At 41.3% G+C, this 72,089-nt stretch overlaps 2 protein-coding genes across 2 annotated transcripts in view; both read right to left on the bottom strand.

Moving 5' to 3' along the window:
• dnajc8 (DnaJ (Hsp40) homolog, subfamily C, member 8) overlaps positions 1-1,210 on the bottom strand; it is a 61,943-nt gene extending 60,733 nt beyond the window's left edge. Inside the window, exon 1 of the mRNA XM_060915306.1 lies at positions 1,123-1,210. Within this exon, the coding sequence (XP_060771289.1) occupies positions 1,123-1,197 (75 nt within the window). The 5' untranslated portion in view covers positions 1,198-1,210. The remainder of the gene's footprint in view (positions 1-1,122) is intronic.
• A 45,121-nt stretch (positions 1,211-46,331) lies between these two features.
• LOC132882076 (heterogeneous nuclear ribonucleoprotein R-like) lies at positions 46,332-69,104 on the bottom strand. The gene is made up of 12 exons (XM_060915305.1): positions 68,967-69,104; positions 63,921-64,078; positions 63,618-63,736; positions 63,435-63,542; positions 63,204-63,317; positions 53,417-53,593; positions 53,123-53,258; positions 52,682-52,887; positions 52,441-52,590; positions 52,165-52,286; positions 47,341-47,987; positions 46,332-47,181 (listed from the first exon to the last, which is right to left on the bottom strand). The coding sequence occupies exons 2-11, from the start codon at positions 64,072-64,074 to the stop codon at positions 47,375-47,377; spliced, it is 1,899 nt and encodes a 632-aa protein (XP_060771288.1). The 5' UTR covers positions 64,075-64,078; positions 68,967-69,104; the 3' UTR covers positions 46,332-47,181; positions 47,341-47,374.
• Positions 69,105-72,089: the final 2,985 nt, after the last annotated feature.

Genomic DNA, 72,089 nt, shown 5'->3' with positions numbered 1-72,089 from the left:
TAATGTTATCAGTGATATCACCTTTTACAAATGGAATGACAGCGTTTCCAGGTGGAATGACATACTTTAAGCTAATGTTATCAGTGATATCACCTTTTACAAATGGAATGACAGCGTTTCCAGGTGGAATGACATACTTTAAGCTAATGTTATCAGTGATATCACCTATAACCTAACCCTAGAAACAATATCATTCCATTTGTTAATTTGATATCACTGATAACATTGCCTCAGAGTATGTCATTCCACCTAGAAACCTTATCATTCCATTTGTAAAAGGTGATATCACTGACATTAGCTCAAATTAAGTCAATACATATAGAAACCCTGTCATTCCATTTGTAAAAGCTGATATCCCACCAAGCACCCACTTATCCTAGGGAGGTCTAAAACTAAAGATTTCAATCGTTATTCCATTTGTAAGAATCTGAATGACAAGGGACCATTTATTGTTCAAATTTACTACCGGTCATTCATCATTCCATTTCATGCGTCATTCACTTTAGGGAGTCCTTATCCAAGTTCACTTATAGTAACATTATATACATCAATCTAAAGATACTTTCGAGCTTATTTATCTCAGGTGAAAATATAATACTTGATAAAAACTTCCAACAAGCCTACTAAGAAGCCTTTAAAAACTACTATAAATTATAAAACACAAAAGAAATGGCGAAAATGAAAGTATCAAAATCATGTTTAGGCATCTTAATGGCTGTGTACTGAACGCCTTTACACTCCCTATCACTGTGCACTTCGTTAAGTTCAAAACAGCGGATTCTACGCCCTATCTAGTGCACTACGCAGCCGATAAAACACGGTTTGGAAATCAACCTTCGCTGAATTTAACCTCTCAAAGGAGCAGATTAAAAAAGTCGAGTTACAACTTTAATGTTTTATATATTATATTAGTTAACAGGCAGCTACTTTACTCGGACGTTAATACGTTTGAGATGAAATATAAACCTAGAAACTGGCTGGAGTTTACACACACAGCCTGTGTGCACCAAAACACACTTCACTCTCCAGGGCCACGGGAAGCGACACACACGAAAAAAATCAATAAAGGTGTCTAATCTAATCTGTTATGGACAAGTCTTAAAATAAATAAAATAAGCTCACCTCTGAATAAAACGTCTGAAATGCATCATCTCCGGCGCTACTCTGAGCCGCGGAGGCGCCTGCTGAAGCCGCCATTTTGGATTTAGACCTTCCTGCGGATGTGACGTCGTTAAAGCGGAAGTACAATTAACTGATGCTAAATTTCTGCAAAATTAAACCGTTAGCAAGTCGGCTAAGTGAATTTCTTACACATAAGTTGTTTATTTTTTTAAATTGTAGCTCGTAAATTAAAAAAAAAAAAAAAACAAGCAACACACCAACACTACACTGAGCAAAAAACAAACAAAAACCCAAAACAATAAAAAAATTAAAAAAATCAAACTTAAGGGTTTCAGTTAAATGTCTCATCTCATCTCATTATCTCTAGCCGCTTTATCCTGTTCTACAGGGTCGCAGGCAAGCTGGAGCCTATCCCAGCTGACTACGGGTGAAAGGCGGGGTACACCCTGGACAAGTCGCCAGGTCATCACAGGGCTGACACATAGACACAGACAACCATTCACACTCACATTCACACCCACGCTCAATTTTTGGCCCTTTTCCACTACCCTTTTTCAGCTCACTTCAGCCCGACACGGCTCGCGTTTCGACTACCTCAGAGCAGCACGACTCAGCTCACTTCAGCCTTATTCAGCACCCAAAACTCGCATGGTTTTGGAGTGGGGCTGAAGCGAGCCAAACCAAGCTGAGTGGGGCTAGGGGCGTGAGCAGACAGACTGATTGGTGAGGAGGAGTGTCCTCACACGCCCACACACGCCCCGCGAGCACGCTGGGATCTGTAAACACCGTAAACCTGGAAGAAGAATTACGAATTACGAGAATTTCTGAAGCCTTATGCGCCTCGCCTCATCTATATGCTCTTGCCAGTATCTGTCCGCGTTGTCGTTGACAACAAGCCACAGCACCAAGACCAGCAACACTAACGACTCCATGTCCTCCATGTTTATTGTTGACTATCCGGGTCATGAGACTACCGCTTAAAAGATCACTGATGTCACTGTTTGCGCTGCCTAACGACATCACGTGACGTCCACCCACTTTCGCTAACTCCACCCAATGTGTCCACCCACTTCCAGCCAGCACGGTTCAGCGCGGTTGTTGTCGAAATGCAACTCCAACAGCCCCGCTCAGCTCGACTCAGCCCAACTCAGCCGCGTTGGTAGTGGAAAAGCGGCATTAGAGTCACCAGTTAACCTAACCTGCATGTCTTTGGACTGTGGGGGAAACCGGAGCACCCGGAGGAAACCCACGCAGACACGGGGAGAACATGCAAACTCCGCACAGAAAGGCCCTCGCCGGCCACGGGGCTCGAACCCGGACCTTCTTGCTGTGAGGCGACAGCGCTAACCACTACACCACCGTGCCGCCCTTGAGCAGTGTCATTACAGCAAAATAAACTACTAATAATGAATTAAAGAACGTCACTACTGTAAAAGAAAGTCCTGGAAGGTTTTATTCCTCTTAGACCACAACGATCTGTCTGTTTTTAATGTTTATATTATATGGACACTGTTTTAGTGGGAAATACACCACTCATTCATCCAAGCTCCATCTGGGACATGGAGAACCAAAACCGTGACAAATCTCTACGCGTGACTCGAGGAAATCAATGAATTGTTTTGATAAATTTGCGTACTTTTTGTGAATGTGTCGATATAATAAAAAGAAAAATCGCACATTGGTTTGAAGATATGAAGTTTATCTCCTTGTGTTAAAAAGACTTGTATTTTTCACACAAAATGCATCGCGGATCTGGGCGACATATTTCAGTAATATTGGCTGGTGTTGAGTGGGATATCAAATATACAGTATTCCATTCAGCTACTCATCTTCGACTCGTTCAATATCATGCTCGCTGAATGGAACATATCTGATATACCACGAAAAAAAGCCAGCCGTTATTATTATTAATATACAGTGGTGCTTGAAAGTTTGTGAACCCTTTAGAATTTCCTATATTTCTGCATAAATATGACCTAAACCATCATCAGATTTTCACACAAGTCCTAAAAGTAGATAAAGAGAACCCAGTTAAACAAATGAGACAAAAATATTATACTTGGTCATTTATTTATTGAGGAAAATGATCCAATATTACATATCTGAGAGTGGCAAAAGTATGTGAACCTCTAGGATTAGCAGTTAATTTGAAGGTGAGATTACAGTCAGGTGTTTGTCATCCCATGGATTGAAATCAGGTGTGAGTGGGCACCCTGTTTTATTTAAAGAACAGGGATCTATCAAAGTCTGATCTTCACAACACATTTGTGGAAGTGTATCATGGCACGAACAAAGGAGATTTCTGAGGACCTCAGAAAAAGCGTTGTTGATGCTCATCAGGCTGGAAAAGGTTACAAAACCATCTCTAAAGAGTTTGGACTCCACCAATCCACAGTCAGACAGATTGTGTACAAATGGAGGAAATTCAAGACCATTGTTACCCTCCCCAGGAGTGGTCGACCAACAAAGATCACTCCAAGAGCAGGGCATGTAATAGTCGGCGAGGTCACAAAGGACCCCAGGGTAACTTCTAAGCAACTGAAGGCCTCTCTCACATTGGCTAATGTTAATGTTCATGAGTCCACCATCAGGAGAACACTGAACAACAATGGTGTGTATGGCAGGGTTGCAAGGAGAAAGCCACTGATCTCCAAAAAGAACACTGCTGCTCATCTGCAGTTTGCTAAAGATCATGTGGACAAGCCAGAAGGTTATTGGAAAAATGTTTTGTAGATAGAACTTTTTGGTTTCAATGGGAAGCATTATGTTTGGAGAAAGGAAAACACTGCATTCCAGCATAAGAACCTTATCCCATTGGTGAAACATGGTGGTGGTAGTATCATGGTTTGGGCCTGTTTTGCTGCATCTGGGCCAGGACAGCTTGCCATCATTGATGGAACAATAAATTCTGAATTATACCAGCAAATTCGAAAGGAAAATGTCAGAACATCTGTCCATGAACTGAATCTCAAGAGAAGGTGGGTCATGCAGCAAGACAACGACCCTAAGCACACAAGTCGTTCTACCAAAGAATGGTTAAAGAAGAATAAAGTTAATGTTTTGGAATGGCCAAGTCAAAGTTCTGACCTTAATCCAATGGAAATGTTGTGGAAGGACCTGAAGCGAGCAGTTCATGTGAGGAAACCCACCAACATCCCAGAGTTGAAGCTGTTCTGTACGGAGGAACGGGCTAAAATTCCTCCAAGCCGGTGTGCAGGACTGATCAACAGTTACCGGAAATGTTTAGTTGCAGTTATTGCTGCACAAGGGGGTCACACCAGATACTGAAAGGAAAGGTTCACATACTTTTGCCACTCACAGATATGTAATATTGGATCATTTTCCTCAATAAATAAATGAGCAAGTATAATATTTTTGTCTCATTTGTTTAACTGGGTTCTCTTTATCTACTTTTAGGACTTGTGTGAAAATCTGATGATGTTTTAGGTCATATTTACACAGAAATATGGAAAATTCTAAAGGATTCACAAACTTTCAAGCACCACTGGACATACACATTCCTTTCGGGTGTTCAACATGTCTCTTTCAAAATTCTCTCAAAAGCTTCCATTTTTAACGAAGCAAACCTGGCAGCCATGTTTGTTTACAAATTGTCAGTTGCTCACGAGCATGGAAGTTTTATATCTCCGACGTGCGACATCATGCAATATCATAAACCATATTTTCAACACTCATTCTCCATTGGGTAGAGTGACAATACGCATAGGATATGCGATACGCGAACAATATTACATGCTATCAGACCAAATGAATGAAATCCACCAGAAGGGAATAGAACATGTTTTTATTCCATTTAAGAAAGAAAGAAAAAAAAAGTGTCCTGTATGTATAATATTTCCCGATATTTCACTCCGATGAGGTCACGCCCAGTGTTTTCCTACTGACTCGATGCACATTGTCAAAATGGCAAAGCAGTTCAAAATTAAAATTCTTTTGATTAACTTTTTTGTGTGTGTGGATGTGTCTATATAATATAAAGAACATTACACAGTGCCACGATGATATGAAGTTCATCATCTTGTGTTGATTGTGTTCACTCATATGTTTACCACTCCAAGATAAACTTCACATCATCGCACAACCATGCAATATCTTATATCCATCCATCCGTCCATTATCTGTAACTGCTTATCCTGTGCAGGGTCGCAGGCAAGCTGAAGCCAATCCCAGCTGACTATGAGCGAGAGGCGGGGTACACCCTGGACAAGTCACCAGATCATGACAGGGCTGACACACAGAGACACCACCATTCACACTCACATTCACACCTACGGTCAATTTAGAGCCACCAATTAGCCTAACCGCATGTCTTTGGACTGTGGGGGAAACCCACGCAGACACGGGGAGAACATGCAAACTCCGCACAGAAAGGCCCTCGCCGGGCACTGGACTCGAACCCAGAACCTTCTTGTTGTGAGGCAACAGTGCTAACCACTACCCTTTTTTTTTAAATATATATTTATTCTCTCTTATGCGATGATGTAAAAAATATTTATCAGCTCAAATGTTATGGACGGTCTTTGAAACACGAATTCAGCCTGATTTTCACAATTTTGTCATGGCCGACAATTTTGATTCAGGACGCGCATTAGGGTTCACAATGTCATCATTACAACCCTGAAATTAGACTCTTATGAAATTACACTTAAAAAAAAAAAAAAAAGACTGAATTTACGGGATTTAAATGTGTACATTGTTTGTAAATGAATGAATTGAGATGTGTTTACAAAAGTTTGTTTTCTGGAATAAAAGTGAAATTTTTACTAAGCGTTCACCCGAGCTGCGGATTGAACCAGAGACCTTCGAGCTCTGAGGTGGTGATACTACCCTAGATAGCCATTTACATAAAAAAAAAAAAAACCTCATTTATTTCAAGTCATTTGAAATGAAAAAAATGAGAGGGGAAATTGGAGCACCATTGGGGGAAAAAAAAAAAGCTATAAAAAATTATGGCCAACTTTAAATTATAGGTCGAGCAAATCCTCTCTTTCCCTCCCCAGTTCAAACCACCACCAATGTTCACACTGCACAAAGCAGGACTCATTTGCAGCCTGGCCAGGAAGGCCCGCCCACAGGAAGTTGATTGACTGCTTTTTCATTTGCTTGAGTGACCAAGCTAATCAGGAAAAGCAAAAAAATAAAATAAAATAAAATAAATAAAAATTAAAAACCCTTATTCTCTTGCAGATTTACTTTTTTTTTTTGATTGGCATACCTGCGATTCCATATACACCTCAGCCAGATGTGTTGAGTTTTTCCTTGCCACCGTCACCTCTGTCTTTCTTATTAGTGATAAATTTTAATTTTACTTTAAACGCAATATCCAGATTTTGTTGAAAGCTGCTTTGGGGCAATCTCCACTGTTAAAAGCACTATACAAATAAAACTGAATTAAACTTGAATTCTGCTCAGATTCTGGCGAACCTCAAAGGATTGTAATCTGAGGCTGATAAATAATAAGTTAGTTTATTATTTATTAACTTCACATATTTTACTGATTCACACCAATAACCTAGACTCTGAAATTTGAAGTTTCTTGGAAAAAGAAGAGCTCACAAACTATTTAAAGATGTTTTAGATGATACAGAATACATTTTTAAAGGTCCCATGGCATGAAATTTTCACTTTCTGAGGTTTTTTAACGTTAAAATGAGTTCCTCTGACCTTCTTAAGTCACCCCAGTGGCTAGAAATTTCATAATGTGTAAAACAAACTATGCCCAACATTTGAGAATGGCGCGTCAAAACGGCGCGTTGATAAGCTCTTCCCTTTACTACGTCAGCAAGGGAGATGATCCCCACGCCCCCCCTCTGGATTCCCACCCACTGTATGGATTGCCCGCCCAGTTGTAGTGAGGAGACCATAGAGGACACAACAACATGGCGTCACCTAAGCGAGCGAAACATGGAAATTGTGCTGTACATGGATGTGACAGCACAGAAAGGAGTCTGTTTTTACTGCCGACGGGAGAGCCCCTGAAGACGCAGTGGCTTAATTTTATTTACTCCAATAATATGCCGTCGAGTCTACCTAAGACGGTGTATGTTTGTCGGAAGCATTTTCCTGAGGAATGTTTCCACAACTTGGGACAGTACAGGGCAGGTTTTGCACATCAACTGTCACTGAAGCCTGGGTCCGTACCAAGCATCCCTGCCACATCAGCCACAAACACCGAACAAGTAAGTGTATAACTGTTAAGTCGTTTTGCCGTGTTTTAAAATCGGTGCGTTAGCCTAGCAATGGCTACATTAGCTGTGCAGCTAACCGCTTCCTGCAGTTAGCCAGGTACTCTGCGCTACAAAACTAAAGAGCATGCAGCATGCTCTGTTAAACTGAGTTTAGTCTGGAAATTGACTGTAACTTATGAGCTTATGTTTGACTATTGCTCCGCAATGCATGTCTTCTGTTGGATAAGCGATATGTTGCTGTAGTTGCTGCTTCTATCCTCTTTGGTTATGGAGTGTGTGTTCAAGCCTAGGGTATTATACGTTCGTAAACTACCACTCCGAACACTCTCACTCTCTGTTCTCTGTGTCACGTTGAGTTTACGAAAGGAGTCCGAGGGAGAACGGGGTTGTCTTAGCAGCGTGGCAACAGGCGCTGATAGCAGCGAGTACGTGTGTGTGCAGCTTGGTCAAGCCCCTCCCCCCATGGCCCACCCCACCCTCTACCCTTCCCCGCCTCCTGCTTCTCATTAGCAAAACAACGCACTGGGAAAAGGGCTGAAATGGGGCTTTCTCCCAGGAGGCTATATCTACGTGCCGAGGGTTCATTTCGAGAAAGGCTGCGGATATCACATCCGGAAACCTCCACGAGCCCGTTTAAAGCATCAACAAACCACCATGCCATGGGTCCTTTAAAGAATCCCTTTTGTTTGCCGTCAGTAAATCAGGGAAAACTCCTTCAGACAATGTGAGGAAGAAGCCTCGGGAGGAACCAGACTCAAGAGAGAACTCGCTCTCATCTGGCGGACACCGGCTAGAATGATTATCAATCATTCCCCTTCTATAACTATATATTACATCGCCAAAAAAGGCCAATTGTGTTAACAGGAACTTGGGTATGAGCAGCATTGAATAATTTAAAGTTAAAAACTTAACTGTTCGATGACGGAGACTTTGAAAACACTGATCACTGCAATATTGAGGCAAGAGGAACAGAAAAGACAAGCATTCAGAAGAAATAAGCTGTTATTTCCTCTGATTACCACCATTCAATTGTAATCATTTCTGTGAAACTGCTCTAAAAGGCAGGGTGTCTACAGGTTTGTCCAAGTTAAATTTAAGACTTTTTCATACCATGTTCCAAAAAAAAAAATTAAGACCAAATCTAAAGTCACGGGTGGCACGGTGGTGCAGTGGTTAGCGCTGTCGCCTCACAGCAAGAAGGTCCGGGTTTGAGCCCCGTGGCCGGCGAGGGCCTTTCTGTGCGGAGTTTGCATGTTCTCCCCGTGTCCGCGTGGGTTTCCTCCGGGTGCTCCGGTTTCCCCCACAGTCCAAAGACATGCAGGTTAGGTTAACTGGTGACTCTAAATTGAGCGTAGGTGTGAATGTGAGTGTGAATGGTTGTCTGTGTTTATGTGTCAGCCCTGTGATGACCTGGCGACTTGTCCAGGGTGTACCCCGCCTTTCGCCCGTAGTCAGCTGGGATAGGCTCCAGCTTGCCTGCGACCCTGTAGAACAGGATAAAGCGGCTACAGATAATGAGATGAGATCTAAAGTCACGCAAAAACGTACTCTTTTGGAAAAAAAAAACTATATAATTTAATGTAACTTATTGTTCTTGTAAACATTCACCAGAAAACACCATTCTAGTAGAAGTACTTCATTTCTTTTCCTTGACAGGCATTCACACACTCAGAACAGAATATAAGGATCGGATAAACTTCTAACTATGTGACAATCAGAATGCAGTCACAACGTTTGAATCCAATGTAACAATGAAAATGTGAATGAAGTCACACACACAGAACCCAATGCAACAGGTTTTTTTAATTATTATTTTCTCTGCTTGGAAGCAGAATTGTTCAATTCCATCTTTGGTCAAACAACAATGCAGAAAATAAACATTTAAACAACGCGAATCCACATACACCTGAAACTTTGGCTCACTCACTTGAAAGGTATGCTCACTTGCACTTCTTAAAACACTTGGAACGATACCCACACACAAACAATACTATTCTCTCAGGTGGGGTTTACATTAGACCGTATCAGCGGATCATCAGATTAACGTTTTTAAAACGATTAGCGTGCACACAGCAACGCCAATACACGATTCGCGTGCACACAGCAACGCCAATACACGATTCGTGTGCACACAGCAACACCAATACACGGATACGCTCGGCTCCGCAGGCATCCTGCGCTCCAAATCACTCCGCCCTGAACAGCGAGTGCCCTCTGGAGGGTGCGCACGCCAGCCCTGCGCAGCTCACAGAGCACGCGAGTGAAGTGCACAAGCTGTGATTCGGGACTGAGCCGCTGTGTGTGTGATCCCAGCGCATATCACTTACCACTTGCAAGTGGAAGGATGGCAAGCCTAAAGACAATCATAACTACACAATGGGCAGTATTTGCATCAGTATTTGCAGTATTTTCATACTTTTATACTCTTTAATGAAAGGTGATACAAGGTGGAAGTCCGCGCCGTTTTTCAGCAGTCGCGTCACATGACCAACGCCAGCGAATCAGGAAGGTGGATGTCACAGTGACGTTGTCCAATGACGACGCCAGCTAGAGCTCAGCACAGCGTATCCGCGTATCTCAATGTTTACACAGCACCGGAGCTGACACGATCTGGATTGAATACGTGGACCCTGGCGGATTCCTGTTTCCCGGCGTTTTAATGTAAACGGACAGTGCATCCGCGAAGAAAACGAGACAGATACGGTCTAATGTAAACTTGGCCTCACATGCACGCAATAGATAGTTTTCACTGACGTCACGGCATTCCGGGGAACGCCCTCCAGCCGCCATATTGTGGGGCAAACAAAGGACCATCGCCATTACCGGCTACGTTATCTCGGACGAATTTATAAAAGTTATATAGTCAGTTTTCTAAAATAAAGATCAATGTCGGCAAAATCAAGCAAACGGAAGTATATGGATACATTGGACGGCATCTCACGACAACGGTATGAAAACTTTGCAATATTACTTTGCATTGGAAAGCTGCGCACATTTGTGCGAAGCTGTGCAAATGTGTGCAGCTTTCTGATTCACTGTTTTCTCATCCTTTTACATCCTGTTTTAATACAGAAGGCAGATTCTACCGTAACTGGATCCATTAACCACTTGCCCACAAAATAAGACATTTTTCTTGTCCTTTTTTCAGTGAGGTAATATTTTCAAGATTGAAAATAGGGTATTTGGTCTTCTAAAACAGCACGTCATTTAAAAATGCACTGAGTATATCAATAAAAGATTTTTAAAGAATAAAGTTCTATTTCTTTGACATATCTGACAGACATGCAGTGGTGCTTGAAAGTTTGTGAACCCTTTATAATTTTCTATATTTTTGCATAAATATGACCTAAAACGTCATCAGATTTTCACCCAAGTCCTGAAAGTAGATGAAGAGAACCCAGTTAAACAAATGAGACAAAAATATTCTACTTGGTCATTTATTTATTGAGGAAAATGATCCAATATTAGGGCGGCACGGTGGTGTAGTGGTTAGCGCTGTCGCCCCACAGCAAGAAGGTCCGGGTTCGAGCCCCGGGGCCGGCGAGGGCCTTTCTGTGTGGAGTTTGCATGTTCTCCCCGTGTCCGCGTGGGTTTCCTCCGGGTGCTCCGGTTTCCCCCACAGTCCAAAGACATGCAGGTTAGGTTAACTGTTGACTCTAAATTGAGCGTAGGTGTGAATGTGAGTGTGAATGGTTGTCTGTGTCTATGTGTCAGCCCTGTGATGACCTGGCGACTTGTCCAGGGTGTACCCCGCCTTTCACCCGTAGTCAGCTGGGATAGGCTCCAGCTTGCCTGCGACCCTGTAGAAGGATAAAGCGGCTAGAGATAATGAGAATGAGGGGATGATCCAATATTACATATCTGTGAGTGGCAAAAGTATGTGAACCTCGAGGATTAGCAGTTAATTTGAAGGTGAAATTAGAGTCAGGTGTTTTCAATCAATGGGATGACAATCAGGTGTGAGTGGGCACCCTGTTTTATTTAAAGAACAGGGATCTATCAAAGTCTGATCTTCACAACACACGTTTGTGGAAGTGTATAATGGCACGAACAAAGGAGATTTCTGAGGACCTCAGAAAAAGCGTTGTTGATGCTCATCAGGCTGGAAAAGGTTACAAAACCATCTCTAAAGAGTTTGGACTCCACCAATCCACAGTCAGACAGATTGTGTACAAATGGAGGAAATTCAAGACCATTGTTACCTTCCCCAGGAGTGGTCGACCAACAAAGATCACTCCAAGAGCAAGGTATGTAATAGTCGGCGAGGTCACAAAGGACCCCAGGCTAACTTCTAAGCAACTGAAGGCCTCTCTCACATTGGCTAATGTTAATGTTCATGAGTCCACCATCAGGAGAACACTGAACAACAATGGTGTGCATGGCAGGGTTGCAAGGAGAAAGCCACTGCTCTCCAAAAAGAACACTGCTGCTCATCTGCAGTTTGCTAAAGATCACGTGGACAAGCCAGAAGGCTATTGGAAAAATGTTTTGTGGACGGATGAGACCAGAATAGAACTTTTTGGTTTAAATGAGAAGCGTTATGTTTGGAGAAAGGAAAACACTGCATTCCAGCATAAGAACCTTATCCCATCTGTGAAACATGGTGGTGGTAGCATCATGGTTTGGGCCCGTTTTGCTGCATCTGGGCCAGGACGGCTTGCCATCATTGATGGAACAATGAATTCTGAATTATGAAAGCGAATTCTAAAGGAAAATGTCAGGACATCTGTCCATGAACTGAATCTCAAGAGAAGGTGGGTCATGCAGCAAGACAACGACCCTAAGCACACAAGTCGTTCTACCAAAGAATGGTTAAAGAAGAATAAAGTTAATGTTTTGGAATGGCCAAGTCAAAGTCCTGACCTTAAGCCAATCGAAATATTGTGGAAGGACCTGAAGTGAGCAGTTCATGTGAGGAAACCCACCAGCATCCCAGAGTTGAAGCTGTTCTGTACGGAGGAATGGGCTAAAATTCCTCCAAGCCGGTGTGCAGGACTGATCAACAGTTACCGGAAACGTTTAGTTGCAGTTATTGCTGCACAAGGGGGTCACACCAGATACTGAAAGCAAAGGTTCACATACTTTTGCCACTCACAGATATGTAATATTGGATCATTTTCCTCAATAAATAAATGGCCAAGTATAATATTTTTGTCTCATTTGTTTAACTGGGTTCTCTTTATCTACTTTTAGGACTTGTGTGAAAATCTGATGTTTTAGGTCATATTTATGCAGAAATATAGAAAATTCTAAAGGGTTCATAAACTTTCAAGCACCACTGTAACTCCCATTTTAAAAATCTCTTTCATTATCCCTGTTGCTATCGTCAGTGAATTTCTGTCAGATGACCTGACGATAGACTTGGCCATTATGGATCTTTGGTAGTTGTCGTGTGGAAGCAGGCTTTGTCATTTTTGGGTGTCAACAGATAGAGTTGAAATAGATTAACAGCGAAAAAACTATTTCGTTCATGAGAGAAGCCCACAGTTATTTTTAAAAAAATGCTATCGTCAGTCTGTCAGTCTAATGCACCTGACGATAGCAAAATTCAAGCCCTCACCACGCACATGTTGACTGACGCAAAGAGGAAATTCTACTGCGCATGATTTTTGTGACAGCAGACATTTACTTCCGGGCAAGACTTGGAGTTCTGACAGCTAGAGTTCATCAAATAAATCAAGGGAAGACTTTCAGTCAGCTATCCTGACGATAGAAATTTTTGATGATAGAAACATTGAGAATACATTTGTGCATTCATATTTAAATTTTTCTGGAGGAAAACTATCGTAAGTTGAGATAAATCAGAGCCACTTGCAACCCTTTCAGCCGACAGGCCATTTCAATGTGTTATTTCCCCGCGAAAGTGACACAGTCGTGTCTATCGTCACGGTTCTGACAATTATTGTTGACATTTCAATTTTGAAAATAAATTTTATTTTTTATTTCAATATTTTATTTTATTATTTGGTTCTAGTGATGAGGTATTTAATATTACTAAATTTGTCAGGTTAATAATGTAAGAAACAGTTTTGTTGCTATTGTCATCTAGTGTGTCTGTCAGAATACGATGGTAGACGTTAGTTTGTCTGTCAGATTTTGATGATAGAAACAGATGAGTTTCTTTTGTCATTTAGCATCAGGCTTTTATTAATTAGTTACCAGGACTACTGTCCTAAAATTTACTGTGAATGTCCAAGACCCCAAATGCTACTAGAAAAACTTAATAGAATGATCAAAATAATCAATTCAGCAATTTAAGGAGATGGGACTTAACTGTCCTCTGTTATGGTAGAATCTGCCAGAATTTACTTTGAAATTATAATCAGACACTCCAACGCCCCCCCCAAAAAAAAAAAATCGGATCTGCGCGATTCAGCTGTGAAAAAGGCGGCATCCGCCAAAAGGCGCGCTGTTTGCATCCCTGCATACAGAATAGACCTAAAATGTTTTTCAAAAATGACCCTTGCGTTAGTGAAGTGACAAGTGTCAAATAGAAACGTGACAAACGAGCGATATTAAGTGTACATTACAATGTAAATGTACACTCAGCGGTTCCAGTTAGGCATTCTCCAGAGATTGTTCACATGATGTTTTGGTTTCCAAACACAAACTTGAACACAATTGATTGTTTATTTAAACAACTTACCACTTATAAAATGATCGGAGCAGACTTTGCTGTGTTTGGAAGGCTGATAATCCTTGCGGTTGATTCTCGCAAGCCATAGATTTCTCCTTTGTATGCTGAGTTTCTTTGTTTGCTCGCCTTCGTGCTCCCGTACAGTGGGAATTCCATAAAAGCTCCGCTTGACGTCATCTGACCTATTACGACAGGTGTGCACCATTGCTAGCTTTAAATAGCCTGCTTGGGTTCTTTTGAAGACTTTGTACTCGCGCGTTACAACGTGTGCTCAGTGACCCGTACGGTAAGCTTGACCCGCAAGATGGCCGCCACTAGGGAATCCCCGACTCTGTGACGTCATGTGAAAACTATCTATAGAATATATTCTCTCTCTCTCTCTCTCTCTCTCACACACACACAATATTCTCTTACATCTCGCAGATCTATCCTCTTCTCCCGACCGTTAGTGGTGGCAGCGCTGAAGTCGGATATTTGAGGCTGACGCTCGCGGCCTTTAGCAAAAGCAATGTGCTTGGCGCTCTTCATATGAGAGTCCACCGCTCTTATCCCCATTGTGCCCGACTTAAAAGTCTTACAGCATGCTACACAGTATGCCTCGTTGGCATCATTGGGTACAGCTTTCAGCCACCACGAGTATTTTGCATCTTGCAGCCAGTTATCATTAAATTTACATTTACCCATTGTGACTCGGACTACCCTCCATTAACAGATCAGGCACTGAGTGGTTGTCAAGCACGCGTGTGTCTAGCAACCGGTGGATTCGGAGCCTGCGCGGTATAATTGTGAGCATCAAAAACGATTAAACTTTTTCCCCATCCAAAGTGTACCACATTTTAACGATATGACTGAGTAAAATCTCCATAAATTTAAGACCACGGGGTTTGAAATTTAAGACAATTTAAGACTTTTTAAAATGGGCTTATTTTAGGAAAATTAAATTTAAGACTTTAAGGACCTGCGGCCACCCTGAAAAGGTATTTTATGATGTTTTTAACAGGGCATGATTGATTGATGGTAGATTGTGCCTCAAAACTGATCACGCACTTGAGGATTTTTTTTTTTTTTGCATGCGTGATGGCCACAGCCATCAGACAGCATGTTTTTGCTGTGTTCCAGCTCCCAACACACCTAAAATAGCAGCATGGTTTTGGTTCCATTTGTATACCAAGGCAAAAGTACCCCAAAATATAATAAAAACACGAGTAAGTCAAAATAGGACTTCCTAAATTTTGAACAAAACACTTAAAAACAGACTGACTGATTTCAGCTGCATTACTGAAGCCTCTCCAATGGAAATGGACATTACTGCAAATATGGCATCTCTATTTTTTCTTTACCCTTCAATCTTCACCCATACAGTGGAGGAAATAATTATTTGATCCCTTTGCAAGTTTTGTCCACTGACAAAGAAATGAACATTCTATAATTTTAATGGTAGGTTTATTTTAACTGAGAGACAAAACATCAAAGAAAATCCAGAAAATAACTTCATATAAAAAGATATAAACTGATTTGCATTTCTTTGAGTGAAATACGTATTTGAACCCTCTAGCAAACAAGACTTAGTATTTGGTGGCAAAACCCTTGTTGGCAAGCACAGCGGTCAGACGTTTCTTGTAGTTGATGACCAGGTTTGCGCACATGTCAGGAGGAATTTTGGTCCACTCCTCTTTGCAGATCATCTCAAGATCATTAAGGTTTTGAGGCTGTCGCTTCGCAACTCGGAGCTTCAGCTCCCTCCATAGGTTTTCTATGGGATTAAGGTCCGGAGACTGGCTAGGCCACTCCATGACCTTTAATGTGCTTCTTCTTGAGCCACTCCTTTGTTGCCTTGGCTGTATGTTTTGGGTCATTGTCGTGCTGGAAGACCCATCCACGACCCATTTTCAGTGTCCTGGCAGAGGGAAGGAGGTCGTCACTCAGGATTTTACGGTACGGTCCATTCTTCCATTGATGCGGTGAAGTAGTCCTGTGCCCTTAGCAGAGAAACACCCCCAAAGCATAAGGTTTCCACCTCCATGCTTGACCGTGGGGATGGTGTTCTTCGGGTCATAGTCAGCATTTTTCTTCCTCCAAACATGGCGAGTTGAGTTAATGCCAAAGAGCTCGATTTTGGCCCCATCTGACCACAGCACCTTCTCCCAATCACTCTCAGAATCATTCAGGTGTTCATTGGCAAACTTCAGACGGGCCTGCACATGTGCCTTCTTGAGCAGGGGGACCTTGCGGGCACTGCAGGATTTTAATCCATTACGGCGTAATGTGTTACCAATGGTTTGCTCCTCCCGTGTAGTTCTAGGCTGATCTCTCAGCTTTCTCATGATCATTGATACCCCACGAGGTGAGATCTTGCGTGGGGTCCCAGACCGAGGTCGATTGATGGTCATTTTGTATTTCTTCCATTTTCGAACTATTGCACCAACAGTTGTCTCCTCCTCACCCAGCTTCTTGCTTATGGTTTTGTAGCCCAGTCCAGCCTTGTGCAGCTCGACAATCTTGTCCCCGACATCCTTAGACAGCTCTTTGGTCTTGCCCATGTTGGAGAGGTTGGAGTCTGATTGATTGATTCTGTGGACAGGTGTCTTTTATACAGGTGTCAATTTAAGACAGCTGTCTTTAATGCAGGTAACGAGTTGATTAGGAGTGTCTAACTGGTCTGTGGGAGCCAGAACTCTTAATGGTTGGTAGGGGATCAAATACTTATTTCACTCAATGAAATGCAAATCAATTTATATATTTTATAAAATGTGATTTTCTTTGATATTCTATTTCTCACTGTTAAAAATAAACCTACCCTTAAAATTATAAACTGTTCATATCTTTGCCAGTGGGCAAACTTACAAAATCAGCAAGGGATCAAATAATTATTTCCTCCACTGTACGCTTTTCATTGGATGGTACAGATGTGAGAGCGAGGTCTTCATGAAACAGTGCTTTAAAGTACAGGTTCTCTTTTAAAATTAATAAATAAAATATTTTTAAAAAAATTAAAAAGGCGACATGGACCCCATTAATTGGTTTTAAAAAAATATACAGAATTAAAGAAAAAAAAAAAAACAGTAGATCCACTGAATCAATAAACAAACTATTTTATAACAAGAACGAGCGAAAAAGACAAAGGGTTATAAACTTTTTGGTGTATTTATTACAAAGCATACAGCCCGACCATACAGTCATAGAACATAATTTAACAAAAATACATAGACAAGGAGTCTTTTTTTTTTTTTATTTTAAAAAAGGCATTCTTACCCTGATATAAAAGTGGACAGATGCAGCACAGTGTGTCCTGTTGCTGAAGAACGCCATGGTTTTCTGGACAACTGCATACGTAAAGACAGTGTTCTGCTTACCTCCATAACTGTAATCTCCACCAACAGTCAATTTCCTATTTCGTTCATTACAAATAACCGTTTTTATCTAAACCGCTTAGGACAATTTCATAAAACAAACTATTTTAAAACTTCCTCCACAATTCATTTAATTGACTGCATGTTATGTAAGCACTTAAGTGATTTATTACTACACACAAAAAATAAAATATAAAAATTAATAATAATAATAATCCCAAAGTGTAATGCTTTTCAGGTTTCCATCTAACTTACCTTCATTGTTGTGGACAATATTATGGATATTTTTGGAGCCAGATCATTTTTCAGTTTCTGATATTTGCATGCAAAGAACCCATTTTTCTTAAAATTTCCATTATGTGTAATTTACAAAACTAAAAACACATACATCAGAGCCTACTTTGGAAACCATGTCTTTAGAAAACTGCACTTGCAAACTAAATCGCTTGTTTGATTCCTTTAATTACTTACAGATGTAAGTTACGGGCGGCACGGTGGTGTAGTGGTTAGCACTGTCGCCTCACAGCAAGAAGGTCCGGGTTCGAGCCCCGTGGCCGGCGAGGGCCTTTCTGTGTGGAGTTTGCATGTTCTCCCCGTGTCCGCGTGGGTTTCCTCCGGGTGCTCCGGTTTCCCCCACAGTCCAAAGACATGCAGGTTAGGTTAACTGTTGACTCTAAATTGAGCGTAGGTGTGAATGTGAGTGTGAATGGTTGTCTGTGTCTATGTGTCAGCCCTGTGATGACCTGGCGACTTGTCCAGGGTGTACCCCGCCTTTCACCCGTAGTCAGGTGAGATAGGCTCCAGCTTGCCTGCGACCCTGTAGGACAGGATAAAGCGGCTAGAGATAATGAGATATGTAATTTATATGTACACATGAATATTTTACACCTATTTGTATATTCGTCATCGTTTTCCCCAAAGCATTTTAGCGTATGGGGCCCGATACGCTTAGTCACTTTAGTTAAAATCCGATACGCTTAGATTTATACCGATACGTTAAATTTCCTACCCACAAGTAACTAGATACATAGGAGCACAAATAACAGATCCATTTACACACTGATTGATATTTGTGTTAAACAAGCCGTCTTTTTTCCCAATGTTTGTGTTGATTCTGTCCAAGTAATATGTCCGCGTCGTATGATGTAAAACTAATCTGTTGGCTGTGTCAAGATCACGTGTTCAAACCGTCCAAGAAAAATATCGAAAGAAAACGTCAGACATCCCGGAAGTTTCCGATTCATTATAAGCGATTTCACTGGCTGCCGATGTCGTCCCCGACCAGACGGACACAGCCGACTGATTTTAATCAGCTAGGAGAAGACTCGCTGGACAATTTGATTCACATCAGCATGGATGACAGCGAGATGGACTATGAGAGGGTTGCCCAACATCGGGCCAAGGAGAATTAATCTGCTTTAAAGGAGGAGAAAACTTCATTCATTAGTTTGGGTTTGCAGAAAGATTATGCACTTAACACTAATGAAGTGAAATTGTCCAAATGTGCCAAATACAGCATAATTTCAAATAACCATCATAAGTATATTTGGCAGTGTGATGTCACTGGGATCCATTTCACAAAAGGCGGCTCCGGATTATTCTTTTGTTAAAGGCTCACAGTGGCCTCACACTGCCAAATACGCTTATTATTATTATTCGCAATTATGCTACATTTGACACTTGACAAATTCTCTTCATGAATGTGTTCAAGTACATAATCTTTCTGCAAACTTAAATGTATGAATTAAGTTTTCTTTTCCTTTAAATATGTTTTGATCTTAATCGAGTCCATTTAATAAAGTGCCAAAATTTAAACTTTATAATACGCAGTTGCCTTACTTTTCTTTTCAGTATACATCTTAGTTAATGGATGCAAACGGCGCGCCTTTTGGCGGACGCTGCCTTTTTCACGGCTGTCTGGGGGACTTGTGTGAATCGCGCAGATCCGATGAGTTGTTTGGTTTTTTTTTGGGGGGGGGGAGGGGCGTTGGAGTGTCTGATTATAATTTCATCAAAGTAAATTCTGTATTAAAATTACTAAATAAGCAAATGCCGTTACAGTCCATGAAACACAGGAAGTACAAGTATGAGAAGAAAACAGTAAATCAGAAAGCTGCGCACGTAAAGCCAATTACGTAACTTGCGTTGGACTGATGGAAATCCTTGCGCGTGCAGTGAAGTGCAGCCAGCAGCAGATAACAGCGCACAGCCAATGGAGCACTTGCATGTGACGTCACAGCCGATCCAGATTGTGACAGACGCCATCTTGTCGGTCAAAGCCATATTTCCGCCTTCTACTTCTGCTTTTACTTCTACCTTTTCTTCTGGAAACCCTACTATATACAATTCTACTACAACGGCTGCGGCTACAAGCTCTCCCTACCTGTGCACGTTTTTTAATGTTTTTTGTGTGTATTTTTGCGTGTTGTTCGTCTGTACCGGACTTCAATATCCACTACAACCGTATGGACTTACTGGACATTGGTTTCCAGCAGAAAATGACGGTTTGTAGCGATTTCCATCGCATGCACAACATTCCGGACGAGATAGCGAGACCAGCGGGGTCTCCGTGGATTGTTATCGGAAGCAAAGCGAAGGAGGCGGCGCCGGGAGCGGAAGCAAAAGCGAGGCTGCAGAGCGGCCTGTTGACTAAGCTCAGAAAACAGCCACTCAAACCTCCACTGCTAAGCCTCTACCTCTCCAACGCCAGATCCATGGTAAACAAAACGGACGATTTGGAATTACAGCTGGAATTACCTTATTCTATTCTATAATCGGCTGGTCAGTGCTATACTCAATACTGAAGTGACTTACCCATCCAATGAGGATTCTTGTTTACAAGATGCCACATCTGAGTCGCTGACAAATCCTGAATTTCTGTAAAGATAACTGTCCAGAGATTTCTAAGCATGCAGTGTTTCACCACTGAACAGCGAGGGAAAGTTGATGAGGTAATCATATACGTCCGGGTATTCCGCTGGCAGTTCAAAATCCGGTCGTGAAAACTCCGTCCGGAAAGCCATAAGGGTCACAAATCTGTAGATCGTTTATTTTAGACATATATCTAGTTATCTGTTCATTAGAAAAATGAGCCGTGTAGTCCGTCGGTTGAAATTGATCCATTCTGTACACGAGTGCAGCAGTATTCAGCGGTGTTTTTGACCGACAAGATGGCGGTTGTGTACTTTCCGGTCACGTGACTGCAAGATCTCTATTGGCTTTACGTGCGCAGCTTTCTGATTTACTGTTTTCTTCTCATACTTATACTTCCTGTGTTTCATGGACTGTAATGGCATTTGCTTATTTAGTAAATTTTAATACAGAATTTACTTTGATGAAATTATAATCAGACACTCCAACGCCCCCCCCCCCAAAAAAAAACCCCTCATCGGATCTGCGCGATTCACACAAGTCCCCCAGATAGCCGTGAAAAAGGCGGCGTCCGCCAAAAGGCGCGCCATTTACATCCATCTTAGTTATACATACATTACGGTAATTGCATCAAACATTCTAAATCAGGGGTATTCAATTAAAAGTCACCGAGGTCCGGTTATTAAATTTTGCCCAAGTAGAAGGTCCGAGCCAAAGTCCCGCATGTCCACATTTTCAAAAGGTAACAATATTTTTACCTTCAAATGCAGGAAATAAGACGACATATTCCAGTCTCTCTCTCTTATCATAAATAAAAGTAGTCCCATGCAGTCAAATAAGTTTAAGGTTTTTATTTCAAATCAACCAAAAGGGAAACCTCAGAATAAAATAAATAATAGTGCAAACTGAGTGGAACTCTTTTTCTCTATAATGCAAGAGGTCCATACCTGAAGAATTGAAGGCCTCTTCAAGTAAAAAAAAAGTGAACTCTGGAAACATTAACTAAAAAGTGCAAAAAAAAGTGTTGACTTCATTTTTCATAGAACATTTTTCTTTGAACTGTCCTCCTTTATTCTTGAACTTTTTCTTATTTTAATTCTTTTTTGGCCTCTTAATGTGAGAAATGGGCACGTGGCTGTCCTGCCAGTAGTTTAAATCTGGGTTGAAACTGAGTTAGTGCCATTCTCATGCTGACATGTAGGTGTTCATTGGGACTCCGCGGGATAAGTTTGCTCAAACGAGCTGTTTCTCGTCTCATAGTGGCGCTTCACATCCCCGCTTTTAATCAATGCCACGCTCTCAGAGCATATGAGGCAGACAGGCTTGAAACTGCCGACCGGGAGTATGAACATATATTTTGCTATCCATTCGTCTTTAAAACAACGGTTATCAGTGTCTACCTTTCTCTTTTTCGAGCAAGCCATGTCTCAGTGGTATCTACTTCGCTTTCTTCCTGCTGCGTCGCAAATGTCAGTGTTTAAGTTTGTGCTGTTTGTGTGACTGATTTTGGGGCTGCTGGGAATAATGTAGGTGTGGTTTGGGGGTGCAATGAATTCTGGGGATCTAATCTAGACTGAGCACGGAGAATTTGCATGCGGCCACTGTATTCTAGTTGATGCGATGTGGCTCCCAAGCTGGGTCCTTGACTACCAGCGCTACATTGCTGTATTAACTAAAGTAGCAGTGCCCGCTGTAAATATCCACGGCCGTTCAAAACCACTCCATGAAAATGACACTACTTATTCTGGCATTGGTCACGGGTCCGGACAGAACCATCTCCTGGTCCGGATCCGGACCGGAGTCCGCTAATCCGTGATGCCCGTTCTAAATCATTACAGTTATAGTAATACAGCAACTTATTTTAAGGTGGCAGGTCTTCGGTTCAGATCCCTTTGTGATCAACAGGACGTCATGATGATCGATTCTCTTCATTGGATTGCGTAAGACGGACCAAACCGCTGCTCATATTTTCATGCACATTTTGGTTACAACACTGCTTGATAATTAAAAAATCCCCGTAGATTTTCAGTCCATCATAGACCTCAGTAATCTGTAACAAAACAGTTTAACTTGCATGCTGAACTTTAAGGTGAAATTTAAAATGTGAATACATTAATACTATTTAGGTCAGAAATCATTGAAACACTGGTCAAATCTATCCGATATTCATGCATCTAAAGCAGACCTGGGCATTTTCCGGCCCGCGGGCCGCATCCGGCCCTTTGGTTCATTCTGACCGGCCCGCGTAAGGTTAATTAGAAATTACAAAATAAACGTATTTTCTAATTTTACCTCATGCATGGACTGAATGTGCATTGCTTTTATTTTGAAGTTGTGTTCAACAAAAACGCAATGCGCGCGACATGAAATCCCACGAAACCTAATCCCGCGATAACTACTTCCGTAATTTGTCCGGACCAACCACAAACTTGTACGTCATCCTTCAAACGGTCCAGCCAATCACATAGTGTGACGTCACCAGCAGGTGCCGGAGCCCGAGCCGATCTGTAGATCTGATACCTACACCGAATCGACTGATGATCATCTGTCAGCTGTGCTTCGCATCTCCACCTCAGACATTCAGCCTGACTCTGATGCACTCGTTAAAGACCAACAGAGACTAGATTTCTCTCACTGAACAAATAAAAAACACCAAATGAGGTGATTAGACTACAAATGTGGGCATCATTATTATAATATGATGCATCTTGCTTGATATTTGGAGTAGAAAGACAATATCGTGATGTCTTTATTGTGTTTTGGGGTGAATGTGACTGAAAAAAAAAAGGTACAAACGTTCACATTTTGTTAACCATTGTTTTGGGAAATTTGATTGAATAAATGACATTTTTTGTAAGGCAACCTCGTTTTTTCCAGACTCTTATCAGCTTGTAAAAACAATGTTATTTATTGCTTTATATAAAGAAATACAATTAATATTATGCAGAATTTAGTTCAGCCTTTTGGTCCGGCCCTCCATAAAATTTTCTGTTTCTCATGTGGCCCCATGGAAAAAATAATTGCCCACCCCTGCTCTAAAGCCTCTCAGAGACCCTGAAAATGCACCTGAGAGCATCTAGTTTCCTAATTCTAGTTTTTCTTTATTTTTATTGATTAAAAGTCAGTCACTTCTTGTCTTAAATTTATGATGTTTCTCTTTACTTAACTGAGTGCTTCTTGCCGTAATATGGATTACTACAGTTGCGGTGCTGAATAGGGTTATTTACTGTACGTTACATTAATGGCATTTAGCAGAAGCTCTTATCCGAGCGACGTACAATATACCCAGAGCGGCCTGGAGAGCAGTCGGGAGCTAGGTGCTTTGCTCAAGGGCACGTCAGCCATTCCTGCTGGTCCAGGGACTCGAACCGGCAACCTTTTGGTCTTAAAGCTGCTTCTCTAACCATTAGGCCAGCGTTTCTCAACCTTTTTTCAGGTCACGGCACCCTTCAGAAGTATGCAAATTCTCAAGGCACCCCCATATAAAGTATACGCAGTCACACTGACCATACGCTGACCCCGCCAGTGACGTTGTGACATGGGAAAGGGGGCCGTGAGACAAATTTTGATGATGCATGAGGTAGGGCTTTGACTTCGAACTTCGATATTCGAATACAATTCGAATGTTGTGAAAAAAAAGTGATGTTCGAACAAATATTAGGCAGCTCTAAATATTCGAACCTGTATATGGTATCATTAGGCATAATTCTTTTATTTTTGTGAATGTGGTTGTAAACGTTTTCAGTTCAGGTCGCAGGTTTTTTTTTTTTAACGTCTGTGGAATTTATGTGAATCGCGAAGGTCATTGTCTTTTGTCTTACCTGGGCACCTGTAGATGTTAGCGTCAAGCTGGCACGCATTGAACAATGGAGTCAGATGCTAGCATGTTGGAGATTTGCACTCCGGAGAATTTAAAAAGTGATGCGTGGTGCTATTTTGGATTCGAAAAAAAAAGATGGAGAATGCGATAAAAAAAAGGTTACCTGTAAAATATGTGGAAACAAATTGGCCTATCAATCAACAACTTCAAACTTGAGGGCCCACTTGAAGACATTGCATGCGGGAGCGCTAGAAGGTGAGGGGGGCTGCGAGAGGGGTCTGTGATACGCCGGCAGGTGAAGATAGACACTCTAATTCCTAATATTAACTCTAATATTTTTTATTTCCTCATCAGAAGTCAGTCATTTTTGCGAGATTGGACAGAGTCTGACTTTATTAAGTACAACATAGGCCTACAATAAATGAAGTGTAATGTAACTGCTGATGTGATTAAATGCAATATAAAATGTGACTTTTTCTTCTGAAAATATCAGTGTTTGTTTTTTTTTCTGCAGATATTTGGTTGGTTTTTGTACACCTGATGTTATAACATAAGAAATGAAATTACTAACGTAGACTATGCGACACTGCGCAGTAATGCTTTCATGTGCTGTTATTTTTGTCAACTTTGGATAGTTGCTAAAAAAAATGAAAAAAAAAATTAGCTTACTTGCGCAAGTAGCCTATAGGCCTAAATTAATTTAGCCTACACATGGTGGAATTTACATACCATGAAGTTCATAAGTTAACGAAGTGAGCACGTAAAACTAATCTGTGATCTTATAACATATCGTGTCCGTGTTTGTTTGAATTGTGAATCAGAGACGCGAGCAGGAAGCAGTGACATGACAGCTGACACCGGTCTCATTCAAAACAAACATTCTCAAAAGCCAACACGAATGGGCTCGGAACGGCAGTGTTATAAACTCACAGATTAGGTGTAGGCCTAGCAGTACCTGCTCATTTTGTAAACGTTCCCCTTTGATTGTCAGTGAGGCTACAGTTTAGAGGCTTTCATCAGTACAAGCAACCAGGAAACCGAAGGAACAGCGTTTCACACAAAAAAGGCAACGGACAAACGACGAAGTTTGTGGATTATGTAACGTTAAAAGTGTCAGCCGGTGTAATGCCAATTACTACGGCACTGCACGTTTCATTAGTAGTGGTTGTAAAAACACGCCTGAATATTTCATATTTCCTGCACGTAATCTTATTGACATTGACTGAACACTGCCCCCTGGTGGACTGAATATCATTTAATTTTGATGCCGAGGTGTTAGTGAGGCATTTAAGAATAATATAATTAATAAAAGTTCGAATACTATTCGAATGTCTAGATTAATTTCCAAACGAACTTCGAATATGATTTTTGGGCCAAGGTCAAAGCCCTAGCATGAGGCGGCGATGATCTGCATTAGTGTAACTATCGTTTTTTGGAATTTTAATTCCATTTTATTTATTTCAAATGTTAGAATATATAATTTTTTGACGGCACCCCGGTTGAGAAAGGCTGCATTAGGCTATGGCTTACCCTGTATTACTGGATTTTTATTATTTACTGTTTAATTTCAAACACATTAAAGTGCCATTCCACCATTGGATGTATTCTTTGGCATAAAATACAATACATTTTATGACAACATGACTAGACAGAGAAATCTTTTAGCTTCAAAATGATATATCAAACGTAATTTGACAACGACAAGTATATTAATTTTGCGACCAAAGTCACCTACCCTTTTAATTTCCGCACGGTAGTGAAACGTGATGTCATCGGCAGGTTCCCCTTCTTGTGTACCACGTCACGTGTAACGTGGCACAGATTATCAGCAATGGCGGATAGAACGCGATTGTCAGCTTCGGAAAAGAAGCGAAGGAAAATAGCAAGTGATGCCCAAAGGAGACGGTCGATGGTGAATATCGGCACAGCAATCGACAAGTGGAAATCGCGTTCTATCCGCCATTGCTGATAATCTGTGCCACGTCACACGGGACGTGGTACACAAGAAGGGGAACCTGACGATGACATCACGTTTCACTACCGCATGCATGCCATTGTGCATACACTAATGCACAATAGCACTTTAATTCTATGAATTAACTTTTGATGAAACACACCTGTTAATTTGAAACGCATTCCACGTGACGACCTCATGAAGCTAGTTAAGTTTGCAAAGCTACATCAAGGTAGAGGTCTGCGCGGGACAGAATTTTCAGTCCCGCTCCCGCAAAGAATTATGATTTTCAGTCCCGCTCCCGCCTGCCATATTTTGTCCCGCTCCCGCCCGCAAATCCCGTATGATGCAGACGTTCGCGTTATTTCTCACGAAAGTTCTTGTCATTGGCTTGGGGAATTAAACATGCTGAGCTTAGCTGAGCTCTCCGCTGACCGATCCTTCACCTAGCGCACGTAGCGAGGGTGTGCGTTGCCAGGCGGCATGCGCAGCTGAGGCTTTACAGAGATACCCATTGTGAGCTTCACTAGAGGAGCTCTGCTCTTCTGCCATGATCGGAGATGTCAAACACGGAAGAGCGGAAAGGAATCGGAAACGTACGCGAGATTAGACCACATCCGCAAATTTAGGCGTCTTAAAATGTTTTTATTAATGCCAAATTAAATATCCAGCACAAATGATATATGATAGACATAAATTAATAATTTATAAATTTTATTTTAAACACGTTTTTAGTTAGCGGGACTGCAGCTCATCACCTCTCCCGCATTGTGCACTCCCCCTCCCGCCCGTGCCCGCAGTGAGCTTTCAAAATTTGTCCCGCGCCGCACTGCTTTGCGTCGGGTCCCGCGGGACTCCCGCGGGAGTGCAGGGCTCTACATCAAGGTAAACGGTGGCAACTGTGAAGAACCTAAAACACTTTTAGTTTACGACATAATTCCATAGTTTTGTTGTCTCCAGCATTGTTCTACAATGTAGAAGTGTCCAAATACAGGGGAAAAAAAAAAAAAAACATGAATGAGTAGGGGTGTACAATCCACACAAATGTACCCATTAGGGCTTATTATTAGACCTCAGGGTGACTGTGTATCTTTTTCAATAAATACCTTAGAGGGTCCTGTCCCAGTGACAAGCCCCTGTACCACTAAAGGTAGAATCATGCACGTTATTTTCTGAGAGTGTACTGTAGGTACACATGCACTCAACATTAACTGGTGCAGGACAATTATATTAGAAGAAATCTTTTCCCTAATTCCATTATTTGTTGCCTTAAAGCACCACTAACAGTACAGGAGACGAGCCAACAGACACCTGCTCAAAACCAGTCTGGTGTCTTCAATTTCATTCTTGGAAAATGGAGAACATTTATTAATAAGTTAATTCATATGAAATGAAACCTGTCAACTTTGCTAACATTAAACGAGCATATAATTAACATCAATTTCTTTATTAAGGATGCAAAAAAAAAAAACCTCGGCCAAAAACTTTCAGTTTTAGGCTGAAGGGTAAAAAAGCGGTGACGATGACTACCAAGAAAAAGATTAAATCTGCCTACAACGGTTAGATTAAATAAAGTCAATGATGAAAATTAGAGAGATTTTAAAATGAGTCATGTTCAAACACCTTCAGCAGCAGATGATCAGTGAAGATGTCAGCCCATGTGAATATTCAAGAATATTCACAACAAGGATTGGATGGAGCATGTACTGTTAAGCTTTTTTTTTTTTTAAAAACTGTTTACTGCATGTTGACCTAGAAATGTACCATCCAGCTGAGTTTTTGCAATTGCCACTGCCAACAAGCAGCTCCTGACCGATAACATGGCCGTGTTGTAATAAAAATTTACTCTGCTTTCCTTTCTGTACCCTTCTTAAGCCTGAAATGTTAGAAATTATCTTTCCCTGTCTTTTTTAAGCTTTGGAAAATCATTATTTTGTTACATGGCAAATCACATGCAGTAGAAAATAAATATTGCACAAGACTACTAGTAGTTAGACCAGTATTCTTTAGGCTCATGGCGAGTCATTAGATGATCAAATCCAAATCGAAGGAAATAAATGTAGCAGTAATGTAAGGTACAGAAATTTGAGTATTTGGGACGGCCAATTATCAGAGAGAGAGAGAAAGTAAAGTGGGGAGAGAGAGAGAGCGAGACTAAGGTGGGAGAAAGCCAGTAAGTGTTTTTTTTTGGGGGGGGGAGAAAGAGAGAAAGAAAGAAGATATAAATAAAGTATGGTGGAGAGAGAGATATAAAGTAAGGTGGAGAGAGAAAGAAAGAAAGGTGGGAGAAAGCTAGAGCGAAATTGAGAGAAAAAGTAAGGGGAGAGAGATATATAAATAAAGTAAGGTGGAGAGAGAAAGAAAAAGGTGGAGAGAGATAAACAAAGTAAGGTAGAGAGATAAAGGTGGGAGAAAGCTAGAGTGTGAAATTGAGAAAGAGAGAGAAAGAAAGTAAAGAGAGATATAAAGTAAGGTAGAGAGATATAAAGAAAGTAAGGTGGAGAGAGAGAGATAAAGTAAGGTGGAGAGAGAGAGATAAAGGTAGAGAGAGAAAAAGAAAGAAAAGGGTGGAGAGAGAGAGCGATAAACAAAGTAAGGTAGAGAGAGATAAAGGTGGGAGAAAGCTAGAGAGAGTGAAACAGAAAGTAAGGAGAGAGAGAAAGAAAGGTAGAGAGAGAGATAAAGGTGGGAGAAAGCTAGAGAGAGTGAAACAGAAAGTAAGGAGAGAGAGAAAGTAAGGTAGAGAGAGAGATAAAGTAAGGTGGAGAGAGAGAAAAAGGTGGAGAGAGAGCGATAAACAAAGTAAGGTAGAGAGAGATAAAGGTGGGAGAAAGCTAGAGAGAGTGAAACAGAAAGTAAGGAGAGAGAGAGATATAAAGTAAGGTGGGGAGAGAGCGATAAAGTAAGGTAGAGAGAGAGATATAAAGTAAGGTGGAGAGAGCGATAAAGGTGGGAGAAAGCTAAAGAGAGAGTGAAACAAAGTAAGGAGAGAGAGAAAGAAAGGTAGAGAGAGATATAAAGTAAGGTGGAGAGAGAGAGATAAAGTAAGGTGGAGAGAGAAAGAAAAAGGTGGAGAGCGATAAACAAAGTAAGGTAGAGAGAGATATAAAGTAAGGTGGAGAGAGAGAGATAAAGTAAGGTGGAGAGAGAAAGAAAAAGGTGGAGAGAGAGAGCGATAAACAAAGTAAGGTAGAGAGAGATAAAGGTGGGAGAAAGCTAAAGAGAGAGTGAAACAGAAAGTAAGGAGAGAGAGAAAGAAAGGTAGAGAGAGACAAAGTAAGGTGGAGAGAGAGATATAAAGTAAGGTGGAGAGAGAAAGAAAAAGGTGGAGAGCGATAAACAAAGTAAGGTAGAGAGAGATATAAAGTAAGGTGGAGAGAGAGAGATAAAGTAAGGTGGAGAGAGAAAGAAAAAGGTGGAGAGAGAGAGCGATAAACAAAGTAAGGTAGAGAGAGAGATAAAGGTGGGAGAAAGCTAGAGAGAGTGAAACAGAAAGTAAGGAGAGAGAGAAAGAAAGGTAGAGAGAGACAAAGTAAGGTGGAGAGAGAGATATAAAGTAAGGTGGAGAGAGCGATAAAGTAAGGTAGAGAGAGATAAAGGTGGGAGAAAGCTAGAGAGAGTGAAACAGAAAGTAAGGAGAGCGATAAAGTAAGGTAGAGAGAGAGATAAAGGTGGGAGAAAGCTAGAGAGAGTGAAACAGAAAGTAAGGAGAGAGAGAAAGAAAGGTAGAGAGAGAGAGAAAGGTGGGAGAAAGCTAGAGAGAGTGAAACAGAAAGTAAGGAGAGAGAGAAAGAAAGGTAGAGAGAGATAAAGGTGGGAGAAAGCTAGAGAGAGTGAAACAGAAAGTAAGGAGAGAGAGAAAGTAAGGTAGAGAGAGAGATAAAGTAAGGTGGAGAGAGAGAAAAAGGTGGAGAGAGCGATAAACAAAGTAAGGTAGAGAGAGAGATAAAGGTGGGAGAAAGCTAGAGAGAGTGAAACAGAAAGTAAGGAGAGAGAGAGATATAAAGTAAGGTGGGGAGAGAGCGATAAAGTAAGGTAGAGAGAGAGATATAAAGTAAGGTGGAGAGAGAGCGATAAAGTAAGGTAGAGAGAGAGATAAAGTAAGGTGGAGAGAGAGCGATAAAGTAAGGTAGAGAGAGAGATATAAAGTAAGGTGGAGAGAGAGCGATAAAGTAAGGTAGAGAGAGAGATATAAAGTAAGGTGGAGAGAGAGCGATAAAGTAAGGTAGAGAGAGAGATATAAAGTAAGGTGGAGAGAGAGCGATAAAGTAAGGTAGAGAGAGAGATATAAAGTAAGGTGGAGAGGGCGATAAAGTAAGGTGGAGAGAGAGATAAAGGTGGGAGAAAGCTAGAGAGAGTGAAACAAAGTAAGGAGAGAGAGAAAGAAAGGTAGAGAGAGATATAAAGTAAGGTGGAGAGAGAGAGATAAAGTAAGGTGGAGAGAGAAAGAAAAAGGTGGAGAGAGAGCGATAAACAAAGTAAGGTAGAGAGAGATATAAAGTAAGGTGGAGAGAGAGAGATAAAGTAAGGTGGAGAGAGAAAGAAAAAGGTGGAGAGAGCGATAAACAAAGTAAGGTAGAGAGAGATAAAGGTGGGAGAAAGCTAAAGAGAGAGTGAAACAGAAAGTAAGGAGAGAGAGAAAGAAAGGTAGAGAGAGACATAAAGTAAGGTGGAGAGAGAGATATAAAGTAAGGTGGAGAGAGCGATAAAGTAAGGTAGAGAGAGAGATAAAGGTGGGAGAAAGCTAAAGAGAGAGAGTGAAACAAAGTAAGGAGAGAGAGAGAGAAAGAAGAGAGAGATATAAAGTAAGGTAGAGAGAGAGATAAAGGCGGGAGAAAGCTAAAGAGAGAGTGAAACAAAGTAAGGAGAGAGAGAGAGAGAGAGAGAGAGAGAGAGAGAAAGAAAGAAAGAAAGGTGGAGAGAGAGAGATAAAGTAAGGTGGAGAAAGAAAAAGGTGGAGAGAGAGCGATAAACAAAGTAAGGTAGAGAGAGAGATAAAGGTGGGAGAAAGCTAGAGAGAGAGAGTGAAACAGAGAAAGTAAAGAGAGAGAGAGAGAGAGAGAGAGGAGTGTGAAAGACCAGCTCACCCCTGCTGGAGAAGAACACAGTTCTGGTGTGTTCCTCAAGCTAGCAACGGCTCTCTCTCTCTCTCTCTCGCTCCGATACCTGGATAAGTCAGATACAAAGGGACAAACACTTACCAAATACATACACACTGGAGAAGACAGCAGCACACACACTTCACACTTACCACCACATATTGCAGGGGTGGAGACCACATCGATAAGACAAACGCAAGGCGAGATCGATTCAAGCCCAGGCAAAAATAAGCCAACACTTGTATGGACTGGATTATTTACAAGAGGTTTATGTCCAGCAGATATAAGAAAGCAGCACTATAACACAAACCTGTACATCTGTAGCAGGTATATCAGCTGGAATCGCATTCATATCTCACACTAGAAATGACAAAAATAAATACAACTTTTGAAAAATCTGACAATCCTCCTCTTACCCCAAACAGTCGATCAGCGAAAACATGGTTGGTGTCTGAAGTTCGCGTATTTATTTACTGCTGCGCTGGATCTACAAAGATTAACAACTGTACCTGGGCGTCGCTGAACGCTGTTGTGGCAGCCATCTTGGATAACCAGAAACTTTTTTTTTTCTCAACTTGGTAAATTTGATACTGTTGCATTCTTTTCAGGTTGGGCAATATAATATTGATATTGTGACGTCACAATACACTTTGATATTATATTTAAAAAATTTAAGTTAGTTTTTTTTTTTAATAATTACAAACCGAAAGCAACTACAGCTTAAATTTGTACTTTAAATTGTAAAACATTAATTAAAAAAAAACCAAAGCCACTTATTACTTGAAAGTTATTTTTGAGAAAATATTTTTAAATATTAAATTGAATACTTAGACCAACATAAGAGCTGAAGCCCATATCAATGTGGTTTTTAGGAAGGCGCACTTGACTGAGACATTATTATTTACAGACAGTACGTCGGAACATTGATCAAGGTCATATGATTGGGGCAGTTATCAATTTCCCAAAGGCTTTTGATAGTAGTGATCATTCAACACTGCGACAAGTTACCTGCCTTAGGAATTTTAGATCGAGGATACGAGTGATTTGAAAACTACCACTGTGGTAGAACTCAGGTTGTTCGATTTCAAGTAGTATTATCAGAACCTGAGCCCATTATTTCTGGCGTACCTCAGGGCTCAATACTAGGCCCTTTTCTTTTTGTTATCCATATTAATGATTTGCCAACTGTCGTGAGGCAACGCAGCATACTTATGTATGCGGATGACAGTGCTTCGTTTTTCTCCAGTTTAACTGCATCTATAATTGAAGGAAAGCTTAAAGGACATGGGACATGAAACATAAATGCACACTATATCAGTTTCTTTCCATTAAAAATATGAAATAATTGCATCAACAAATACAAAATTATCTATTAAATTCAGCAAAATCGTTATATTCGTGATTATATGGCATTTCTGCTCGAGCTCCGATATGCATATTTTACAACCGGAAGAGCCGCTGTCACGTGATCATACGTCACAAAAACTTTCGGGTACAGCACAAGCGGGTAGATGAATATGGAGAAGTGTGAATCGTGATGACGAATGCGACAAAATAGTTTTTGTGTCTTGGATGACAAGAAAATTGTTTCGTTTTTAGAGTGTTTAACGTACATTGAACATCATGGTGTATTGCGACCTCCCAGTCAGTCAGACGCGCTGTCACTCCTGTTAGCAATGTAGCTAGGCTCAGTATGGCCAATGGTATTTTTTGGGGCTGTAGTTAGATGCGACCAAACTCTTCCACGTTTTTCCTGTTTACATAGGTTTATATGACCAGTGACATGAAACAAAGTTCAGTTACACAAACTGAAACGTGGCGATTTTCTATGCTATGGAAAGTCCGCACTATAATGACAGGCGTACTAACACCACCTGCGCGCTTCGACAGCGCATTGATACCTTCACTTGGAGTTGTACCTTTTTTTTTTTTAAGACAGGGAGGACGGACCGGGGCATTCGCCCGCCTGGCCGTGCCCGACGAGGAGCGCTCTCGGCCGGCTTGGGAGGCAGACGGCAGCCCCTCCTGGAAGTGTGGTTTTACCATGGGCCTCATGCGGTAAGGATTAGTATTATAATTTTGGGTGTATCAATTATTGATTATCATAATTCTGACTCGTTTCGCCATTTTCAATGTTTTCATCTCGGACTCTGGAAGCATTGTATCTCAATCAATCTCGAAAAATATCAGCAAAAAAAAAAAAAAAAACTAGCTTGCAACGGACTTTAGCTAGATCTATGATGAACTTTCAATGTTTGATACAAAAATAATACTTCTTTCAACAGATCATTAGCCTTTGGGCAGAATTGTTTTTAACTTACCAGGAAGTGTTATCGAGCCGACCGCTTTCAGTTTCATGGGGACTGAATGAACTCTCACTCTCAGAATCATCTGACCCGTCAGAGTAAAGACAAGATCTATGTTCATGTGAATTTCCAGCTATCGGTTCGAATTGATAGGGTCTAACATCACATCTCTGTGAAACATCGGGAATGTCACTGTCGATGGTGTCCATTTCGGTAACCTGTTTACATTAGATACCCAAGCGCTGGCTCCTTGAAAAGTTTTTGTGACGTTACGGGTCACGTGACCACCTAGCTAATTAACGAATCATTGTTTTACGCTGATGTATAAAAAAGTTGAATAATGTGGTGATTTTCACATTTTTGACGCCCTGCAGTGATTTAGATGGCATTTCTTATGTCCTTTATACATAATTATACCCAGAAAAAAATCCATGTCCCATGTCCTTTAATGCTGACCTTGAGTGAGCTGGATCATGGCTTGGTGAAAACGGCTAGTTTCTAAATGCCACTAAAACTAAGCATGTTGTTTGGAACTCATGCCAAGCCTTCACATTTTAATACAGGTGTCTTACAAAAGTATTCATCCCCCTTGGTGTTTGTCCTGTTTTGTCGCATTACAAGCTGGAATTAAAATGGAATTTGGAGGTTAGTACCATTAGGTTTACACAACATGCCTACCACTTTAAAGGTGAAAATTGTTTATCAATAATTAAGATTTTGGGGGGGGGCAAAAATCTGGAGTGTGCATAGGTATTCACCCCCTTTCATATGAAACTCCTAAATAAGAGCTGGTCCAACCAATTCACTTCATAAGTCACATTAGTTGATTAAGATCCACCTGTGTGCAAAGTGTCACATGATCCATCACATGATGTCTGTATAAATCAACCTGTTGCGGAAGGACCCGGACTCTGCCACACGACTAAGCAAGTAACATGAAAACCAACGAGCACTCCAAACAAGTCAGAGACAAAGTTGTGGAGAAGTATAGATCAGGGTTGGGTTATAAAAAATATCCCAAACTTTGAATATCCCAGGGAGCACCATTAAATCCATTACAGCAAAATGGGAAGAATATGGCACCACTACAAACCTGACAAGAGAAGGCCGTCCACCAAAACTCACAGACCGGGCAAGGAGGGCATTAATCAGAGATGCAACAAAGGCACCAAAGATAACACTGAAGGAGCTGCAAAGATCCACAGTGGAGATGGGAGGATCTGTCCATAGGACCACTTTAAGCCATACACTCCACAGAGTGGGCAGGGCTTTATGGAAGAGTGGCCAGAAAAAAAAAAATTGCTTAAGAAAATACGCTTGGAGTTTGCCCAACAGCATGTGGCAGACTCCCCAAACACATGGAAGATGATTCTCTGGTCAGACGAGACTAAAATTGATCTTTTTGGCCATCATGGGAAATGCCATGTGTGGCGCAAACCCTGAGAACACCATCCCTACAGTAAAGCATGGTGGTGGCAGCATCATGCTGTGGGGATGTTTTTCATCTGCAGGGACAGAAAGCTGGTCAGGACTGAAGAAAAGATGGATGGCACTAAATACAGGGTAATTCTGGAGGAAAACCTGTTTGAGTCGGCCAGAGGTTTGATACTGGGACGAAGGTTCACATTCCAGCAGGACAATGACCCTAAACATACTGCTAAAGCTACACTGGAGTGGTTTAAAGGGAAACATTTAAATGTCTTGGAATGGTCGAGTCAAAGACCAGACTTCAATCCAATTGACAATCTGTGGCATAAATCGAAGCTTGCTGTACCCATCTAACTTGGAGTTGGAGCAGTTTTGCCTTGAGGAATGGGCAAAAATCCCAGTGGCTAGATGTGCTAAGCTAAAAGAGACATACCCCAAGAGACTTGCAGCTGTAAATGCAGCAAAAGGTGGATCTACAAAGTATTGACTTCGGGGGGTGAATACCTATGCACACTCCAGATTTCTGTTTTCTTCATCTTATTGTTTGTCACAATAAAAAACAATTTGCACCTTTCAAGTTGTAGCCATGTTGTGTAAATCAAATGGTGCTAAACTCCAAAAAAAAAAAAAAAAAAAAAATCCATTTTAATTTCAGATTGTAATGCGACAAAACAGGACAAACACCGAGGGGGATGAATACTTTTGCAAGACACCATTATTCAATAGTTGCCCCATTAAGCATGTGTCTGATTGTAAATACTTTGGAATCATTCTTGACGAATGTTTTTCATAGAATTGCCAGATCCAGTATATACCATCATATATACAACCCTGATTCCAAAAAAGTTGGGACAAAGTACAAATTGTAAATAAAAACGGAATGCAATAATTTACAAATCTCAAAAACTGATATCGTATTCACAATAGAACATAGACAACATATCAAATGTTGAAAGTGAGACATTTTGAAATTTCATGACAGCAACACATCTCAAAAAAGTTGGGACAGGGGCAATAAGAGGCTGGAAAAGTTAAAGGTACAAAAAAGGAACAGCTGGAGGACCAAATTGCAATTCATCAGGTCAATTGGCAATAGGTCATTAACATGACTGGGTATAAAAAGAGCATCTTGGAGTGGCAGCGGCTCTCAGAAGTAAAGATGGGAAGAGGATCACCAATCCCCCTAATTCTGCGCCGACTAATAGTGGAGCAATATCAGAAAGGAGTTCGACAGTGTAAAATTGCAAAGAGTTTGAACATATCATCTACAGTGCATAATATCATCAAAAGATTCAGAGAATCTGGAAGAATCTCTGTGCGTAAGGGTCAAGGCCGGAAAACCATACTGGGTGCCCGTGATCTTTGGGCCCTTAGACGGCACTGCATCACATACAGGCATGCTTCTGTATTGGAAATCACAAAATGGGCTCAGGAATATTTCCAGAGAACATTATCTGTGAACACAATTCACCGTGCCATCCGCCGTTGCCAGCTAAAACTCTATAGTTTAAAGAAGAAGCCGTATCTAAACATGATCCAGAAGCGCAGACGTCTTCTCTGGGCCAAGGCTCATTTAAAATGGACTGTGGCAAAGTGGAAAACTGTTCTGTGGTCAGACGAATCAAAATTTGAAGTTCTTTATGGAAATCAGGGACGCCATGTCATTCGGACTAAAGAGGAGAAGGACGACCCAAGTTGTTATCAGCGCTCAGTTCAGAAGCCTGCATCTCTGATGGTATGGGGTTGCATTAGTGCATGTGGCATGGGCAGCTTACACATCTGGAAAGACACCATCAATGCTGAAAGGTATATCCAGGTTCTAGAGCAACATATGCTCCCATCCAGACGACGTCTCTTTCAGGGAAGACCTTGCATTTTCCAACATGACAATGCCAAACCACATACTGCATCAATTACAGCATCATGGCTGCGTAGAAGAAGGGTCCGGGTACTGAACTGGCCAGCCTGCAGTCCAGATCTTTCACCCATAGAAAACATTTGGCGCATCATAAAATGGAAGATACGACAAAAAAGACCTAAGACAGTTGAACAACTAGGACCCTACATTAGACAAGAATGGGTTAACATTCCTATCCCTAAACTTGAGCAACTTGTCTCCTCAGTCCCCAGACGTTTACAGACTGTTGTAAAGAGAAAAGGGGATGCCTCACAGTGGTAAACATGGCCTTGTCCCAACTTTTTTGAGATGTGTTGTTGTCATGAAATTTAAAATCACCTAATTTTTCTCTTTAAATGATACATTTTCTCAGTTTAAACATTTGATATGTCATCTATGTTCTATTCTGAATAAAATATGGAATTTTGAAACTTCCACATCATTGCATTCCGTTTTTATTTACAATTTGTACTTTGTCCCAACTTTTTTGGACTCGGGGTTGTACTTATTGCAATGTGATATTGATCATAACTAGTTTCTTTTTTAAGTTTTGATTTATTGTGTGTTGTTTTCATGTAGCAAGGCTCCTTCTGATAGCAGAGGCATATAACCACTGATTGGACTACCATTTCATTTAAGCTTAAATAAAGGAGAAGAATTTATTCCCCTGACCGAATAAGTATTAAATAAAAAAAACCCTACCATAGTTATCACTGCATATAATTGATATTTTTCACAAGTCATGATACATTTCTGTGATGCATAAATGTGTAATTTTACAAATCACGTCATACGTTAGTCGTATCACCGATCCCAAGCTACTAACCTATCACAACACGCCACCCCAAGACTGAAGGCAGAAAACCAGAATTAAAAAATAAATAAATATAAAAAAAAAAAAAAAAAAAGACTTCAAGTTGTTTTGTTTAAAAAACAATGAAGTCACTGAATGAAGATTTGGGAATAGATCTACAGAAAAGATGACACTTTGGCTCTAGTGCAAAACTATTGAAGCACAAGACTATATTTGGGGTAAGGGGATGATTTAGTACAAAAAGTGAATTCAGCTCTGAATACTGAACACAAATCATGGGATCTTGATATCAAAGCATGAATTCAGTTCTTGGCTTAAAAAAAAATTAAAGGAGAACTTTAAACGTGTTCAATTACGCTTTCGGTTTTAGTAACCTTATATCGTGACTCGTATTGGCATCTAATCACAATTAAATATTATACTTATCGGCCTCTTTGGTTTTTAGCCGTGTTGAATTTAGTTCGTTTGGTCCACGGCAGGCATCGCTTATCCGCGCGATCTTCACGAGACTTGTGCGAGACTTTGAAACGTGAAGTGTCAATGCCGCTAGGGCTGCACAATTAATCGAATTTAATCAAAAATCGCGATTTTGGCTGCCACGATTAAATTAAATGAAAATCGCGATTTATTTCCATTTAAAAGGCGAGCTCTGCTGTATATCTGATCAAGCACTTTTTAACCAATACTCCGCCAAACCATTAGGGGCCGAACCGACGCATGTAAGGTTTCATTACTCCGCCTAAATAAGCAAGCAAGTCAAGTGCAGTGTTGCCAGATTGGGCGGTTTTTAAGTGCATTTTGGCGGGTTTTGAACATATTTTGGGCTGGAAAACGTCAGCAGCATCTGGCAACAGTGGCCAAGTGCGCAGAGCTTCAGTGCAGCGGTATCTTCTTCAAGGGGTGATAGCGTGACAGTAGGTAACAGATTGAGGTGAGAGAGAAAAGCTAACTATGTCGGAACAACAGACTATTTAGCACTGGAGGCAATGTTGTGACCTGCCTTCGCTCATGTTTAAAGCCAGAGCATGTTGATAGGCTGGTCTTTCTAGCTAAAAACTTGTAGGCCTCAGTATAATGCTATGTAATTGTTGCAATTGAGTTTTCAGTTCCTTCATCCTTTGGTAATTTCTTGGATAAATTTCATTTATTTGTCATTTGGAAATCAGAATTTCTCTTTTAAATTTCATTCTGCACTGAAAGCTGTTCATATTGTTTGTTTGAATATAGTGAAATAAAATTTAAGTGATTTCCCTAACATCAAGAATAATCGTGATTAATAATCGCGATTACAATTTTGATCAAGATAATCGTGATTATCATTTTTTCCCATAATCGTGCAGCCCTAAATGCCGCCATTTTGAAAACTGTTTTCCAAACGAAATATTGCACAAAAACGAGTTTAAATGACGATTACTGCCTACTTTTTTCAAACTTTCCTGATTGCTATCAAAACAAACAACTTCCGGCTTGATTACGTCAGCATTCGAAAGAGGGTGCGCGCGTCTTTTGACGACGTTGGCAGATGTCGGTCACTTTGATGTTTTACTTCCGTCCTACGATGTCTCGCACAGGTCTCAACGAATCTCGTTTACGGCCATTGCTTTGACATATGGACTGATATATTACAGAGCATATTTCACATACTCATAACTTGCTATAGCAGCGACAAAATAGCGATCAAAAATACATTCCTAGATTTAATAAAATAAGTTGAATAGAATTTTGATTTTCAAAAAAAAAATTGCCTTCAGTTCTCCTTTAAGGTGTAATGTGTTAGCTATGATATACAAAAACAGGCCATCAGCCATTTAGTCATGATCATTTCAGATCATAGCAGTGAAGGCCTAAAATAAATAGGACTAAATTCTCTTAACTATGCTTTCAGAATTTTAAGAAAAAAAATTAGGTTATAGTGGAAATATTTTTAAAAAAACAAGTCTATACATCTATTAAAATAGCAGGTTTTTGTGATGCAAAAATGAAACCAAGATAAATGACCATTGTAACCAACGAAATTCAAGTCGAAATAAATAAAGAAAAAAAAAAGTGTACCATAACCCGGTAGCGTACATGTGCACACCCTTTTATAATCATGTGAGTTGGATTAACCTCAAATAAAGGTCAGTAGTTTCTGTAGGATTTTCTTGATTCCTTCCCCCCCCCCAACGACAAAGCATGTAGGAGATCACACTGCTGAAAAGGTATCAATAAGGAGGAGGGTGGTTACAAAAGAATTCCCAAAGCAGTACACATCATGGAACACCCTGGAGGCAAAAATCAACAACGAGGAGAGAAAATTGGGCACCATTATCAAGAACAGGACATTCTCGCAAAAAGAGAAGATAAACTTATCAGCAAGGCTGCCAAGAGACATATAGCAACATTAACTTTTAGCCAGACGGAAGATCTTTCTCCAGGAAAAGACATCAAGCTGTCTACATCAGCTCAAACGTTGCGGCTAAAGGTTATTCCCTGATGAGACCATGGTAGAATGTTTTGGGCATGATTCTAAAACATATATTTGGTATCAAAACCAGACCGTCAAGGACGTAGGAGCTCATCTGGCCTGCCATCAAAACGACCGAAACATCAAACAGAACTGAAACGTGACGGGGCGTCGTGGCTCAGGTGGATAAGGCGCCATACCATAAATCCGGGGACCCGGGTTCGATTCCGACCCGAAGTCATTTCCCGATCCCTCCCGGTCTCTCTCTCCTGCTCATTTCCTGTCCTGTCTCTACACTGTCCTATCCAATAAAGGTGAAAAAAGCCCAAAAAAAATCTTTAAAAAAAAAAAAAGAACTGAAACGTGACTATGTGAGAGAGGACCAACCTCCACGACTAACTGTTTACAACAGGAAAATCAACAAAGGACTAAATTTTGTTCCTCAAGGGAAGATCGACTCAAAACATCGATCAGAACTCAATTCGCATGAGAAATGAAAGATACAATTCTAGCCAGAAGAAAATGTCTTAAATTGACCTAATTACTTCTTTGTTCGCAAAAAATGACAATACAACGACCAAGTTTTGTGCAGAAGGACTAGTTCTTTCAAATAAAACAAACAATCAGAACTGAAATCCATCGAGAACCGAGGGAGGGAGGAGATATGATGTAACTGAAAATAAGAAAAAAAAAAATCAAACAAATGACCAAGTTTTGTTCCTCAAGAGAAGATCGACCCAAAACATCGATCAGAACTGGAATTGGATAAGAACTGCGAGAAGAGATAAAACTCCAGTGAGAGGCCTGGAAAATTTGGCCTAACTACTAACTCGTTAGCAAAAAAAATTTGACAAAACGACCAAGTTTGGTGCGGAATTATAAGTTCTTTCCAACAAAACAATCGGAACGGAAATCCATGGAGAACTGACAGATGAGATACGATTTAACTGAATCGTGGACGACAGCTGGATGCCACACCATAGCAACAGCCCATCAGCCTTTTAGCTAGATGAGCTAACGAATCAGCTCATCACTCTCCTCATGATGAAGCATGGTGGTGGCAGCATCATCATCCTATGAGGCTGGGACTCAGGCTCTATTCAACATAGAGAGCTCTAAATACCAATCCATTTTGAAGAGAATCAACATTTTGGAAAGGCCCCAGATCTAAACCCTGAGGAATAACAAAGAGGGCTGTGCACGGGAGATATCCTGACCATGGATGCAAACGGCGCGCCTTTTGGCGGACGCCGCCTTTTTCACGGCTGTCTGGGGGACTTGTGTGAATCGCGCAGATCCGATGAGTTGTTTGGGTTTTTTTGGGGGGGGAGGGGCATTGGAGTGTCTGATTATAATTTCATCAAAGTAAATTCTGTATTAAAATTACTAAATAAGCAAATGCCGTTACAGTCCATGAAACACAGGAAGTACAAGTATGAGAAGAAAACAGTAAATCAGAAAGCTGCGCACATAAAGCCAATTACGTAACTTGCGTTGGACTGATGGAAATCCTTGCGCGTGCAGTGAAGTGCAGCCAGCAGCAGATAACGGCGCGCAGCCAATTGGCTTTACGTGCGCAGCTTTCTGATTTACTGTTTTCTTCTCATACTTATACTTCCTGTGTTTCATGGACTGTAACGGCATTTGCTTATTTAGTAATTTTAATACAGAATTTACTTTGATGAAATTATAATCAGACACTCCAACGCCCCCCCTAAAAAAAAAAAATAAAAATAAAAAAACCCTCATCGGATCTGCGTGATTCACACAAGTCCCCCAGACAGCCATGAAAAAGGCGGCGTCCGCCAAAAGTCGCGCCGTTACATCCATGCTGACAACTCAATAAGCTCTGGAGCATCGCAAAGAGTGGAATAAAACTTGCAAATGCATTTCTATTTGTTTTTGACCTGAACTTTTATCCCGTTGAAGGTGGATAAAGATTTACTATGATTCATCTTGGTTTCATTTCTTACATCGTAAACACCTTCAAGTTTAACAGGAGTGTGTGGAGTGTGAATTGTTCTGACAGGATGATGCAAGTAATAGTTTATAAACAGGGTTCTTGTCATATCTTTAAGACTTTTATTTTAAACGATTACCATTTTATTGATGTTATAAAAGGTCTGGAGCCATGCTACGAAAAGAAACACATGCATGAAATATTTAATACTTTCAGAAGATTACATTAAAGCAAAAAAATTAGTGGAACACTTTATGACCCTGCTGCTTATTCATCAAAGTTGCATTGCAATCAGGTTTTTTTTTTTTAAATTATTCACCCATCAGATGCTTCCATTTTTTTTTTTAAAAAAAGCCCGTTTGCCCAAGAACATAAATCCAGTTCAGCACTTTATAGATTCTTTTGCCTACAAATAACTGATGAACTGATAAGGATACGAGCTCACATCTGAACCTCACATTTATCCTAAATTTACTGATTTCACCCTGAGGTGAATGTTTGCCATTTTTATCATTACATAAACTTGTCAAATCATTACAGCCTACTTGTTTCACTTACTGGTAAAATTTATTTCCATGAGTTAACACATGAACCATTGTTCGGGTCGTTTAACCCTACAGCCAGATGTGAAGAGTTTGATCATACGGTTAGAAAGGTAAAATTAATAAAAGAATCTCCGTAGAATCTGCACTGGTTTGTTTTGTGATCAGATTTGAACGCATACACCTTTGATAAATAAGAACCACTGCATTTAAAACCTTGGTGTCTTGGAGGTCATGTTCTTCGTGTGCATGTGACGTCTAGGGATGTTAACCGATGACCGTTTGACCGGTGGTTGACCGAATCAACGTCAACCGGTTAATTTTTTTTTGGTTGTCGGTAAAAAAAAAAAAAAAAATCAATCGTTTTGAAGCTGCCGATTTTGGAGCGGAGAACCTGGAATTCTGTGTTATAAACGCTTGGGGCATGCCATGCGGTGTAAGGACGACAGCTGACAAATCAGAAGCACCCATTCAGTCATGTCCCGCCCTCCCGCTGCCACTCGGCGAAAGAAAAGTGTAGACACAGGCTTTTTAGCTTACAAATTACAATTCTGTTTTTTTTTTTTAATTATTATTAGAAGGCACATGGAGTTTAGTCCTGCCTTGGCCAGTGCATTCTGAAAGTATGTTTCGCTCTGTAGCCAACAATCAAATGTTATTGCAGATCACATCTCTCCACACAAACTAAAGGCGCAGATGCCGACTTTTTCACGGCTGAATCGTGCAGATCCGATTTTTTTTTTTTTGGGGGGGGGGGGGGGGGGGGGGGGCGGCGTTGGAGTGTCTGAATAATTTCATCAGAGTAAATTCTGTATTAAAATTACTAAATAAGCAAATGCCGTTGAAATTATTCAGACACTCCAACGCCCCCCCCCCCCAAAAAAAAAAAAAAAAAAAAAAAAAATCGCATCTGCACGATTCAGCCGTGAAAAAGACGGCATCCGCCAAAAGGCGCACTGTTTGCATCCCTGTTTAAACTCATAGGTTAACCGACTTCAACCGGCTAATGAGGCTCGGTGGTCGGTCAAGATTTTTTTTAGTTTTCGCCATCCCGAGTGACGTCACGCTTATTTCCCAAACCAGATGTCCGCCATGTTGGATGATGACAACCAAGAGAGTGGCGCTTCACATGCAATACTTCGTTATTTTCTTTTGATTTCTTTGCCTTTGAAGAAACACAATGCCTACTTTGTGTGCGGGATATAATTGCGGTAATAATGCTACGTGACACAGAGAAGCGGTTCTTCAGAAAGAATTCCCAAAATAATTAAAAACAGATGAACTGGCCAGAGAGCACCATATGCTGTGGTTCAAAAACCTACATCTTAAGGACTTAACTGAGGAAAAAGCCAATTACACCTGCGTGTACACGTGTGTTGACCACTTTATATCTGGTAAGAGTTCATTGCTAATTAAAGCTCTTTCCTGCTGACTAAATTGAGCTTTAGGCCGAACACTCTGCTTCACACCTTGCAGGAGCACCGGCAAACCTATGCGATAAAACAAATCCGGATTGGGCACCAACACTCAGAAATGAAAGATCTGCCAAGAGACAGATTAGAAACAGCGCAAACCTTAATGAGTTTGGATACACAAGGAGAACAATGTGGGTCAACTTTGCCAGATATTAGTGACTCTCGTAACTTTGCTTTACTTACAGTGGCGCTTGAAAGTTTGTGAACCCTTTAGAATTTTCTATATTTCTGCGTAAATATGACCTAAAACATCATCAGATTTTCACACAAGTCCTAAAGGTAGATAAAGAGAACCCAGTTAAACAAATGAGACAAAAATATTATACTTGGTCATTTATTTATTGAGGAAAATGATCCAATATTACATATGTGAGTGGCAAAAGTATGTGAACCTTTGCTTTCAGTATCCGGTGTGACCCCCTTGTGCAGCAATAACTGCAACTAAACGTTTCTGGTAACTGTTGATCAGTCCTGCACACTGGCTTGGAGGAATTTTAGCCCATTCCTCCGTACAGAACAGCTTCAACTCTGGGATGTTGGTGGGTTTCCTCACATGAACTGCTCGCTTCAGGTCCTTCCACAACATTTCCATTGGATTAAGGTCAGGACTTTGACTTGGCCATTCCAAAACATTAACTTTATTCTTCTTTAACCATTCTTTGGTAGAACGACTTGTGTGCTTAGGGTCGTTGTCTTGCTGCATGACCCACCTTCTCGAGATTCAGTTCATGGACAGATGTCCTGACATTTTCCTTTAGAATTCGCTTTCATAATTCAGAATTCATTGTTCCATCAATGATGCCAAGCCGTCCTGGCCCAGATGCAGCAAAACAGGCCCAAATCATGATACTACCACCACCATGTTTCACAGGCGGGATAAGGTTCTTATGCTGGAATGCAGTGTTTTCTCCAAACATAACACTTCTCATTTAAACCAAAAAGTTGTATTTTGGTCTCATCCATCCATAAAATATTTTTCCAATAGCCTTCTGGCTTGTCCATGTGATCTTTAGCAAACTGCAGACGAGCAGCAAGTTTTTTGGAGAGCAGTGGCTTTCTCCTTGCAACCCTGCCATGCACACCATTGTTGTTCAGTGTTCTCCTGATGGTGGACTCATGAACATTAGCCAATGTGAGAGAGGCCTTCAGTTGCTTAGAAGTTACTCTGGGGTCCTTTGTGACCTCGCCAACTATCACACACCTTGCTCTTGGAGTGATCTTTGTTGGTTGACCACTCCTAGGGAGGGTAACAATGGTCTTGAATTTCCTCCATTTGTACACAATCTGTCTGACTGTGGATTGGTGGAGTCCAAACTCTTTAGAGATGCTTTTGTAACCTTTTCCAGCCTGATGAGCATCAACAACGCTTTTTCTGAGGTCCACAGAAATCTCCTTTGTTCGTGCCATGATACACTTCCACAAACGTGTTGTGAAGATCAGATTTTGATAGATCCCTGTTCTTTAAATCAAACAGGGTGCCCACTCACACCTGATTGTCATCCCATTGATAGAAAACACCTGACTAATTTCACCTTCAAATTAACTGCTAATCCTAAAGGTTCACATACTTTTGCCACTCACAGAAATGTAATATTAGATCATTTTCCTCAATAAATAAAATGACCAAGTATAATATTTTTGTCTCATTTGTTTAACTGGGTTCTCTTTATCTACTTTTAGGACTTGTGTGAAAATCTGATGATGTTTCCGGTCATATTTATGCAGAAATATAGAAAACTCACAAACTCAAGCACCACTGTAGGCACACTTTTTTTTTTGGACAATGCGATAGCCCATAAAATCAGGGTATTCAATCGGTGGTAATGAGGATAAATCCTAATTTGTTGTCAAAGCTACAAATTTCAACTTTTTCTCTGAATCTTGACTTGACAGGACTTTCGAGAATCATAATATTTCCAGAAAGTCAAAGGTGCATCGGTTATTGTTCACACAAGAAGGCATTTTGGAATTGTACGTCATCCAACATGGCAGCGTATGCATACGTCACACTATTTTCGTCACATGGCTGCACACGAAGAACTTCCAAAATTATTTCATTACGGTAATTTGTAGATTACCAGGTCTGTGTGTGAGCAACTTTAAATTCTATACCAGACGTGTACAAGAACCCTGTTTTAACACCGTATGTGCTGCTGCTAGACAGGAAGTTTATACCTGATCCTGAAATAGGTTTTATTTACATAAATATTAGACATTAGGCGAAACGACGCTAATCTTCATACAGCATCAGTGAGGAAAGAAAAGGCAAGTACTCCAATGATGTGAATGGTTGAAAACAGGAATTTCATCACTAAAATTTATCTTGGAGTGTGTTGTTGCTTGGCCATGTTCCTGAACAATGATGAATGGAACAACCTAAATAAATTTACAATCACAAACATTGAGTTTCAAGTTACTTGACCAATTGTTGCTCGGATGAGTTTTTATTGAAACGGAACAAACAAAAAAATAAAAGTTATAAATACAAACATCAGAGAACAAACTGTCATGGCTCTTAAGGTGAGCCAAACCAAAGTCCTAACGAGCAAATTTCAAAAAAAAAAAAAAAAAAAAAAAAAAGGGGAGGGGGGGAATTCTGAAGTTATGTCAGGTTTTAAAAAACACAATTTAACTACTTCTAGAAATGCTAAACATACACTTAACGGTACTTCCAGCTACAAAACTGTTTTTCCTTCCCGTGGATTCTTTCTCCACTTCCGAAAAAAGACAAAAAAAATGAAAATGAAGCTCTAGTCATAGCCATTATTTACAAGCAAGACCCTATGCCACTATCAGAAACCACAGAACGAGAGAGAGAGAGAGAGAGAGAGAGAGAGAGTAATAAGAGGGTATACAGTATGGATGTGTTGGGGAGGGGAGGGGAGTTTGAATGAATGTTTGGACAGGAGGTTTCTGAAAAACCATTTCATGATTTTAAACGTACAGGCTTTTTTTTTTTTTTTTGTCTTTTTTTGAGAAGTCAAAGTCCTCGTTTCTTTTAAAATGTTCATTGCTGGCTTTTAAAACAAAGAACAAATGGAAGGGATAAAAGTGGAGCATGATTTAAGACAAAAATGTCCCAGTCGTTCGTGTGTGAGATAGATAGAGAGAGAGAGAGCAAACCAATCAGGGGAAGGAGGAGGAGGAGGAGGAACGGATACATTCTCGTCTTCAGCCAAAACGTACTTTCAGCCAATCAGGATTTGTGAAGCCAATTCTGGGACGTGTCCTTATTGTGTCACTGACATACTCTACGGAGGGAGAAGGAGAATAGAAGTCAAACATTGTCAGCCAATCAACGTCTGAGTGTTTCTTTTTTCACAGGAGGACGGCGGGAATGTGTTCGAGTTGTTTTTTTTTTAATTTCCATTTCATTTCGGTGTTTTTTTTTTCTTATTGTTACCAAATACCTTTTGATGGGGGGGAAGGTGACGTGTGTGTCGTCTACTTCCACTGCTGGCCGTAGGAATCCTGGGAGAACTCCAGGGTGTCATTGCTGTAGTAGTTGCTGGAGTAATCACCCCCTTGCTGTAGTGGCTGCTGAGCGATTGGCTGTGACCCCCAGTTCTGCTGATTGGTCGTCTGGCGTCGTTTTGAATCTGGTTGGTTAAAGACGTCTGCCTTTCTCTTTCCGCCCACGTTGCCGCCGCGGTTTCCACGGGCACCCCTGGTGCCACGTCCACCCCTGGGGGATTGAAAAGGGCCGCCTCGTCCTCCTCCGCGTCCTCCTCGGCCAGCCCCCATAGGAGCACCTCCTCTCGGCGCATAGCCTCCTCTGCCACGACTCGGGGGAACCCCACGTGCTCTGGGAGGGGGCAGAGCTCCACGACTCCCGCGGCTGCTACGTCCCCTTATCGGGTATACTTCTTCATAGCCGTAGTAGGGATCGTCATAGCCACCACGGTAGTCCTGGTAATCATAACCGTAGTAGTCGTCATAGTATTCTTCATAGCCGTAGTAATCGGGTGGATAAGAATAGCCACCACGACCAGCACGGCCACGCCCACGGCCAGGAGGTGGCATGCGAGGTGGGGGGTAGTAGTAATAATCGTCATACCTGTACATGAAGACGAGAGAAAGAGAAGAGAAAAAAATTTAAAAAATATAATAATAATAATAATAACAATAAATAAAACCCCACCCCCGGATTAAAATAATTTTGAAAAGTGCACAAGAATTTCTCTACAAAAATTCCCAAGCTGGAAACCTGTTCACCCAAAACTCCCATCAGATTTTCTCTCATGTCCGTCTCACCCCAAGACTTTATAAGTTAAAGTATAGCAGGTACAGTTCATATTATACGCTCACCGGCCACTTTATTAGGAACACCCATCCACCTGCTGTTTTATGCCATTATCTAAAAATCGGCCGATCCCTTGACAGCAGCACAATGCATCAAATCATGCAGATACAAATCAAGAGCTTCAGGCTAATGTTTGCTTCAAACATCAGAATGGGGGAAAGAAACCCGGTGGTGATCACAAAGTGTGACTGACTTTCACTGTGGCATGGGTGCTGGTTTGAGTATTTCAGAAACTGCTGATCTCCTGGGGTTTTCACACACATACACAGTTTCTAGAGCTTACACAGAATGGTGCGGGGGGGGACGACACACAATGAGAAGTCAGAGGAAAATGGCCAGATTGGTTTGACCTGCCAGGAAGGATATAGCAACTCCTATGGATCACTCTTTACAACCATGGTGAGCAGAAAAGCATCTCAGCATGCATAGAGATGAAAGTGGAGCAAAGAAAAAAACCCTGAACTTTTGAAAGTCAAACTAAGATTGGGGATGGGGACGACCATCCCCCAAAAATATTTTAATAATATAACACGCAAAATGCTGCATTCTAGCACATTTTAGTACTTATTTTCACTAAAACAAGTTATAACTTTTAAGCCTTTTTCTTTCATCTACATTACTGATTAATGTCAAAAATATCAAATTTAATTCCCCTAGTTAATGAGTAATTTTCAGGAGTGCATTTAGAAAACGCGGTGATTTTCCTGCCTACACAGTTCATTACTTTGAAAAAAAAAAAAAATCAGACAGTTGAAGGTAAACTCAGCAAAATCCCAAACCAGTCCAGGGCTCGAAATTAACTTTTTTTCTTTGTGTCCCCCAGTGGTCCCGAATTCTGTGTTGTATTGTCCCGAATGGAAGCAATAGTGTCCCCATTTTTTTCCTCTCTGAAATAACCAGTGGTTAATATTATCATATGAAGTTACTATTATATTTGTAACTATGCGATTTTGAACCCTTTATATCATTTTTACAATAAGTCACAAGACACAAGCGACACATGTCCTATACATCATCTACTTCAAAATTACAGTTATTGCATTTTCAGTTTATTAAACTTTGGCGATCTCACTGTATGAATAGATACCAGTTTATTTAAAGGGGCCAACTAGCTCATTCAGAAAATGTTTCAACTCCCTACATCTGCAGTACACTTTAGCTGAAAATAAGACCCCTTTTATGTTCATTAACTTGTTTCATATCACTGGTCATATAAACCTATGTAAGCAGGAAAAACGTGGAAGAGTTTGATTGCATACAGCCCCAAAAAATACCATTGGCCATACTGAGCCTAGCTACATTGCTAACAGGAGTGACCGCGCATCTGACTGTGTCTGACTGACTGGGAGGTCGCGCAAAGCTCGGAGAGGTACGGAGCAGCTCGTCTCAATTCAGATAAGAGCATATTTCATTATGGAAGTACGGTGGACTGTTCCTTTAAAGTGAATAACATTTAATATTTGGTGGCATAACCCTTACTTGCAATAACTGCATTGAGCCTGCGACCCATTGACTTCACCAGGCTGTTGCATTCCTCATTTGAAATGCTGTTCCAGGCCTTTACTGCAGCCTCTTTCAGTTGTTTGTTTCTGGGGGTTTCTCCCTTCAGTCTCCTCTTCAGGAGGTAAAATGCATGCTCTATTGGGTTAAGGTCCGGTGATTGACTTGGCCAGTCCAAGACCTTCCACTTTTTCCCCCTGATGAAGTCCTTTGTTGTGTTGGCAGTGTGTTTTGGGTCATTGTCTTGTTGCATGATGAAGCTGCTCCCAATTAGTTTGGATGCATTTTTCTGTAAATTGCCAGACAAAATGGTTTTCTAGACTTCAGAATTCATTCTGCTGCTACCATCATGAGTTACATCATCAATAAAGACTAGTGAGCCCATTCCAGAAGCAGCCATGCAAGCCCAAGCCATGACATTACCTCCACCATGCTTCACAGATGAGCTTGTATGTTTTGGATCATAAGCAGATCCTTTCTTTCTCCATACTTTGGCCTTTCCATCACTTTGGTAGAGGTTAATCTTGGTCTCATCAGTCCATAAAACTTTGTCCCAAAACTGTTGCGGCTGATCTCTGTACTTCTTTGCAAAATCCAATCTAGCCTTCTGATTCTTTTTGCTGATGAGTGGTTTGCATCTTGTGGTATGGCCTCTATATTTCTTCTCTCGAAGTCTTCTTCGAACAGTGGATTGTGATACCTTCACCCCTGCCCTGTGGAGTTTGGCAGTGATGTCACTGACTGTTGTCTTTGAGTGTTTCTTCACAGCTCTCACAATGTTTCTGTCATCAACTGCTGTTGTTTAGCCTGGGCCCGCCCATCCTAAGCGTGACGCAACACGAGGGCCTGTTGCGAGCTTAGTCTGGCCAGGCAAGCTATCTCCAGCTCTTCCAAGCTCCCGGAAAAAATCGGGAACCAATCTACTTTGAGCATCTCCAACGGCCCTGGGTAGAGGCGTGTTCAAGGCACTGACGTAGTAGAACTGCGACCGGAAGCCATAGATTGTTTACAGAATCTATGCCGGAAGCGCTTCATTCACGAATGCTGTATTGAAAGCATTCAACGGGAAGTTCTCATTGAAAACGGAGCAAAGAGCAGCCCTGGAGGTATTTATTGAAAGGAAGGACATTTTCGCCTTGCTCCCGACCGGCTTCGGTAAGAGTTTAATCTACCAGTTAGCCCCGTCGCGTCGCATACGTCAGAGGAAAGAGTGATGTGATTGGTTTAAGCTTCGTCACAGCCTTTTCTGGCTTCGACCAGTAGCAAACTGAGGCATTTCAGGGAGGCAGGTCAACCCTGGGAAACGGTTGGGCTTAATATCTTGGCCAGACCAATAGCTCGTAGAGCTTTGAAGTCGCGTTAGCCAGACTAGCTGTTGTTACCCTTGGCCGACCTGTTCGATGTTTGTTGCTCAGCACACCAGTAGTTAGTTCCTTTTTCAGTACATTCCAAATTGTTGTACTAGCTATGCCCAATGTTTGTGCAATAGCTCTGATCGATTTTCCCTCTTCTCTCAGCTTCAAAATGGTTTGCTTTTCTCCCATTCACAGCTCTCTGGTCTTCATGTTTGCTTAGCAGCAAATACAGTTTTCACAGGTGAAACCCAAAGCCAAAAACAAGAACTATTTAAAGTTTCAGCAATCAATCCAAAAGGCAACACCTGAGCAACTAGAAACACCCATCAGTCACATGTTCCAATACTTTTGCTCACTTGAAAGTGGGTGGGTTCAAAGAAAAGGTGCTCTGTCCTGAATTGTTTAACACATCTAGATGTAAATACCATGAAATAAAAGCTGGAATTCTGAACTTTTGTCTCATATTCATCTTTTCATCTGAAACCCAAATGTCTTCAGTGTACAAAAAAAAAAAAAAGGAATTGACCTTGCCGTTCCAATACTTTTGGAGGGGACTGTGTGTTTAGGCTATTTAAGAACCGCATCCATGCAAGGACGATGTAAAGTATTACGCCGCGTCTAGGAACGCGAAAAATAAATTTCTCCATTCGGAAAACCGGAGATTTTCAAGAGTTTTGTCAAATATCCGGATATTTTGTAATTAGCGGAAAAAATCCGGAGGAATTTTCATGAAAATCTAAAAATCCGGAACACTTTCATGACTAGCATGCAACAGCAGCAGACCACGCTGGCTTCCGCTCCTGCAGCCAAGAACAGGAATCTTAGAATCATGAACAAGTTTCTATTAAAGTGGCCGGTGAGGGTATAGCTGCTTATTTTAAACAAGCATCTACTGACAATTCAACCAGAGCTCTTAAGGTTACCCTGTGACGTTTAAGTAAACGTGTCTTTTCCTCAGTGCAGACAAGAGAAGTTCTTGGCCGTGGTAATCACCCATACTACATACTGGATGTGGCAGACAGAGGATGGGGTTAATGCCCTCTGAACCCTTTTTTTCTGCTTGTGTGCAGCCTCACCCTGTGTTTCTGCTGGTCTGCCGGGCAGCTTGCCGCTCTTTCCTCTTCTTATCTGGAGGTTTAGCCAGGACAATCTCGATCTCTTCTCCCCCAAGCTCTTTCCCATTCATCTCCTCCATGGCCTGACACACAAAATTCAACGTTTACAAGGTCTTGCCTTGAAAATCAACTTGTTCCATCAATGGCTGTTTGTCGTACAGCTAAACATGTTCAGGTACAATAAAGCAAATATAGTTTAACATATGGATGATCAAACATCCTGGACAATCTTCTTACCTTAACAGCGGCATCCCGTTCCTCAAAATGAACGAAGGCATAATCTTTCAGTTTCTTAACACGCTCCAGTTTCCCAAACTGTGAGAAAGTCTTCTCAAGCAGCTCCTCGGTCACAGAAGTGGCTAGTTTACGGACAAACAGCACCTTCACCTAAAAGAGCGAATACAAAATATCCTTTAAACAAATCCTGACTCAAATTCACTCACGTCACCTGAACCTTCATAATATTAGAACACCCCACCTTGGCCATGACCTCAGGGTCAGGCTCGGCGACCGGATCGGCCCACTCCACAGTCACGGGGTTGCCCCACACCTTAATTTTGCCGCTCATGAGTCGGCGACGGGCCTGCGCTGCTGACTTGTGGTCCTCGTACTCTAGAAAGCAGAAACCTCTGTTCTTCTTCTTGTCGTCAGCTTGCGTGTACAGAATCACTTCCTGTAGACCCTCTGGAACAGACATGCGTGCGCACACGAGAAACGTGAACCAAAGACAGGCGAGGTGTTTAAAATACCATTTATCATACCAACTGCTGAGAATTGGAAATGCTCCCAGACCATTCTACTTGCTATAAGGGTATTAAAATATACACAATGTAGATTCTTTTTTTTTTTTTCCCCAAATGTGTGTTCAGGGGTATATTTAATAATCGTGGCGATGCATGTAGGGTGCCTGGGTTCTGACCTGTCACTTTGCCAAAGTCCTCCAGGATGCTTTCCCTGGTCTTATTCTTTGGAATGGAGCCCACAAACAATCGGTTGTTGGCTACCGAGATGCAGACACCCAAATACTTCCCTGGCCTTATCTCATAATTATCACACTGTGAGACAGAGAGAGGGAGGAAAAAAAAAAAAAGTTTCATTAGCAAATCTGGATCAGCTTATTATTGCAAGGAGTTCTCAATTTTTAGATGAAGGAGAATTTGCCCTTCCTGGGTGCAGTGTGGAAGTGCGTCAGCGTGGTGTTCTGCACACTCACCAGTTTGACAGCCTCCTGTGCAGCGTCTTTGCTGCAGAACGTGATGAAAGCGTAGCCACGGTTCTGTCCAGACAGAGGGTCCATCATTAACCTCAGGTCCCATATGGGCCCCGCCTTCTCAAACAGTGGCACCAGCTCATCTTCATACAAGTCCCGAGGAATTTTTCCCACAAACACCTACAGAGGATAATAAATAGATATATAAATTAATAAAAAAGAGGCAGCACAGTGGTGTAGTGGTTAGTGCTGTCGCCTCCCAGCAAGAAGGTCCTGGGTTCGAGTCCCGGGGCCGGCGAGGGCCTTTCTGTGCGGAGTTTGCATGTTCTCCCCGTGTCCGCATGGGTTTCCTCCGGGTGCTCCGGTTTCCCCCACAGTCCAAAGACATGCAGGTGAGGTTAACTGGTGACTCTAAATTGAGCGTAGGTGTGAATGTGAGTGTGAATGGTTGTCTGTGTCTATGTGTCAGCCCTGTGATGACCTGGCGACTTGTCCAGGGTGTACCCCGCCTTTCGCCCGTAGTCAGCTGGGATAGGCTCCAGCTTGCCTGCGACCCTGTAGAACAGGATAAAGTGGCTAGAGATAATGAGATGAGATAAATTAATTAAAAAAAAAGAATATATATATATATATATATATATATATATATATATATATATATATATAAGCGTAATGCATGGTTTTCCCCAAAGCATTTTAGCGTATGGGGCCCGATACGCTTAGTCACTTTAGTTAAACTCCGATACGCTTAGATTTATACCGATACGTTAAATTTCCTACCCACAAGTAACTAGATACATAGGAGAGCAAATAACAGATCCATTTACACACTGATTGATATTTGTGTTCAACAAGCCGTCTTTTTTCCCAATGTTTGTGTTGATTCTGTCAAAGTAATATGTCCGCGTGGTATGATGTAAACCTAATCTGTTGGCTGTGTCAAGATCACGTGTTCAAACCGTCCAAGAAAAATATCAAAAGAAAACGTCAGACATCCCGGAAGTTTCCGATTCATTATAAGCGATCTCACTGGCTGCCGATGTCGTCCCGCACCAGACGGACACAGCCGACTGATTTTAATCACGAAAGTTTGACCTGGTCTATTATCATTCATCGATGTGTTTATAAGTCCATAATCTTTCTGCAAACTTAAATGTATGAATTAAGTTTTCTTTTAAATATGTTTTAATCTTAATCTAGCCCATTTAATAAAGTGCCAAAATTTAAACTTTATAATGTGCAGTTGCCTTACTTTTCAGTCTATTCTAGTTATACATACATTACGGTAATTGCATCAAACATTCTAAATCATTACAGTTATAGTAATACAGCAACTTATTTTAAGGTGGCAGGTCTTAGGTTCAGATCCCTTTGTGATCAACAGGACGTCATGATGATCGATTCTCTTCATTGGACTGCGTAAGACAGACCAAACCACTGCTCATATTTTCATGCACATTTTGGTTACAACACTGCTTGATAATTAAAAAATCCCCGTAGATTTTCAATCCATCATAGACCTCAGTAATCTGTAACAAAACAGTTTAACTTGCATGCTGAACTTTAAGGTGAAATTTAAAATGTGTATACCGTAAATCCTCTAATATAGGCCGGGGCCTTTATTTCACTCAAGTGCATCTTGGTCCAGGCCATTATTGGAAGGAGGCCAGAATTAGAGGCAGGCCTCTATTTCTATTTGAGCAAAACAGACTACCAGTGGAATGAATAAAAACGAGATTTTGTGTCTATTTGAACCTATAAAATAGGTTCATTTATTGAAAAAGTACAGTTACCATAACGGTATACAGAACATTATCAACAAATACCGGTAATTCAGACATCCTTTCCAGCAGGGTTGAACTGTAAGGTACGCACTAGCGGTGTAATCTCCCCCCCCCCAAAAAACGCTTGCGTGCTGCAGTTTCTATGAAGAGTCGATCTATAGGCTTATACACAAAACAACGATAGAACTTTAACTTGAAATTGAACAATAGCCTTCCATGAACACAGGCTGATATTTGAACAACATATGTGAACTACACACGACAATAAACAATAAACTCTTTATAGCCTCGATTAGAATCTAGTGAACTTGCTCAGCACTACCGCACGCACGACTCTGACACACACTGTAGCGCAACGTGGGGTACATAGACTCGCTGAAAAACTCCTCGGGTATTTTTCTGAGTTTACCGAAAATCAGAGTAGAAGGAGCCACCCACCCTCTGTCTGGTTTGAAGCGGTTCTGTAGGACATTGAGCTTTACAGAGTCCGGTGCACATTTTAAGGCATCTGGTTGAAGTTTACCTATGTCTGATAAATCTGATGTCAGTGATAGCGGGCTGACTCGTGGCTCATTAGTAAAGCTATCTGATGGCTCATTTGTCAGCAAGGTGGAGCAACCATCTACTTCTGATCGTAAGGGACATGGGGAGATGTAGGTGTTCTTATATGAAATTCACTGGATGTATGGCTAGTTTCAAACTCAGAGGTAGATGAAGGCAATTCCCTCAAAGGAACTGAGCTAGCATCCAGCTGCAGCGTACTGCTGCTCGGTTGCGGAGGAGTGGAAGCTGCCGGTGCCGTGTTACTAGCTGATACTGGAGAGGACTGGCAAGCAGATGACACCCCTGGATCACTGCTTTTGGACTTTTTCGTAAAAGTCTGAAACAAGCTCGTTTGTTTCAGGGTTCGTTTACTCATTTTTGACTCGCTTCTCAATAAATTCTCGCACAAGCTCTGACTGCTGACGATCGTCTGTCTCCGTTTCTCAAAACTGGAGAGAATCTCAGTGGTGCAAGAAAAGTATATCTGCATTGACCAATGAGCTTTCTTGGTCACGCACACCCCGCCCACTCCTGAAGCACACAAATGCGCCGGCACACACACGTCTCTCTCTCTCTCTCTCAAATTATGTTGCATTGCCAAAGCATTCAGGTAACAATTATAATTTAAAAAAAATATCTCTCTCCCCAAGGTACGCCTAGTGCGTACGGCCATACGCCTGGCGGCGCCACTGATCACAATTGTCTTTCAGATCGGAACGATTGTGTAAGGCCACTATGATCTCAGAAACATCGTTGGTTATAGCCCCGGCCTGTATTAGAGTCCGGCCATTATTTACCTCCTCCGACAGCGAGACCGGCCAATATTAGAGTCCCGGCCAGTAATGGAATACAGGCCAGTATTAGAGGATTTACTGTACATTAATACTATTTAGGTCAGAAATCATTGAAACACTGGTCAAATCTATCCGATATTCATGCATCTAAAGCCTCTCAGACCCTGAAAATGCACCTGAGACCATCTAGTTTCAATGCGCCCCGACCCCCCCCTAGTTTCGCTTCACGCCACTGGCGCTCAATTGTCTGTGTATTGTCATGCCAGAATTTAGGGCTTTTATTTTTTTCTGGGGAAAACACTGCAATGTACCTTCAAGGCATTCAAAGAGCAGAAGAGAAGACTTTCGCCTCACTCATTCACTTCTTCCAGCTCGTCCTACTTATGTCTGTGTCATCACTGCCACGTGAACCCCATTGTTCCATGTCATTAATTGGAGCATAGTTTTACGCTGGATGCCCTTCCTGCCGCAACCCTCCCATTTCTGGGCTTGGGAAACCACCATTCACACACACACACACACACACACACACACACCCCTATGGACAATTTAGCCAGTTAAAGGGCACATCTTGGGTAAATTCAGGAGCACTATCACGGTAATTCTCGTATTTTATATTAAACTTTGGTCAAATATCTGTCACATTTTGCACCTTGCGCAATACCAGAAATATTCAGTTGAAATCAAGCCATTTGAGGCGAATTGGTCCGCCTCTGAACAAACTTGGCATTTGGATTTCCCGGCAAACATTGATTTTCGTGACGTCGCGTGCGGGACGCCTCCTTCTGAATCCTACATCAGCGCTGGTTTGTTTACAGGGATCCCAGCAGTAATTGAAAAAAATAGAGGAATGTAAGAAACTATCAGCAGGGGTCAAGGGGGCTGCAAGCCCTTTGCGGGGTGCAGGGGCAGCGCCCCTGCTGGGGGTACAGGGGGTGAAGCCCCCTGAAGCTGTTGAGATTTTAACATTTAAAAGATGCTATAGAACACATTTTTTACATAGATTTAACATAGAAAAGCAACAGAATTTAACAATAATGTGTATCTATTTGATGCCATATTTTGTAATCAATGACATAAGTGGCAAAAATTTTTTTTATAAAAATTAGATGAAAATGTAGCTTTGAAGAATATACTTCTTCTAACCCGGACACTGTTCCGCTATCTCTTTTATGGACGATATCTTTTTTCCACGACATATTCAGGGCTGTGAAATTGTAAATAAAAAATCCGAGGAAAAGGGGGGGTCTGGGGGGCACAGCCCCCCAGCCATTTTAGGTGTTATACGGTGTATTCTGAGCATTTCCTGCAAGTAAAAAATTGATCTCAACAAGTAAATACTTGACTAGTCTTGGTCTTCATTTTGCCATATAAAATACTTATCAACAGTTTTCTCTTTTAAAATGAAAGATCCATGTAAAATACCTTGAAATATCTAATAAGTGCCTATGTATTTTATCTCTTAATCAAAATAAAAGTAAAAAAAAATGTGTAAATAACAATTTAAAGAAATGTTAATAAAAGAAAACTTTGATAGGCCTTTCAAAATGACTTTGTGAAAAATCATGCTCAATATTTAAGTGAGAGATACCTGTTGTCTTCCAAATTACACTTAATTCTTGTATTATGTCCTGGCTTTTTCCAAGAGTCTGTCACAATGTCTCTTGTCTACAGAGCAAGTTTTAAAAAAACTAATGTTTCTTATCTAATATATTATTTACATCTTTTCTTTTACTTCTGGCTCCGTCTGTTCCTCTTTGCATCACTCCCAGCTATTTCTTTCAATTCATCTTTCAGTAAGGCTATTAGTTATTACTTCTATAGTATTTACATTCCTCTATTAAAGCTATTTACAAAATGTTCATAGTCTGTCAAACAGACATTGTTTCTTTAACACCATCTCTTTCAGTTTTGCAAACTTGTTCTTTTTTCATCTTTTCCTTCAGTCTGTCTGTGTGTTCTTTTCTAGCCCTCTTTGCATCTCTCTCAAACACCTCCTTAGCTTTCCTTTTTGATGGCATCTTAACTATGTCTGATCTTGCACCCTGTAAGTACAAAATTCACGTACGCGGTGCCAGGTCACGCAATAGCTATTTTTAGCTCTGTCATGCACTCCTGAGCAGTGTTGCCAGATACTGCTGACGTTTTCCAGTCCAAAATATGTTCAAAACCCACCAAAATGCACTTGAAACCGCCCAATCTGGCAACACTGCTCCTGAGTCGCAGTCAAGACGTGTTCCACGCTCAGCTGGCATAAAACTCCGCGAGTTCGGCTGTATTGAGCCGCCGGTCTCGTGCAAGGCGATTAAAACCGACTAGACACGCCCCCCCCCAATGATTTTTAATGCAAAAATAGACGTTTTGTGAAGATATTTTTCGCGACAGAATCCGTGGAAATTTCACAGCCCTGCATATTGAATTAAGTTCAACGCATTAGAAACAAAAGCACGAACGGAGTTAAAACACATTTTCTAGCAAAAGGGCGCAGCCATATTGTTTTCTCGTTCTATCGCGTATAGTCTCGCGGTATTTACATCAATTTAACTTCCGAGTGTTCCCGAATGTCAACGAGAACAAACGAAGCTGACAAAAACATCGCTAAACAAGCAAACCAAATCAGAACGTATTCTGCTGGTCATTTTACTTAAACATATTTTTAACAGATATACAAGAGATTAAAAAAAAAAAAAAAAACCACCACCACTTTGGCTAGAAAAATAGCGGAATTCCGCTAAATAGCGGACGTCTGGGATCCCTGTGTTTATGAGAAAACGACCTGGTGGTTTTCTGCAAATTTCTTCAACGTTATCACGTAATTATTAAAATGGTTATCAGATGTACACTACCGTTCAAAAGTTTGGGGTCACTTTGAAATGTCCTTATTTTTGAAAGAAAAGCACTGTTCTTTTCAATGAAGATCACTTTAAACTAATCAGAAATCCACTCTATACATTGCTAATGTGGTAAATGACTATTCTAGCTGCAAATGTCTGGTTTTTGGTGCAATATCTCCATAGGTGTATAGAGGCCCATTTCCAGCAACTCTCACTCCAGTGTTCTAATGGTACAATGTGTTTGCTCATTGCCTCAGAAGGCTAATGGATGATTAGAAAACCCTTGTACAATCATGTTAGCACAGCTGAAAACAGTTGAGCTCTTTAGAGAAGCTATAAAACTGACCTTCCTTTGAGCAGATTGAGTTTCTGGAGCATCACATTTGTGGGGTCGATTAAATGCTCAAAATGGCCAGAAAAATGTCTTGACTATATTTTCTATTCATTTTACAACTTATGGTGGTAAATAAAAGTGTGACTTTTCATGGAAAACACAAAATTGTCCGGGTGACCCCAAACTTTTGAACGGTAGTGTATCGTAGGAGGGTGTAGCAACACCAATCTTGATGGGATTAGTACTCATCGTTTCCCAATGAGAGAGAAATGGGAGCGCTTGGTCTACACAGGCTGTGCACTGAAACCGTGCAAAGCTCGCGCAGCCTGCTGGCGCTTCCGCAGATAACGTCACGAATCTGGCTCCAGACTCCCTTGGCGTTTTGTTTTGTTTTTTTCTGCTGTAGACAGATGGCCTTGTGCAAAATTACCCTTCTGGATGAGTGTGTAAAGGGACGTTCTTTCATATAAAAAAAAAAAATGAAATTGGTCCAGGATATGCACTTTAACCTAACTGCATGTCTTTGGACTGTAGGGGAAACAGACGCAAACTCCACACAGAAAGGCCCCTGCCGGTCACTCAAGGCTCAAACCCAGAACCTTCTTGATGTGCTGTCCAAGACAAGACTTTAGTCTGTTTGAACTGTACAGTCCCACTCGGAGTGTGTGAGGGAGGCTTTCTCCATCCGTTGCCGAGTGAACGGAAAAGATGATTCAACCCTGGATCAACCCCAACGCAGTACATGAACCAAAAACACGCCTTTCTGTTTTGGGGTGCTGCAAAACACGCGCTCTAACCAACCGGATGAGACGTTTATAACTATCAAAGTTATCTAGCGATATCTACACACAGGAAATCCTTCTCCTCCCCTTCCTGTATGTCTGTCCAATGACGAAGTTTCACAAGTACATTTTCAGCCTTACACTCTCCGGCGCCTTTTTTTTTTTTTAAAGATCACATGCAGTGTGAAAGCAAACCAAACCTACCTTGTTACCTCACCCACGACAGAGTAAGCGGGGTGAGGTATTGTAATCAGTGCGGTTTGTCTGTCTAACAATCTCACGTCTAGACAGTTGCGCACTGATTGACTTCTGATTTTCAGATCAGGTGGGCAATGATCCACTGATTACCTGATTAAATTTTGGGGGTAATCGGTCAAGGTCACCAGAAAGGTCAACCTTTCGGTCAAAACATTCCATTATAACTCAAACAGTTGCCGATAGACAGATGTTCACTATTATGAGCATATAGGAACTCCCATATGGCACCATGATCTTTGACCTTGAAAGGTTAAACACAAGGTCACAGATTTTCAGAGGGCTGTAACTTGAAAACGGTTGATGGCAGACAGATATTTATCGTGATCGACTTATACGAAGTGCAATATGGGCTTTCATTTGACACCATGATCTTTGACCTTGAAAGGTCAAACTAAAGGTCACGGATTTTCAGAGGACTATAACCTGACAGCTGATGATTGAGAAATATTACCATTATCAACATACAGGTATAAAATAAGAGCTGCCGGGCGAGGTTTGTTTTGCCTGTCAACACTTGCTCTATGAAAAAGAGCAACAAGCAGGAAACTGTCCTTACAGACCCCTTTCATTGACGTCACCCGAAACCGGAAGTAAACAGACCCTGCGCCATTTTGGAAGACCAACAAACTCGTGATTAGGGGGAAATAACGGCAGCGGTATGTGAACCCACGAGAATAAAGTGGAGTGGCAAACGACTTAAACAAACAAATCTGAGCTGTTTTATTTATGATTTATTGGCCCAACAGTAGACTTGAAAGAAACCTGTGTGAGACTTGGCAAAAAACTGTGGATATAATGGATCAGTCTGTGCATGATCTGCGGACACTTTGAGGTAAGCAAACGCAAGAAATTCAGATTTAAAACATGCTAAATTGGCCCCAAGTTGATAACTGTATGAGGAACAAGCCTCCCGGACTTCTACAATTTAATAATAATAATAATAATAATAATAATAATAATAATATAGGATGGTTTGGGGCTTGCTCTCCCTCCTATTATATAAATAAAGCATAGTTGTTGTGTAGGCATATATCATAAATATATACGTATAATTTGGATAAATTAACCTAAATTATGGATACCTTAATAGTAACAAAAAGTATTAATTTTTCAACTGAAAAGATATATTATTAAAAGATAAATATCAACAAGATTACCTTGGCCATAACTATGTGTAGGTTATTCTTAATAACAGCTGTAATATCACGAACCAAGCCACTAACAACATAATTGTAAGCCTGTAGCCCTTTGTAGGCTTTCAAGTCATCAGCAGTGTAGGCACTGGGTGTAAACAACAAATAGTTTACAATGTCTGCGTAGCAAACAGATGGCAGAATTGGTGTCCGGTCCTCCTTATGTTTCCATTCTCCCTTGCCACGAGTCTTATCATATGGGTCAAACCCATCAATCACAGCCAGTTTCTCCACATACCGTGCCCTTTCTGCAGCTGGTAATGCACTCACATAACCAGAATTATCAGCCATCGTGTCACTTTACTCTCGCTCGTACTTTGTTTTATATTGTGAGTGCATGTACTTGGTCTTCCAATATGGCGCCTAACAAAATCTCACGGCGCCGTGACGTCATGCGGTAGCCCTCTATACATTAGGGGTGTTCACACGGCCCATATTTGCATCGATGCATTTTGTTGCGATATATCTTACACCGGTGTAAATTTTGTGGAGCGTTCACATGTCACAAACCTGCTTACTAGAGAGAAGCGTGTTAGCACCGGTGCAGCCCCACTTGCATTCACACGGCAGTTTTTGCGACCGTGCTATACGATAGTAATAATGCGGAAATGAAATATGCGCATGCGTGAAAATGTACTTCCTTTTCCCGGTTGTCATGGCATCACCAAGCACCGGGAAAACAACGTGGATGAAGACACCAGTGTTGCCAGATACTGCTGACGTTTTCCAGCCCAAAATATGTTCAAATCCGCCAAAATGCACTTAAAACCGCCCAATCTGGCAACACTGGAAGACACGCAGTTCTGTTGTTGTTGATATTCGCCATTTTGGAAGCGCAAAATCCCAGGATGCAAATTATGCAATGCCCGTATGTAATCAACTCTCCTGACGGGTAGTGAGTCTACCCCTGTAGCGTTCAGACGTCCCATTTTATAATCGGTGCTGCCCCGCAAACTAGCATTTACTCCGGAGTAAATTTCTTAAACCACCTCCCGAGCAGGGTTAGATTTGCACCGGTTTAAGCAGCTTTTAGGGGCGACACCGGTATAACTTTGTACCATGTGAACACTCTACCGGGGCAGCCCCGGTGCTACACCGGAGTAAAAGTTGCCGTGTGAACACCCCTATAGTTAAAAACATTAAGGTTGGTTTAACAATGTGCACGTGCTCAAAATGGCTGCCTTGCACATCCTGTGCCCGTTTTTTGTGTCTGTTGTGCGAGTTCTCTCAAGTTAACCTAAAAAAAATAAACAAAATATATATATTACCTCGGTGCCAATACCAGGCTGTGTGCCCGAGAAAACTGCCTCTGGGGGCGGGCCGCCATATTTCCTCTGTCCTGTAGTGACGTCCAGGGTATATCCTGTCCTCTCAAGCAAAGCCTGGGGGGCAGGGAAGCGATGTCATCAGTGCGAGACGAGACAAAACGCAACTCGTGGGCATGTAATTCTCCATCGCTGACTCCCACCCCTTCCCCACAAACCACATGAACAACTTACCTTTATCTTTGACTCGTCAGGGCCTTTTGTGGACTCCTGTATTTTGCTGCCTTGCTTTTCCCTCTGTCTGTAGGTCTTCATGACGCCACATAGGAAAGCGCTCTTATTCTGCAAGGCATCACGGAAACGGTTAAAACGATTCGCTTTACACCGAAAGGGTTCAAAGACAACCGAAGGACTCACCTGAACATGAGACAAGTCACTCTCTTTAAACTGTTGCAGGACAGACAGAGCTCCCTCTTCATTAAACTCGCGCAGAGCATCGATCGCCCTTTCGTCAAGGTCAGCATAGGCCACCAAACCTGCAGAATACACGCGCAAACATTCCCGTCGTACCGCCACTGACGATATATAAAAGGTAAACGTGCTCAAAAAATTTTGCAAGTGTTTACGGATCACTGTTGACACTTGCTGGATTTAACAAGAAGCTCCTCTCTTCGTATGTCATGTGTAATTAGACTTGTGGTGGAGTCATAACCAGCTCACCAGTCTGGAAGATGTTGTCCAAGCTCTCAGCTACTTTCTGGGGAAGTCCAGCATCAATGAGAGTCTGGTAGTTCTCAGTGTGTGTCGCTGAGACGTCCATAGGCTCCTCTTCTTCTTTTGCAGGAGCAGAGCTGCCATTCACTTCAGCAGCCATTCCTCTGAGAGAGAAAAAGAAATACAGAGAGAGAGAACATCAGATCGAGTTAGGTTCTACCTCAAGGGGAGGGGGGACGGGACACCACCCACATCTGTAACTCAGTCAAGTTTCTTTACTCTATTGGTTCTCATCCCTTTTGCATTTTACAACTCTTCCTCTGGACTTGCCCTAAATCACACGACAGCAGCCTGCGTTTCTTGGTACGGGGGACGTAACTATACAGAAAAACGTTTAGCTGTGTGTACACGCATTACACTGCTCCCACTCAGAGCATGACTAACGTCTTACACATGATGGCTACCAAGCGTAAAAACATCTGTATTTCAGTTAAGCAGCACTGCACCCTAGTTACGGAGGCCCCCCCGCAGGATCCGTCTTTCAGCTTACAACTACAAGATGACAAATAATGGCTTTACGATTTAATGGAAACGCTGTTCTTATTAAAACTCCGTAAGAAGGGACATTTAAGGGATTTTATTTTTGCTACAAGTCCAAAAAAATAAATAAATATATAAACATTCCCTGTCACCTCTTGCTCATGTGCATTTTAAAAGGGAGATTAACACCATGATGAAAATTGTAATACCTTGAAGTTGAAGGCGAGCAGCTATTTTTCATGCTGTGTACAACTTAACGTTTCATTATAACCAGCCACGTTATTTATCCATGATTATAAACTGATATCAGATCCATTGAAAACCAAGACAAGACAAACTTTCAGCACTAAGAGACACGGTACTGCCGGTTAGGACCAGGGCTCATCCAGACGCCCATGGTGTCCATCCAAGTCGTCCTTGCTGCAGAACCAAAAGTCCAGGGAGTGGAGTCTGATCAATCCAAGCGGATTTCAGCAGTACGTTCAGGGAAAACGCCGACAGCTCATCGTGTTTCAGACAGGATGTGAGATGTTCCATGATGGACAGCATGTCGTGGTTTCGGGGTGAGAAGAGGAGCTGGATCAGATCTAACTCCACCCCCTTGGACATGTGGCTCTGCACATGTTGGAGTTTTGTTTTTAATGGTAGGAAGTACTATCAACTACTACTGAAGTCACTTTTGATTATGCTGTACACTTAAAGTGCATATCATGGGTAAATTCAGGAGCAAGATCAATGTAATTCTCCTATTTTATATTAAACTGGTCAAATATCGGTCACATTTTGCACAATTTTTTTTTTTAACACCTTGCGCAATACCAGAAAAATTCAGCTGAAATCAAGCCATTTGAGGCGAATTGGTCCACCCCTGAAAAAACCTGGCATTTGGATTTCCCGGCAAACATTCATTTTCGTGACTTCGCGTGTGGGACGCCTCCTTCTGAATCCTACGTCAGCGCTGGTTTATGAGAAAATGACCTGGTGGTTTTCTGCAAATGTATTCAACGTTATTGCGCAATTGTTAAAATGGTTAACAGATGTGTCGTAGGAGGGTGTAGCAACACCAATCTTGATGGGATTAGTACTCATCGTTTCCCAAAAGGCCGGACAATTGAATGTATTTTTTATCAATGTTGATTATTGTTATTTAATTAGTGGTTTTGTCATGAGATTTAAGGTGGCACTTTGAATGGATTGCATTTAAAAAATTGAACTAACTGGCCATTTGTTATTTAGTTAGTTGTTTTCTGTGGTGGACAGTCTTAAAACGCAAAATTAAACATAAAAGAATGAATGTTAAGTGTTGACATAATTTGATTTTATTATAAATTGTATGATGAAAGTTCCTGATATTATATATCTACAGCATGTTCTGTTTTAAAAACAGAAAGACAGAAATGAATGGACTTATAGCGTTTTGAAAAAAAAACAAACTTTGGATTTATAATCAATAACATTGTTGTTAGATTTGTCAATTATTGTTGAAAATGTTCAGACTGAACCAACTATTATAACAGGATAAATTAAATATTTGCAAAATTTATGGGTCTGGGTAAAAATGTATGTATGTGTGTGCGTGCAAAAAGTCTCAGGCACCCTAATTTCCCCCCCCATACACGCTTTGTTATAGATTTCTACATTATCGAGTCAGAACAAAAACATTTTAGAGTGCCAAACGTTCGTTTTTTTTCCAGCACAAAATTAAACATGATAGGGAAAAAAAAAAAGTTTGTATCTGAGCAGCATGTTGCATCAGCAAGCACTTTTCAGATTAAAAAAAGAAAACATATAATCAAGGTTCCTGGGTTTTGGTGCAAAATTAAGAAGCGAGCGTGACAGTCAAAGTGTCCAGAAGAACCGCGGCTGGTTCTGGAAGATGCTCAGTAAAACCTACAGCTCATTTCCTTATAAAACTGCACTCACTGGACCTGAGACTTAGGCTACATCCACACGACAACGGCAACGAGATTTTTTTTTTTTTTAAATATCGCATCCACATGGGCAATGGATCAGTTAAATTTCAGGTCCATATGGCAACGCAACACTTGCTGAAAACGATGCAATACACATGCCACACCTCTAGGTGCGCTGTAAGACGGTCCCATCGGAGACACCAGAACAATAGAAGTAGACGCATGCGCATAACTGCGCATGCGCACAGTGACTATCCCTGTCACACGCACACACTTTCTCACTCCCTATCCTATGGATATAGTCCCTTTAAATCACATGGTCATTTTTTGAATGGAGACGCGGAAAGAGGAATGAACGGCCCTTTTTGAGAAATGTATTGTCGGACTTGAACCAACATCTGAAGAGGTGAGATCGCTCCTTCCCCCCCCCCGGCGGGACTGACTCTGCTCTAAGGGCTATTCTCTCACTTTGCACCATTAGGCAGCTGGGCCATAGAAGGTTCACGCTGCACGCTACATGCGTGTAAAGAAAAGTGGACAAACGTAGCATGACTTGCTCTGGGCCATAGAACGGCGTTCACGTTGCACGCGTGAAGCGAGAAATGAACATGCACACTTTTTTCTAGGCGTGAAGATGGAAATTCCAGTCAATGCATGCGGTCACCGCCGCGCCAGCCAATCAGAACGGGTCTAGGGAGATAACTCTATGCTTTCAGGGGAAAACTTCAGAAAAAATATAATTGAATGGTATAATTGAAAAATAGTTCTTCATCGGGATTGTCAAGCAGATTATAGAATGTTCGGTGAAATTCACCACGGGTTTCTCTCAGAAGGAAGTGTTCTCGGCTCCAAATTCTGTTCCTTTTTCTCTTCCTCTGTCTCAGTAAAAGCAGAATGAGGCAACCGTCGTCATCCGAAGAGTCCATATTGTTGGTTACTCGGTCAAAGTAGAACAGACGCAACACGTGAACATCCAAGCATGAAGTTTAATGGCCCAGGGTCCGGTTCTTCACGTGAACGTGTAGCGTGCAGCGTGAACCTTCTATGGCCCAGCTGCCTTACACAATAAATATTCACAGTGAAAATATTTTGTAAGCGCGTTTCATGAACCAAGTTATAGGATTTGTTGACAACTAGCATCGAGTTCGTTACACTTCTACCCGGCGTGAAGCACATGTGGTTGTGACGTCATCGTAAACAAATCCGTTCTACTCATCCAGACGACTTCGCAACGGCTCCGTTGCCAGATTTTTTCACTCTGGAACCCGTTCTCAAAAGATTGCGTTTTGGGGCAGGCCGAAACGATAAACAATTTTATCAGATTCACCTAAATCCGTTGCCGTGTGGACAGGGCCTAAAGCAAAGGGTCGTCTCACACCAAATATTGACTTGTTGGTTTGTTTGTTTGCAACATTACGGAAAAAAAAAAAAAAGTTATGAACGGATTGCTCTGAAATTTTTTCCAGAGGTGTGACTGGGTACAAGTAACAATCCATTAATTTTTGGCGGTGATCCGGATCACCTTCTGGATCCTGGAATTTTTTAAAGGTTTCTTGGCGGAGGTGTGCGCTCTCCGCGTGCTTTTCTAGTTTATTATGGCTTACTGATTACTACTTATAGTATTTTTTTTAAATGCTCTAACATTTAATTTAATTATTTTTAAGCCATTTTTGGTCTCCAGTATGTCTTAAGTGCCTAAGACTTTTGCATAATACAATAAATCAATCAGACACTGTGCTTAATGGTAAAGGACAGAAATAATAATAATAATAATAATATCTACAAGGATTATAAGAAGATCCTTGGAAGTTATTACTACCTTGAAAGGGAAAGCAAAAGTTTGTGCACCCTTGCACCAAGCTACATAAGCAAACGCGCGCGCTACAGCGTTCCCGCCCCCTTTCCCACACAAAACAAAACCATGTCCGGGAAGACCTTTAAAAAATAGAAAATTACATGTAATTTAAATCGGGAAAAAAACCCACACGAGTCGTAATTATTAGATTGTTCAGACATGATAGTATGAACACCTTAAATTAAGGTTTAAGGAGTAAAACAAAACCCGGATCTCACTGTAACATTAAACACGTTGCCTCGCGCGCGTGTTTGCTAATAGCTAAAAGCACACTGATGGATGGCTAATGGCTAGTTAGCTAGCTACACAGCTCGTGTTTTGCTTGGGTTTTAAATAAAAAAAAAAGTATTTATTATTATATGGTGTCTAAATTAGTATTTCGACTAAACATAAACATATTCAGCAGCGTTCCGCCCCCTTAACAAAACTAGCACACCATGCTAGCTAGCTAGCTAGCTAACTAGCAACCTCAAAAACCGCCGTTAATCTATCTCCAAGCGGTTGCATTAGTAACACTACATACTAAACAGATAAAAATGATAAAACACGATAACTAAATACGAACAAATACATTTAAAACAAAAAAGGTTGGAGCAGCTAGCAAACCGGCTAAGTCGTGTTAGCTGGAGTGTATTAGCCGCGGCCTAGCTGTACAACCCTTTCACAAACTCAAACCAACCAACCGCCCGCCCGCCACATTCACAATTTACCAACAAAAGTAGAATTTTGAGTGAGGAAACTCACCGATATGATTTTATTTTCTCCCACAGAGCGACACCTGCACACGTAAACGCCTCAACCGACGCTCTTTTTCTTCAACACAAGGGGGAGGAAAAGCGACAGGAAACGTGAATGAGCGCGCGCGTGTGCGTAACTGGCGATGCACGAGACTCACGCACACATACACACAAAAGCCGCCGTCGCGCCCCCCCCCCCAGCCTATCCTGTGGCTCGATTCCAATCCCCCCTCCTCCTCCCTAACTACTTCCACTCGACCACTCTGAAATAAAGGCCGTTTGATGATATGGAACACATTTCGACTCGATATTAAAACAGAATCATTAAACCCGGTTTTGTTTTCAAAACCTGCTGACGGGTTTTGTTTCTCGAACAGCGACAAGGGAAGTGAGTAACTAGGGCCCTAGGTGTTTATTTTGTCGCGATGGATTGGAATCGCACCCCAAATTGTGTCTGTCTGCGCATGCGCAGATCGAAATTCTGGAGAGCTCCTAGCTTTTTTTTTTTTTTTTTACCAGGAGGATTAATTCATTCATTCATTCATTCATTATCTCTAGCCGCTTTATCCTTCTACAGGGTCGCAGGCAAGCTGGAGCCTATCCCAGCTGACTACGGGCGAAAGGCGGGGTACACCCTGGACAAGTCGCCAGGTCATCACAGGGCTGACACATAGACACAGACAACCATTCACACTCACATTCACACCTACGGTCAATTTAGAGTCACCAGTTAACCTAACCTGCATGTCTTTGGACTGTGGGGGAAACCGGAGCACCCGGAGGAAACCCACGCGGACACGGGGAGAACATGCAAACTCCACACAGAAGGGCCCTCGCCGGCCCCGGGGCTCGAACCCAGGACCTTCTTGCTGTGAGGCGACAGCGCTAACCACTACACCACCGTGCCGCCAGGAGGATTAATTCCTCGAGTTAAAGTTGAAGATATCTGGTACAGAGTTAGAAAGAGTTGATTGCTTCAAATATTTAGACCTATGGTTTGATAAGAGGCTAACCGATTCCAAAAAAGTTGGGACAAAGTACAAATTGTAAATAAAAGCGGAATGCAATCATTTACAAATCTCAAAAACTGATATTGTATTCACAATAGAACATAGACAACATATCGAATGTCGAAAGTGAGACGTTTTGAAATTTCATGACAGCAACACATCTCAGAAAAGTTGGGACGGGGGCAATAAGAGGCTGGAAAAGTTAAAGGAACAGCTGGAGGACCAAACTGCAACTCATCAGGTCAATTGGCAATAGGTCATTAACATGACTGGGTATAAAAAGAGCATCTTGGAGTGGCAGCAGCTCTCAGAAGTAAAGATGGGAAGAGGATCACCAATCCCCCTAATTCTGCACCGACAAATAGTGGAGCAATATCAGAAAGGAGTTCGACAGTGTAAAATTGCAAAGAGTTTGAACATATCATCATCATCTACAGTGCATAATATCATCAAAAGATTCAGAAAATCTGGAAGAATCTCTGTGCGTAAGGGTCAAGGCCGGAAAACCATACTGGGTGCCCGTGATCTTCGGGCCCTTAGACGGCACTACATCACATACAGGCATGCTTCTGTATTGGAAATCACAAAATGGGCTCAGGAATATTTCCGGAGAACATTATCTGTGAACACAATTCACCGTGCCATCCGCCGTTGCCAGCTAAAACTCTATAGTTCAAAGAAGAAGCCGTATCTAAACATGATCCAGAAGCACAGACGTCTTCTCTGGGCCAAGGATCATTTAAAATGGACTGTGGCAAAGTGGAAAACTGTTCTGTGGTCAGACAAATCAAAATTTGAAGTTCTTTATGGAAATCAGGGACGCCGTGTCATTCGGACTAAAGAGGAGAAGGACGACCCAAGTTATCAGCGCTCAGTTCAGAAGCCTGCATCTCTGATGGTATGGGGTTGCATTAGTGCGTGTGGCATGGGCAGCTTACACATCTGGAAAGACACCATCAATGCTGAAAGGTATATCCAGGTTCTAGAGCAACATATGCTCCCATCCAGACGACGTTTCTTTCAGGGAAGACCTTGCATTTTCCAACATGACAATGCCAGACCACATACTGCATCAATTACAGCATCATGGCTGCGTAGAAGAAGGGTCCGGGTACTGAACTGGCCAGCCTGCAGTCCAGATCTTTCACCCACAGAAAACATTTGGCGCATCATAAAACGGAAGATACGACAAAAAAGACCTAAGACAGTTGAACAACTAGAATCCTACATTAGTCAAGAATGGGTTAACATTCCTGTCCCTAAACTTGAGCAACTTGTCTCCTCAGTCCCCAGACATTTACAGACTGTTGTAAAGAGAAAAGGGGATGTCTCACAGTGGTAAACATGGCCTTGTCCCAACTTTTTTGAGATGTGTTGTTGTCATGAAATTTAAAATCACCTAATTTTTCTCTTTAAATGATACATTTTCTCAGTTTAAACATTTGATATGTCATCTATGTTCTATTCTGAATAAAATATGGAATTTTGAAACTTCCACATCATTGCATTCCATTTTTATTTACAATTTGTACTTTGTCCCAACTTTTTTGGAATCGGGGTTGTACTAGTGCATCTCAAAAAATTAGAATATTGTGAAAAAGTTCAATATTTTCCATCAGTTATTTAAGAAAGTGAAAATGTTATAGACTCATTACACATAAACTAAAATGTTTCAAGCATTTTTCTATTTTAATTTTAATCAGTATGGCATACAGTACAAAAACATTCAAAAAACATCTCAAAATATTAGAATATTTCATTTCGAGTTTGAGTAAAACAGTATGAACACAGTGTATCTCTCGGTCTAGTTCAGTACACACAACCACAATCATGGGGAAGTCTGCTGACTTGACTGTTGTCCAGAAGATGATCACTGATGCCCTCCACAAGGAGGGTAAGCCACAAAAGGTCATTGCTGAAAATGGTGGCTGGAAAAGGTGCATAAGCAACAGGGTTGGCCGCAGTCTTGAGAGGATTGTCAAGAAAAGTTGATTCAAGAACTTGGGAGAGCTTCACAAGGAGTGGACTGAGGCTGGTGTCAGTGTATCAAGACCCATCACGAACAGACATCTTCAAGAAAGGGGATACAACTTTCGCATTCCTAATATCAAGCTACTCCT

Source organism: Neoarius graeffei, chromosome 2 (genome assembly GCF_027579695.1).
Source record: "Neoarius graeffei isolate fNeoGra1 chromosome 2, fNeoGra1.pri, whole genome shotgun sequence".
In the NCBI taxonomy this organism is placed as follows: domain Eukaryota; kingdom Metazoa; phylum Chordata; class Actinopteri; order Siluriformes; family Ariidae; genus Neoarius; species Neoarius graeffei.
Note: the sequence above shows the minus strand (reverse complement) of the source record. Positions and strands in the feature narration are given on the sequence as shown.

Bases quoted from the DNA above. Each gene is read 5' to 3' on its own strand.
- LOC132882076 (XM_060915305.1), bottom strand. From the start codon at position 64,074: ATGGCTGCTGAAGTGAATGGCAGCTCTGCTCCTGCAAAAGAAGAAGAG. The intron at 63,737-63,920 runs GTGAGCTGGTTA...TGTATTCTGCAG, and splicing joins GGACAACATCTTCCAGACTG to GTTTGGTGGCCTATGCTGAC. The intron at 47,988-52,164 runs GTGAGGCTGCAC...CTTCATGTACAG, and splicing joins CAGACCAGCAGAAACACAGG to GTATGACGATTATTACTACT.